This window comes from Parus major, chromosome 2 (genome assembly GCF_001522545.3).
Source record: "Parus major isolate Abel chromosome 2, Parus_major1.1, whole genome shotgun sequence".
Classification (NCBI taxonomy): Eukaryota; Metazoa; Chordata; class Aves; order Passeriformes; family Paridae; genus Parus; species Parus major.
The window spans coordinates 128501246-128562193 of NC_031769.1; the positions used below are offsets into that span (position 1 = coordinate 128501246).

At 39.7% G+C, this 60948-nt stretch overlaps 3 protein-coding genes across 4 annotated transcripts; 1 reads left to right on the plus strand and 2 right to left on the minus strand.

Moving 5' to 3' along the window:
- Positions 1-9308: 9308 nt before the first annotated feature.
- On the minus strand, positions 9309-14876 carry LOC107200505 (cytochrome b-c1 complex subunit 7). Its single transcript, XM_019005758.2, has 4 exons — positions 14782-14876; positions 13416-13487; positions 11588-11754; positions 9309-10425 (listed from the first exon to the last, which is right to left on the minus strand). The coding sequence occupies exons 1-4, from the start codon at positions 14798-14800 to the stop codon at positions 10348-10350; spliced, it is 336 nt and encodes a 111-aa protein (XP_018861303.1). The 5' UTR covers positions 14801-14876; the 3' UTR covers positions 9309-10347.
- Positions 14877-17039: 2163 nt separating this feature from the next.
- On the minus strand, positions 17040-31515 carry MTERF3 (mitochondrial transcription termination factor 3). Its single transcript, XM_015619122.3, has 8 exons — positions 31379-31515; positions 30612-30945; positions 28161-28313; positions 26980-27169; positions 23806-23953; positions 22537-22608; positions 19640-19801; positions 17040-17297 (listed from the first exon to the last, which is right to left on the minus strand). Exons 2-8 carry the CDS (start codon positions 30925-30927, stop codon positions 17103-17105), a joined length of 1236 nt encoding a protein of 411 aa, XP_015474608.1. The 5' UTR covers positions 30928-30945; positions 31379-31515; the 3' UTR covers positions 17040-17102.
- Positions 31516-31626: 111 nt separating this feature from the next.
- Positions 31627-60079, plus strand: PTDSS1 (phosphatidylserine synthase 1). 2 transcript variants are annotated; one of them, XM_015619331.3, is made up of 13 exons: positions 31627-31914; positions 37104-37195; positions 38141-38185; positions 40274-40398; positions 43411-43569; positions 46751-46902; positions 48846-48987; positions 49949-50061; positions 51537-51602; positions 54425-54524; positions 55681-55749; positions 56294-56363; positions 57658-60079. In XM_015619331.3, the coding sequence occupies exons 1-13, from the start codon at positions 31736-31738 to the stop codon at positions 57765-57767; spliced, it is 1422 nt and encodes a 473-aa protein (XP_015474817.1). In that variant the 5' UTR covers positions 31627-31735; the 3' UTR covers positions 57768-60079. The 2 variants fall into 2 exon arrangements, with proteins under 2 accessions (XP_015474817.1, XP_015474816.1); XM_015619330.2 differs by having other exon boundaries at positions 31628-31914; positions 57655-60079.
- Positions 60080-60948: the final 869 nt, after the last annotated feature.

The window sequence follows — 60948 nt, forward strand, 5'->3', positions numbered from 1 at the left end:
AGATAAAAACTAAAACCTGAGGGAGGAAAAAAAGTGTTTTTCTTGAATCCTTGGTTAGTGAGAAACTAACCTACCTGTCTTTTTATACCTTAAATAAAATATATGGAACAAAGATTTTGTTTCTTATAAATTAATATGTGGACTTGCTGTTTTGGAATAGCTCAAAATGTGTGTTTTTTGGAGTTGCAAATAAACTCTGCTTAGGAAGGAGCAGATAGGGCACATTCAGCAAGCATGTTATTGGTTAGTTTCCATGTATGAGACAATTTCTGCAGCTAAACAATATTAAATGTTTCAGTAAATCACTGCATCATTAAGGACCTAAAGGGCAAAGATGTGTCAAACTGAGTATGCTGCTTTGTCTCAACTTTTCCTGCATCCAAGGTTACAGCAGGACAGTTCAGTGGCATATTCCCAAACACTGAGCCACTGCCAACATTTTCTTAATGGGATTAAATTGTTCCTTGTTACTGTACAAAGACAGATTTTAAGTACACTTGGCCATTTATTTGATGTATGATTCTCTTTGGCTGAATTATTTGCGTGGAACTGTGAATAGTAAAGTCTTTATTTAATTTCTTGCTGTAGTTCTCATAAAATTTATGCAATTAGCGATAGAGGTATTAATAGAATGGCGAAGTAAGGTGGATCATTTAGAAGTTTTTCCCTTAAGTTAGTATCTCTATCAATAATTGAATAAATACTGGGAGAAGTAAAGCATATTGATGTACATACAACTAAAATACATTGAATTGATAGCTGTCCAGAAAGACTATTCTGAGATGACACCCTGCCTTTCAGAACTGGAAAGAAGGGAATACATATGGCAGCAATACTACCCACAGCTAAACCCAGGCACGGGCTGGTCACAGATAGGACTTGGAGGCTGGGATGGAGATGAGCATAGAACATCTGTCAAATTTGGCCTCTGGTACCTTTCTGCTGCAGGCAATAGAACAGCAGGGATCATCCCTACAAAGATCTCCTTGGGCCATGATATATGTGGCAGTCACAGTCACAGCAGGTTAAACATGAAGAAAATATTTCTGGTTGGTGCAAACTCTAAATTAAGATGTAACTAAGAGGCAGTTTTCTCTCCCTTGAAGATGGCCAAGAAAACCTGTACAGAGGCCCAGGTTTACCAGGTTCTTTCCTCCCAGCTCAGCAGCAGCACAGCCTCAGGGCCAGCACAGCACTGCCCCGTTTCCCCTGCCCTGGACCTCTGTGGTGGGGACTTCCACCAGGTTCAGCAAACTACACGAGTGCTGCCTGTTGCAGAGGTGGGGAGGAAATTAGAAGGTTGTAATTACATCTGTTATACGTGGGTGTCATCTCCAGGCAGATGACACCCGTGCAGGACCCCAGCCAGCAGCGCTGGAGATCTCTGCATTCCCACGAGTGGGTGGCTGTATGCTACAGTCTTACAGCAGTCGGTATCCACTTGGACACAAACCCTTACTGCAGAGTTGTCATCATCATAAAATACTTTCTACAATAATTTCTGAGAACTCCACACTCACTGTGAACACATCACAACTAAGACTCTACTCCTGCAATTGTCCTTTGCTTGCAAAAACATTGATTTATTGAAGACTTGATCCTGATCTTGTTTCACAGCTATACAATTCCACTGTTTTGACGTTATCCCGAAAGATTTTAGAATATAATTCATAAATGTACAAAAATTAGGAGGATTGCCAAATGGTACATGGGAAGAACATCTCTGGATTTAATCCTGATGCTGAAGATCATAGGCCTGATTCTTTCTTCTTGAAGACTGGTAGAAACTAGGGCATGTGTATGTTGCAATTGCAAGGGTAGATATGAGAGGTTAATTAAGATAATGACTTCTATCACAGATCAGTGTTGTCTTTCATTTGTTTATATTCTAAAAGCCTTTCCATTTCTGTGTATAATCACCAAGGGTGAGCATTGGTGACTAACTGTGCTTTGTAATGAAGCACAGTTGTCCTGCTTCTTCCTACAAAGGAACAAGTCAACACTACCAGGGTCTGCACTGCTAACAGTGCACCACTTCCAGTGCAAAGGACACCATTGGTAGAATTGAAACAAATTTATGGCAAAAATTAAAACATTTATATTTTAACATCTCCAGACTTTATTAGGTGTTCTTTGTACAGTCATCTGGTATGTTTAAAGGGTGAGCAATCATATAAAAGGAAATATAGTCATAACTGATTGAAGTAATAAAACCCTGAAACTAAATAACATCTCATAACTCATTACACAGCATATATTAGATTTCATTACATCAGTATATGACTTAGTAGTAAATTCTCCTGTTGGTCATAAACCTCTAAAGTGTTGTCATCCTGAAAAATGAAATTAAAAAAGCGAAGAAGACAATGCCAGGACGTTGTGGTGGTGCTTGTAGTTACAGCACAGCCCCACCTTGTGTCAGGGTGAGGTGGCCTTGATGGGTGATGCTGGAGATGGGTGATGTGGTTTTCCCCACTGTTATCATGTCCAAGACAAAGCCACCCCTCCACCTGGGGCACTGGCATTGCCAGGGGTTTGTTTTTGTGCAGCTGACCTGCTGCTGAGCTTGTCACCCTTGTGTGCTCATGAAGTCACCTGCATCCCTGGCAAGGGTGGTGGCTGAGCACACCCTCCCTGAGTGTGCCCCAGTCTGCACTGGGGTTCAGGAGCCTCACTGAGCAGGTGGTGGTGAAGCAGAAACATGCTGGTAGAAAGGGCCACAGCCATGGGCTGGGAGCACGTGAACCATGCTTTCACATGCCATTGCTCACAGCCTGATGCACTTCTGCAACCTGGCAAATGTGGCTCCCTGGGCTGCAGGGAGCTGGATGGACACCCCAGGTACTTGCCACTTGGACAGATGGCATGGCTGGAGCCCAGTGGGACTGTGATCTGGGGCTTTCAGAAGGGACCTTGGAGTGGCAGTTCACCACTTCATGTTACCCCATGGAAACACCAGCATGGGGGAGTTCCAAAATCCCCTCTCTTTCTAAGGCTGAAGCATCTTCCAGGTGATTCCCAAAGGCTATTCAGGATGCTGGTGCCTTCCCAAATCCTTCAAAGGGCTGAGCAGAGGTTTACTGATGACCTGAGCATGCTCCATGAGCCCAGTGACCTGCTGGTGTGCTCAAGGGAGGTAGCAATCACACAATGAGGACAGGAACCGAGGCTTATTTCTGGCATAAGCTCACCATGCCCACAGCTTCTTTGTGCTACAAAAAACAAATGTTTCAGAGAAACTGCAGAAAAATTAACTTTTGAGCTGGAGAGAGGCTCTGGTAAGTGTTTGAGCCACCCAGCTACAGTATCAGGGACCTGCTCCCCATCTTCTTGCAGCTCCCAGAGTCTTGAACTCTTGTGCTGGAGCACAGCACCAACACCTCCTCAGGGGCTCTGTCCTCCAGCTGCTCAGGCCAGGTCTGAACAGGGGACCAGCCCTGTGGCTGGGAAAGTTGTTTTCCCCCAGGGCCTGCAAGGTGGCAGTTTTTACCCAGATTGCTTCTTTCCATTTGAATGTCAGGGCTGGTATGTGCTGCCTCAGGATCAGATGGGCTTCTGCTAGTCAGGTGGGAAGCAGGTCCCTCATTCCAGGCTAGGAGATTCTGCTAAAAGAATTTCTGAGCAGGAATCAGAATGAGCTAGGATCAGTCCACAGCAAACCCCTTGCTGCAGGGCTCATCTCTATGAAGCATGCCATAGCTCAGGTCCAAGATATGCTCTGAGATATGTCCATAATACTGGTCTGACAAAGTCAGGCATAAGCAGAGACTGTTATGGCTCTTGGTGTTGTTTGTGAACAGTGGATTTCCTCTCTATAATTCCCAAAAAAGCTTTTATGTTGCTTCATTTTGAGAGCCAACCTCCTCTCCTCCATCTCACAGTTTATAATTACCCAGAGCAACTGATCAGCAACTACACCATTTGCAACATCTGGGAGATCTTAAGGCAGATCCCAGTCCAAGCTGCACTGATGTAATTGTTTTGCTGGGTGAAGGATGATAACTCTACCCACTTATGATTATACTCCTTCAAAATAATCCAATGGATTTTTTGAGGCTCACTTATGTCAACACGTGCTTTATTGTCTCTTATGTGTTTTTAAAATGCTGGGTGGAAGCAGCTGGAGGAGAAGTCCCCTTTCAAATCATACCTCCTCTTGTTCTTTTTGAAGTAGCTTGTTGAATAAGGCTTTAATGGCTGTTCTGGACACATTCAGACACACCACTGGGTTTGATATACTTATAAAAAGCTAAGGATGGAAATTCATGAATGAGATCCCCCAGAACTCCAGAGGTGAAGGTGACTACACCCCTCCTTTCCACGAGAAAGAGCAAAAGTCTGTGACCAGATAAAAACAAAGCTGCACTTCTGAAAGGAAACATGGTCTGTTACTTTTTGTTATTTTTCACAAGATTTTTTTTTTTGGTGTTGTCACTTTATAAAACATATAAATAAGGCATGTCTAGTTGCTGTCAGTGCAGCCCCATGTCCTGACTTTGCCCTGCCCTAGGAGCCTAAGCTCTCCTAAGCAGGGATAACTGCCTCCATAGAGCCCCAAAATGATGATCTCACCCCTCCTCTGGTACCTTGGCTTTTGCAGTGCACAGAACAGAGCTGAGCCAAGCCTCACCTGGCAGCAGGATGCATCTTGTTTTTTATCAGAGCCACCTCTACACTGCCACGACAGCGTGGTGAGCTCCAGCAGGCCGGCTGAGTGCCGAGCACTGCTGGGGGCCCGCTTGCACATTGATGGAGTTTTCATCCACCTTCTTCAGGACGAGACACTGCAGCCGAGACACACAGAGAACTTGGAGAATTTGTAGTTAATTGAAACAAACCAAACAGATCAAGCTGCTTTTATGACTGTTTCATAATAGTATCTTTTTAAACTAATACTCCACTGGGGAACTCAACTTGCAGACAGAAAACCCTCTGAAGTGCCTTGAAGAGATCTGAGCTTTGGACTCTGAACTTTGCTGCTTATAAACAATCGTTTCAATCTGCTAGGCCACAGTGGGAGTATGAGGCTTCATAAAAGGGCTTAGGTGTTGGAATAGTGAGTGCAGCAGTGTTTAACTCCATGTCTCACTATGCAGCCTCCCCTTGCAATCCAGAAGATTTAGACACAAAGAACCAGATCCATGCAGGCCAGTGGGGAACCGCTTTAGGAAGGGCTGAGGAGAGCACAGCCCAGCTGTGCTGAGTTACCTCCTTCTGATCGGGTTTCAGGGTCCAGATCCTTTCCCAGCACAGGAACCAAAGCAGCACACTCATAAAACAGCAATTCCAGCACTTGCTTAGGCTTTGGAAAAGAAAGATCCAGTGCTTCTCTTATGCAGTAGAGATGTGAGCGCTCAAAACTCAGACCTACCTTGTAACTGTGAAGATAACTTCTTGAAGATATTCTGGTTTTTGTGAAAGAAACAGATGAGGCTGGGCCAAAGCAGGTGGATGGTTACGCCATGTTGGGACACCCTGGAGGCAGGGCAAGGACAGCTTGGATTCCACTCACAATAAGGTTCAGTGGATGATCTTTAAATATTCTTTAGGGAAAACTTATGCCTCAGTGATTACCATGAACTTGGTATTCCCAAAGTTAAGACACACAGGTGTCACCTCTGCAGCGGTTTGAAAAGCACCCTTGCCTTTGTCAAACCACATCATATCTCTCTCCACATACTCATACTCAGTGGTCCCATTTCCCAAAATGCATTAAACCACATGTTTGCACATAAATGCATCAACTCCACCTCATCCTCACTGTGCACCTCCAAAGCAGGCAAAAGGGATTGAGGTGAATTTATTTTCCTTAGACTTCCTTCAGATTCTCTTATCTTGGGTCTACCTCAACCCCTCACCCACTCTGCATTCCTCACTTGGTCCTTGGCCTATCTCCCCAATCCAGCGCCAGGGCTCAGGAGAGAGCAGGGCAGAAGTTAATTGCCCCAGCAGGCAAGTGCCTCTAGGTAGGTGGAGTCAGGCTTTGCCCTTATTTTGAAGCACATCATAAACCATCCTAGAAAAAAATTCTAACCAACCAATTTGAGTCCTCATGTCTCCTGGTACAGTTTATCAGATCTTTCATAGCAGAAGAGAGATAGCCAAAAGGACTAATAGTCCCTCTTGCACTCCAGTAAATATTATGTAAAAAATATGTAAGCATTCACAGAGAAGGGAACTGTGAATCCATACCTTTTGTGAAGGAAAAGGAATTGAGCTGGTGGGCTGCCATCATAAGCTAGCATTAAATCACCAGTGAGCAGAAGGCTTTGAGGGCTCCTTCTCCAGACATACCTTAACAAGCACCTTGCCCAGAAGGCAGAGGTGCAGATGCTTTCTGTCACCTTGGGACAGCACACTTGCCTGTCACCTCATCCCAGCAACACCACCAGAGGTTCTGGGTGAGTCAGGAACTCTTGACACTTAAGGAAGCTAACAGCTCCACATGGTCTGCAGGGGAGTTTGAGGAAACAGGTTTCTTTTCAGGATCAGGCCCCATTCAATGATATTTAGATGGTAACACAAACTGTTAACAAAGTTCATGGCTTACAATTTTTCAAGATGTTACCCCTTTGGGTTGTAGAGCAGCTAAGAGAGGCTATGAGAAGTGAAGTCACCATGGTATCACCCTGGAGGGGTTGCCTCTGCCTGTTCTGCTGCCCAGGAGCAGCCCTTGTCCTGGCCACAATTTCAGTCCAGGAAAACCAACCGCCAACACTGTGGAGAAATCCTGAAGGTCATCTTTGACCTTTGCTATCTAGAGAGAAAATGCCTCAAGTCAGAAAGCGTTTATCATACTAATGCTAAAACGCTTCCATCAAAATGACAAGCACGATGTTTCATAAAAATTCTTATGGGACTTGTATCTGCTGTAGCTCTCCTTCAGATGGAAGTTGGATGTAAAACAAGCATATGTTTCTTGTTACCGTGCTGAAAAAAATCCATTGTTTTGGGGTTGACCAATTCAAAATTGAAAGAAATCAGACTGACATAGCAAACATGATCTTCAGCAATCAAAATGTATTCTTATATTTCATTATGTATTTAATAAAGAGAACTTCAAGTGAAGCACATGTTTCCTCAAAATGATGAATAATGTAAGCCAAAGCCATCATCAAACTGCAGGACTAGCAATGTCACCTTAGACTCTTAATTTTACACATATCATTCAGATGTAGTGAACTAAAAACTACAAAAATACCTCGGTAATTTATGGAATCCCTATAAAATTTATATCCAAAAATCTACATTAACCAAGATGAAGGTATCAAAATCAGGAATAAGGAGATGCAAGATTCACTGTTGCATTGTACATGATGGTATGACCTTAAATTGAGGTTCACATTTTACCCAGTAGGCAACACTTCTCATTCAGAAGCTCTTTTCAATCCTCTTCAGTGTACAACTCATCCTTTCTGAAAGTACCATGTACAGGACACAAATATATCATCTTCTATATAAGTGTTTTTGCATTTACCACCAGAGGAATATGAATTGTGAGAATCCCTGTGAAATTTGCTCCTGCTACCACCACCTGTAGTAACCATTGTGTGTATGGATAAATACCAATACTTGCACCTAATATTTTCAGAACTGATAAACTGAACCTAGACTTAAATGTGATTACTCTGCACTTCTGCAGATGTAGCTCCAAGCAAGGGGATATTAAGCACTTAGCAAAATTCTTATGGAGCTTCTGTGAACCAAGTGCCTTGCTTAGTATTACAGAAGAACCTTGTGACGGCAGAAGAAATCCCAGTTCTCCAAGGTGAATGCTCTATCCTTCCTCACCAGACTTTTATTTTCACCTCTAACCATTTGATCCCCTTTACTGTTTAAACTTTTCCTTAAAATGAGGCAACTTTGCAGGTAGCAAACTAAAGGCTGCATAGGCCAGGATGATTCAGAGGGCAGGATCCCACAGAGAGACAGGTGGGATGGAATCATGAAATTGCAGGTCTGAAACCCCATTTTTGCAACTGCATTCCTTCCCATCCCAGATATTTTTAAGTGTAACTGCAACCCTTCAAAATTTGGAATCATGCTGACCCTCCAGCTTGTCACCAGCAGGATTCAAAACTTACATACAAGACAACTCCCATGTCTCCTGGCGAAGATTAATGCTCATCAACTCAGTGTGCACAGAGGGGAACACCAGAGGGTGAAATATAAAACATCTCCCAAGCTACTCACTTCACTAGCCAGCAGCAGAAGCATACAAATCTCACATAACATATCCTAAAGAATTTGGTCTCTAACACAAAGCTGCTATAGCTCCTGGTTCCCAGGCAACATATGCCACTCTTACACCACCCTCCTTCCTCCCTATTCCTCACCATTTTTACATACACTTCCATCTCCACCAAAAAATGGCAAATAACATTTTCCTTGCTAATAGCCTTCCAAGATACAAGTAGACAATAGTAAATATTTCAAAATACTTCAAAAGACTGCACATTATGGAAATTTAAAGATTATCAATCCAAGTCAGAAGCACCTGAAAACTCATTTAAATGAGGCTTCAGCAAACAGGCAAGCCCTTAATATGGTTTCCTTTTTCCTCTCTCCCTTGAGCTGCCCAAAAGATCACTTGGGAAGACTCTTTTATTAACTTCTACTACTCACCTATGACTCCAAGATGTTACATTTGAGAGTGAAGGGGTCAGTGATTTCAGATGCTTTAGGCCAACTGGGGCACGGCTGCTTTGCACTTCACTCAAAGATCAGCCTATTTTTAAGTGCCTTATGCCAACAAAACCCTTTTGTCCAAACCAAGTAATTTTCGAGTGACTTTTTTCTTGATCCAAACTTGTGGTCAAATAAGCAGACAGTCTGTCCACAGAATTCTAGCTTTTGTAGAAATGTGACCAGCTATGCTTTTAAAGTACTACTTTCACTATGCAATTAGGTCTTCTAATATAATTCTGAGATATTGAAATAGTTCTAATTTCATTTGAAAACTATAAACTAATAATTCTATAAAGAGAAGCATGAAACTTCATGCCTTATTTGTCTCTTGGAAGAAAATCAAAGTTCCCAAAAATACATCAAATTAGGTATTCAAATTATTGACTCCAATGATTCAATCATTAGATTTTGCTATAGGAGAAAAATGAAACCTCAAATTTTTAATATAATCTCCACAAAGACTTTAGAGGAATATTGGCAATACAGATATTTTTGCAGAATTTTGTTTTGCAACATCAGGCTGTCAAGTTTTGAGGGATCACTGTATCCATCCTACAGATGCAAGGGACTTAAGCAAGCAGGTGAAGGTTAGTAACAGAGTGATGAGCAAAGCTAAAAGCTTCTAATCCAATATTTTATTTATTTGGTGGTACCTATTCAAAACTGCAGATGTGGTTTGCTCCTTTTTCTTTTGGTAAAGCGAATGTTGCAGTTGGCAGACAAGCATGCACAACAAAAGGGAAAAAAGTAAACCTTGAGGCCATCATGCAAGATTCTGTACTTCAGCCAGGTTATACAACAGGCTCTGAACTTCATGCTTTATACCAGTATGTCTCTCAAATTCACACTACCATTAAACTATAGAAGACTAAACTCCAGTTCTTCAGCCAGTAAGGGCCAGTATTTTCTGGATAGCAACCAGTAAAAACTAGAGCATGCTTCAGGTGATGAAAAAAACACAAGTTAACTGTGTTAAGTGCTGTGTTCTTTAAAGCACATCAGAATACTTTTACTCTTTGAAGAATAAAAAGTCTTAAAAATATGGAGACAGTCATTATGGTTTACATGAAAATAGTTTTTAAGGCTTAACAATGTATATGGTATAAAGTTAGTGAAACATTTCATATTTTATGATTAAGGAATCATCTATATTTTCTGTTTTTAAAGTATGTATCTGTTTGGGTACACAGAACATGACATTCTGCTATCTCACAATACCATTGTAACATCAAACACTGGTTCAGTATCATTGTCTACAGTGACAAGTGATGAATAAATACCAAATTGTTTTCAACTTAGAGAGCAACTAGCACCAAAAGCCTTGAACACTTCTTACCTAATTCTACTACTGCAGAAAACAGCTGTATGATTAAAAGAGTAAGAATCAAAAGCTGGAATGAAGACTGCATACCACTAAGCTAATGTGTAATATATATGCTCACAGGAAAGATCTGAACATTAGCTTTAGATTTAACATTTAGAAAGAACTCTTCCAAGATTTTTATAGTTTGACATGTTTATTTTAGTTGGACGATCAGACTCAATGAACAAGCTGAAACAGTACTCCTCAGCCTTACAATTGCCTCCCTGTGGACTTCTATAACCAAATGTTTAAAAATATCAGAAATATCTGGATATTTGCATGAAGTAGCTCAATAGTTACTTCTTGTTCCATGCTTCCCTTTCGTGTCTTTCACGGATTACTTCTTTTAGGTATGGTTCAAGATAAGGGTGATCCTGAAAGAGAAGAGAATATATTCAAATTTACAGCAATTCCTACAAACTACTTGTTTCTCATTCCTCCTCAGGTCTGACTAAACACCAACCTATAAAGAAAAAAATAAAAACCAAAAAAATCCAGCCTTCCTTACCCTGAAAAGGTAAACTTTTGACAGGTCTGCAATGACAAGTTCTCTCCTGAAGCAACCACTAATTCCTAATGCCTCATCATAATGCCTAATGCCTCATCAGGCAAAATGATGCTTCCAGCTATGCCTTTAGAAAGAGTGGTTTTTTTGGCAGATACCCAAATTACAAGATCCACTTTAATTAGTTCCAAGTCCAACAATAATACTCCAGAAAATCTCTTTTTGAGCTTAATTTCTAACCAGCACAGTAAACTTGTATTTGATAGAACACCCTGACCACATTTAACGCTTACAAACCAAACTGCTGCTTGAGGAAATAAGTGACCATGCATTATTCAATGTAGCAGTTACCTAAGTATGACCTATGAGACCACAAGAAACAGCCTCTGCTTACTCAGAGATGCATTAATACCTGCATACTCTCCTATGGTCAAGAGTTTAACAATAAAATCCCTCTCTGTCGGGTATCTGGAGAAAGCTGTGGTGGACAGCGATGCAAAGTCTGTGAATCAATTCACTACCAAAAAATAAAATTTAGTTACATCTTAATAGGAAAGTGCAGTTTGTTTTTTAAATTACAAGATGACACTTATTTTAATGCAAGATTTCCCTTCAAATTATTCTTTCTTGGCACCTTCATCAATAAAAGCTTTGGCTCGAGATTTTCTGCAAGATTAAGAAATTAATCAGAAAAGCAGGAGACCTTTTTTAAGAATTCTAAAGCTATTTACACAGTATCTCTATCTGTCAGCTTATTAGAAGAAATATTTTGTCTAAACACAAACTGTGTTGTGATTCTGAGCTGCAGCTTAAACTTCTGTCATTTTGAGAAAAATTCAGTAATTTGTACTGAAAAACATTTTAAAACTGCAATCAAAAGTGTTTTCCAGAAGTATTCCATGAGATACGGGCTCATTTACTCACTGTAAAGAACATGCAAACATGTGTCCCCTCAGAAAATGCAACTCCCAACCAGCAGCCCTAGCAGTGCTATTTAAGACATGCACCTTGGAAACACTCCATGCACGTACCTCTTCATACTTCACCCACTGGTCTTTTGGAAGGATCTGATGTTTCAAGCTTAAGTCCAGTGCTCGCTTTATGCGAAATACTCTTTCATTGTACAGATGTTCTGGAAGTCTCTTTAATGCTTCTTTTACATCATCATCTTCATGCAATGTATCATCTCGCAATAGCCCTGTACCAAGAAGAATTTACAGTATCACTGAATAAATGTTCTTCAGTAAGATTTATGATTGGCACATGTACCATGGGCAAAACACTTCCAGTATAATACTATGAAGAAAAACCAAACCAATCCAGGAGAGACACTAATTGCTCACAGACAATCCTAAACATTGACTTTCAAAGACTCTATTTACTTTTTCTACTCCTTTTCTTAAAGAGGAATAAGGAAAATAGGTATTTAGCTCAATGTGTTTCATGAGAATATACATATACAGAACAAAAACAACTCTGGATCTAAGGGGTGAACTTATGTGCATCTAATTTTATATCTCCATTTAAGATGACTGTTCAGGCAAAGGGTTTTTGAGAGCTTAAAATCAGCCACAGATGAGACTCCTTCAGTACTGAAGACTTTTTCTCTAAACTGCCATGACCAGATCTCTGCTGACTACATGAAGCTATAGAAATCTGCAGCTCTATGTTGGTGCATGAGTTCCAAATTACACGTTAAATCAGGAGAAACACCCAGTCTTCTCAAAACTAAAAACATTCCCACAACTTCTGTGACACAAAGGATTCTTGAAACTCAACCAACCCTTCTGTAAGACTCAGTATTAACAAAGTATTACTTCTGTAGCATTCAAAGATGAAATCTTATCATGAAAGATGATTACTACAACATACCTACTGACTTGTGGTTAAAGGTTTTAATCTCATCTGACTGACTTGGCAATTGTGTCTCAATAAAATAAAAATTTCTTTTGAGTCTTTCGGTTTTGTAATTTATTTCAAAGGCACAGGGAGCACTGCTGCTAGTTTAATCACTATATTAAGTTTGGTGCTTCTCTAATTTTTTACTTGCATTTCCAGAGAAGCAGCAGAAGTAAGAATTTCAGCAGACAGGCATTATCAAAGAGGAATTAAGTACTGCATCTTTGGAGGAAGGCTTGTTTACAGGTGTTTTTGTAATTTTTTTCTAACTTTTCCTGGGCAGGTATGTTAACTTCCTTTAACAGATTTGCTTGTATTGTGGTGAGCAATAAATTGCATCTAAATATAGAGATTCTTGTCATCCAAGAGCCATTCTGCCATCTAAATGTTTGAAACAAATTTGGTACCAACTCTGAATAAACTGAAGACAATACCATTAAGTGACCCTCTTCTCCCTAAGGAAGCCCTGTTTTCACACCTATTCCACCACTGTGCAGGACAGAGTGATCCCAGCTGAAGTTATGCTGACACAAAGGGCAGAATAACTATAACCTTTTTTGCACTTTGGATACTTTGCGTAAGTACTGCAGATAGGCTGACTACTATCAGTGGGAACTTCTCCAGCTTCAAGGGCAGTCCCTGGGTTAGAAGACACTGGCCACAGAAAGTGACTTGATGGGGAAATATAAATAATTGAGTTTGCAGGACTGCTTTGTCAAAGTGTTTTCAACTACCCCAGACTGGCCTTAGCTGTTATAAGTTAATTTACTGGAACATGAGCAAACACAAAAATAACAGAAATAGTTGAAGCTGTTTACTGACTTTTCTCACCACAGAAGTAGTAGCTAATTTTGATAAAAAAGACTTATGGCAACATGCATGTTCATATACCAGCTATGAACCATAACTAGTTTGAGAACTGTTACATTTGCAGTTTTTAAAACTCAATGAAACACTTACCAAGTTTGTTGAACCCAGCTGCATTGTAATACCACTTGCGAATCCTGTCTAACAGGCGACCACCTCCTGCAACTGAATGTGACCATCATCAGTTGCACAGCAAGGTAAAATTCAACATTTAAACATTACTGTGACAGTACACAAATGTTTGCTGGCCTCCAACACATGCAGTAATGTAACATTTGATCAAGTTTGAATTTGACAATGTGTGACTTGCCTTCTACGTCTCAGTATCCTGTAACTGACACTGAACAGATAGAAAGACTGCTCATTACATACAAGAGTTTAAACTGTTTCACTAAATTTGAATATTGGGCTGCTTTAAGACTTGGAAAAATTCTACCAATTCCTCATTAAAGACAGCAACAAAACTCTTAAGACTCTAACACGCACATGAACCAAAACCCATAAAGTCTACACACAGCAAAACCACCAGGCTTTTCCAACAATTCATCTAAGTTCCTTGGCTTTTGCTATGTGACTTCAAGCCCAACATATTATTATACTATAATATATACATACTATACACATTATATACATATTATATACATATTATATAATATATACATATTATATATATATAGATAATATACATATTATACTTCTAGTCTCCTCTCCAGACACTTGACTGCTATTCCTTTTTCAAAGAGCTGCCAAAGACAACCACGAAATCCACACTAAAACCTCGAAAAAACCAACCAAGCAATAAAATCAGTAAGACAAAAAATAAACCTCCACACCACATATAGCATGTTCACCTTCCTTCAAATGTGGTTTGGGACGGCAGAGGTGCGTTTACACATAATCACGTATCTCAACAAGGGATCTAGAAGGCCAAGAACGGCACAACGCGGGCACTGCAGTGCGGGCGAGCTGTTTGATGTGACTTTTAAGACACCTGTGTTACCACGTGTCCCCCCAAACATTAGCGGTCATTAGAGCACAACCTCAGCAGGTTACTTAGTTACTCCTTCGTCCTTTAGGGCCAGACAAGGAATAACCTTAGACTAACTGTGCGTCGAGTCGGTATCGGCACAGGACAGCAATCCCCGAGGCCCCTCAAGAGCAGCCCAAGGCTTCCTCTAGTGCTCCCGAGCACTCTCTACGCCCAGAAAGCTCAGGCACGACAGCCAGGCTCCCTGCGCTGCCACGGGAGGGCCGCCGAGGAGATTCGTCCGGCACTGTGAACCGGCACTCGCTGTCCCCGTCAAGGGCACACGGTGCACAGCGGCTCCCCGGCTCCCCCTCTCCCCGCCAGGGCCCGCCTCGCTGCCCAGCACGGGCTGGGGTGAGCCCAGCGCCGCGGGCGGGTGGGGGACAGGAACGGTCCCGGCCCCGCCGCCCCCCAGGGCCCCCACCGCCTCACCAGACGCCTTCGCCGCCATCTTGACCTCGGAGCGGCGCGCGGCCTCCTGGGTGACTCGCGGGGCGGGACGGGGCGGGCCCGGCAGTACCGCCCGGCGCATGCGCCCCGGCGGGAGGGCGGGCATAGGTGAGGGCTGAAAATAATAAAAATAAAAATGAGCTTCGTAAAGCAGGATAAACAAAGCACCGATCGGTCACGCCAAGAAGCAGAAACCTTTCTTTGCTCAGGTAGCGCCAGGTGAGCGGCTCTCCGTTCTGAGGCACAGATCGCTGCATCTGCTCAGCCATTCCCTCAGGAAGGGACCACAGCGTCCGAAAGAAACAAAGTGCGGAGGTAGGGGAGACCAGAAATACTTCAGTCAGAAGTTTGCGGTGTGTTTTTTAATCATAAAGCCACAACGTTCTTGTCATGATCCTCAAAAAGGTCTCCGAGCCTCTCTCCCCTTCCATTTTAGGACTCCCATTAAATGTTCTGCTTCCATTCTTCATCGTAGTTTGGGGCAGCTATTTCGGCAGAAGCTTGTGTATTTAACATTTCAAAGAAACTGGCTTAGCTCTGGCAGCAATCATTTCGACATTTAAAAATACTAAGGGAATTTAAAGCTCAAAGTTTGAGACATTCAAAATATACACAGTGTATAATATAACTTCTGTTACAATGTAAGACATAACTTTTGCAGATTTGCTGCACTAGCGTTAACTCAAACAATATGAACCCACCAACTTCCTATTAACATTTTTACTATAAACATTTTTTACAAGACTGAAGCTTGCCGTTTGTTATTAGCATTTAATACAGTCAAAAATCCAAGTAACCATATTGGACTTGAATACTTTTATTTAACAGGAGGAAATGGGGGAAAGTGCTTATTCATCACATTTCAGTCACCATGAAACTTGTTATGCATCTCCACCAAGAACAATCTATTTAATAGAGTATTTTAAGCAATCATTCCAGGCCAATGGAACAGGAAACATGAGAAAAAGGACAAAATAGATCATCTCAGCTATATTGCAGACAATGACTGGGGTTTTTCAATGTGTTTCAAAGAAATTATTTTTCAAATTCTTAACTTGGATAAATAAGAATTTGTCCAACGTCATAACCCCGAGATCACTACTATTCTCATTCTTTAAATCTCTTCAGCCTTAATTTATTTCCCACCTATTATTACAATTTAACCTTTTGAATTTTATTCTGCTGTGTTCATAAAAATTGCTATTTTTAGCTTCAACAATAATGTTTTAAAACACTGGGGCTTTTTCAATAAATGAGCTTAAATCCAAATTAAAACATCATGATTTCAGATTTCCTGAACTGTTTTTAATGATTGAATGGAAACTTCTAAACAATATCAGGCAGTTTGCATGTGGATTTGGGCAGCTTTTTCATTTTTCCCAAATACACTGTGAAGCATTTGATAATTTCATATTAATGTGCTTTGTTTAATGATAAGATTAAGTATTTCCAATACTCCCATGATGCACAATGTCAGCATTTACTTCAGCTTTTACAACTGACTAATTCTATCACCATAATATATACTATAGCCTCTTTTAATATAGTTACTTCTATAATAAAACCACACAAATCTCATTGGTATGGAGGGGTGGAACTGAACAAGGGGAAGAGAAAAGTAACTAAAAATCCTTTTAGATTTCAGGGACAAAAACAGCTTTATTTTCTTTTTATAATTTGCCTAAATTAAGTTTGCTGGTTTTTTGGGTTTTTTTGACGTTTATAACCAGCTTTTAGGACACTAATTTCAGCAGCCCACTTCACTAGGAAACACCTTTGTAACCTATTGAAAAAATGCCTTTCTGTATGAGGAGCTTCACATATTAATGGTGTGATTCTTTCTACCTTACCAGGAAAATAATAACATTATTATTTCAAGCAGGTAAACACAACACTACTTCATTACCACATTATCTTGCTATTCTAGCTTTTGGAGAAGAGGGTGAAAGGAGAAGACAACAGAGGGCAAGACAGGGAATAAGTCACTAGCCAGTTTTCCAATCTCCCAAAATTCTGCCATTATCAAAAGAAAAAAGAATTTGAATTTACCTTTCTGTTAATGTGCTGCATCATCCACTCTGAATTAACTGCAAGGCTTGCATTGGTAGCAATCAACATATTGGCTCAATCCCTCTGAAATACATTTTTAAATTACTATTACTGTGAGCCTTTAAATCCTACACGCTTCACACAGTGACTTTTTAACCAGTAATTAAAAAGTTAAGACACCTTAAAGGGAAGTAGTTTCATAAAGTATGTTTATTTTGTAACTTAATTCTATAAATTTTTACATGTGTTACTAATTAAAGTGTTTTTAAGAAATTTTCAAAGTCCTGCATGGACGCTTTGGCAATCTCTGTACAAAACACCTCATCGGGCAAGGAAACCAGCTGATCCAGAGAGATGTAGCTGGGTTGTGCTGGGTCATACTGGGCTCTTCCCAAGAATGCAAGAAACATATGCCTTTCTCTGATTCGTAATAGTTTTGAGTTGAAAACCTAAAAAATAAAAAGGGAAGATTTTTTTAGGTTCCCTAAATTTCAGACCCTGAGGCATTGAAAATAAGAGCCTTTTTTAGACAAACTGAAGATCTAGGAAGCAAACAAATAATACACTTATTTTCCTTTAATTTATGTCAAACACCAGGTAGGTTACATTTATATATAAATTATCTAAACTCTAAATAAATACTTCAATACAATATGCTGAGAGACACACAACAGAAAACAGGGAAACAAAAAACCTAATGTGCTTGGGAGTTGTTTCTATATAACAACTATATTATTTTTGTGTAATCACAGCCAAGAGAGTGGAGATATTCAGTAGCAAGGAGCACTTTCCCTGTAGTTTGGATTTGTAGTTTCCCTGTCATTTGGATCAGACAGATCCAAATGACCACTGTTACAAGGAAGAAATGAAGAGGTGATCACATGGCATAGTGCAAACAACAAACTGGCACAGTGGCAAGGGCAAAGGTGAGTGGATGTAACTCCTGCCATCATAATATGGCCAAAAGGCACCGTGTGGTGGCTCAAAACAACCATTTGTCTTCTGCTGCACAGCAATGCCTACTTTGAAGATACCTGATAAAAAAAAAAAAAAGCTTAGTCAAAGATGAGAACAGTGGTAGGAGAAATACAAAAGAAATCAGCAGGACACTTAAAAAGAGAGTGAAGTGGGGAAGATGAGATGCACAGTGAAGTCATAAAAGCAAAGCTCTAAGTTCATTCCTGAGCAGTACCACTGAGCAGAGAGAGATGCTATGGAGGAGACAATAATGGAAATGTGAATGCTACAGGAAGCAGAGATTTTACTAAAAAAGAGGTAAGAGACTACTACATTGATGGAAGAAGAATTCCATGAGGATGCAAACTAGGAGGGAAAACCAAATTGACTGCTCCTGCTCTGCCTTCCTTGAATTTTAAGAGGGAGTCAAAATACAGGATAAAAAAAACAAAACACTTAACCACTATTTATGGAGATAGCTGACAGAAAGAATGGCTACAAGAGGAGCTGTAACATCAGAGAGAATTTGACCCCTAAAAAAATCCTGTATACTTCCTATTTTCAACATTACTGTCACTCAGGATAGAAGTAAGTACAGATGGAGATAAATACACATTTGTGAATGCACAAGTTAAAGACCCAACCATATGTAGATTGATGTACACTACCTGTATCCTGGAACTCAAGAGTTTTGGAGGGTGAAAGGGAAGAACAGGAAAGAGGAAGAGAGTCTGGGCCAAGAACAAGAAACAGAGGAAACTCCCCACTTACCCTTCCAAACAAAAAGAAGAAAATGATGAGGTGAACCTCAGAAAGCCAACCATAAGACAACTGAGAAGAAGTAAGCAAAACTTGTGGTTGCTTACTGATCAAGGAGGGCAAAGTAACACAGATGAGCATTAGAGCAAGCATCCTTGTTAAGTAAAGATATATTAAATAGCAAGATAATCAAAACCCTGGGGAGCAGTTTCCTTCCCTCATATAATTTTAGCTTTCTAGCCACTTAGATTCTCTATTAGACTTGCTTTAGAAAGAAATGACTGCCATTCAAAGCTGTAACTTGTGTTTTCATTTTCACGTTGTAAGAAGATAGTGCAACTGCATGTCAGCATTGAATGAAGTGACTAACACTTTCAGCTTTTAATTTATGAGGAAATAGCAGTAATGAGAAGGTAAAAGAAACCCCAAAAATAGTAATCAGGAAGCTAATTTATTTTTAATCTCATGGTATTTTAGCAATTGCTGCAGGAATAAGACCAATGAGAATCTGATTGCCTAATGGGCAGAGCTTATCTTACACCTTGACACTATTTTCAGATCCTGAATTTTCTAAAGCTTATTTTTTAAGCAAACAAACCTGAAAGGAATGTTTATGTAATACCTGTACATATATATATCTGTGTATATATATATCTGTGTCTGTATATATATATATATATATATACATATAGTGTTATCTAATGAACAGATCTTCTGCATAATCTGTCTTCTCTTGTGTCTCTTAGGCAAGATTTCAGGACAAGCAAATCCCTAAGCAGGCACTAATCTCACTTGTATGAATACAGAAGAAATGAGCATGACTACCTGTGTAGAAAATTCTCAAGACTGTGGATAGTGATGTCACACATGCTAAGGGGAAAAAAAGCAGCAGTTCCACACTAAAATCCTCAATAGTTTCTGGATTGCTAATAAAAGTTATCCCAATTAGAGTGATAGCCACAGGCTAGCTGAAGAATTCACTTATGTTCTGCATAGAGCAAGGCTCAACCTTCAGCACATTAGTGAAGTGCCTGTGACAAAACACCTACAATTTATTCCCAGATTAACAACTCACCTGAGGAAAGCGAGTAAGCATGTGGTGGGGAATGCCCATTATGTTGTGTAAGTAGTCAAATGTCTGTTTGAGTCTCTTTTTACTTGCAGTTAAAATCTTGGGAGTTTTATACACTATCTGTTGAATTTCATTACGTTGAAAACCAAGTTCAATTTGACAAACCTGAAAAAGAGCATAATTTTATCTTCACAAGTCAGCTACAGCAAACTTAGCTTATTTTAATGTGCCACTAAAGTAAACTTATGCAAAATTCTTTTATCCTTTATACAGCAACAAGCATGCAAACCACAAAAATATCTGCCACTTCAGTTCTTCTCAAGTCAGACGATGCAAATTTTTTATCGTTCTGGATTAAAGTGTAATTTGTTTATAGAATATCCCCAAAATAAAGATGACTTCTGTGAATGTTATGTATTTTTCAGCTTGTCTGAGATATGAACAAAAACCCCATGTCTCCATATGTATGGTAGTTACAAGCATAAAAATTCTCCCCTAAGAGTCCTTTATCATTTTCAACACCAAGCTGTCAAGAGACTTTCTTCTCATGGAGCTGATGAGCTCCGTAAAACACAGCACTCAAATAGCTAGCACCTACTTTTGCTAATATGTTACCTCTCATGTATCCAAGTTATATTTTTATAATAATTTTTATAGGGAGTATAATTTCTATAGTCTTCAACTTCAGATTGTTAAATCTAAAAGAGATGTGTGGAATATGCTGTCTATTTAATTTATTCTAGAGTTCAATAATGTCTAAAGTAAGACGTCTTTTTCAGAGACTGCCTTGACTTCAATTACGATTTCCCCAAAGGAAAACAAAACACATTTTTTCAATAAAATCATGAGCACTCCTCCCAAAGTGTAGAATGGCAACCAATTAATTGAGTTGTTGAGAAAGAATTCAGCATACAAGAGTGTCTGTTAACTCAGTAATTTCTTCTATCTCCAGTGACACTTAGAAGCAGCTTGTTTTCAGTCGTGAAGTAGGTGTGCTTGCCAGTTAATATAACCAGACTTTCATATCAAACTAAGGTACTTCAATTGGCAAGAAGGTGGTGTTTTTGTTTGCTCAGTTTGATGTACCAAGACTACAGCTTTTTTCCAGAACTTCTTGTCAAATGAAGGGAAGGGTTTAGGATCTGCGTTTTGAATTTACCTTAGGACTTCCAAATCCTTACAGGGAACTGTTTCTAGAGGCAACTATAATCAGGTCTTTCAAATCCTCGTTTTAACTTTCTGCTTTATAAATACTTGTGCACCACACAAAATACCAATCAACTAAGACAGCATTCAAGTATGAAAATAAGTGTTTGTACATGAGTGGTATCGTCCATGGACCTGAGCTGACAGGGGTAACTTCCTGCATTAAGATGCACAACCAGAGTTAAGACACAGTGTTAAATCTGCAGATATAAACCTAGGCCCACTGTAGAGGTAATTGTGGCAAGAATCTTGAGCTCTTCTATTGTGGAACAGCTCCCTTGACATGATCTGTGAGCTCAAGTGTAAGTTGCTTTGGCTGCACTCAGTCTGACAGTAAACATATTTAATATTCAATAACTCTCTAGGCCACACATGCTAATATCCTGATTAGGATAAGCCTCAGCAATACTCAATGAAGTATGTATTTTTCCCACAATAGGCAGTAGTAATGCAAGCTTTCAGGTTTTACAATCTCTAATTGTGCTTGATGAAACCCTCAGAGGATGGACTAAGCCATCCTTCAGCACATTTAGTCCATGACTGGTAACTTATGACAACCAATTATCAGCTACTGTACTTGTTTCTAAATAACAGTCCATTCAGAATGAGGGATACAGCCTGATCACTTCTGAACCGTTGGTACATGATTTCACTTTCCAAGTACTGTCCTCCCACCACAAGTTTAGGACATACAGTTCTGAACACAGATTCTGAATCCAACCTCCTGAAAAGCTTGAGCTTTTAAGAATTAGTAGATTCCAGTAACAAGGACCTAAAAATCCTTTCTTTCCCTCTCTCACACATTTTAAAAATAGAGGTGCTAGGCTGTATTTCTTGGTAGATAAACAAGATAGTCACAGGGAACTGAAGAACTTAAAAACACATTCATTATAATAATGGCTCCCTAGCCTGTGGAAACAATGTGTGTTAAAAAGAAAGCACTATTAATTAGAACAGTCTGCTACTTTCCAGTCTCCTCCCTTACCACACACACATTTCAGATTGCAAGATTTCTAGTCTTTAATAGTTTCAGAGCAGTGAGTCTATCTGAAAATTATACATTTTGATTCACAGTTATTTGTTATAGGATAATGGAATTTCACAAATTGTTACACTACATCATGCTGTTTGGCCTCGATGGCTTTACAGCACAGTAATTAAACCAATACACAGTTACATTTTCAAAAGGGAAAGGAATCCCTGTGGGTTTGAAGTTATTTACCCAACAGTTGTTAATAATGACCATCTGCTATCAGACAATAGGTGTCAAATGCACATTTTGGCAGGCTAGTTACCTGCCAGGAGAAAAATAATCAGCTGCACATTTCTTGCTCCTAAATACTTACGACAATCTAAGTTAGCAAAAAAACATAATAATTAAATGGGGGGAAAAAAAAGACTGAGTATTTTTTCTACTCATTAAAAACTATTTTAACCATTTATGTCATCACATAGCAACTTTTGGCAGGAAGACACTATATCAGACTAGAAGGCAGATTAACGTAACACTATGTATTGCGTAAGCTTGCATGCTATAGAGGAAAATACATTGTTTAATAGTTATTTTAGATCATCACTAAAATTATTTCATTGACTTCTTTCTGTACACAATCCCCTACAGGAATTTTATCTTCTGATAACTCTTAAACTATATGGATATACAATATACTCTTAATATCTATTCATAAGCTCACCTGAAGATTTTCTTTTACAGGCTCTAATTTGCCAGTCAGTAGCCTTGGAAGACGAATTACCAGATCCTTTGTCTACAATCAGGAAAAACACATAAATTAAAGAGTTTTACTGAAGGCTTCTTGGTAAATTTAACTGTGAAAGAAAGATCCTATATATACTTTTTTTTGTATTTAATTCATTTTCTCTCTACACCAAAGATGAATTTGCATGAAGCAGCAGTATATTAAGATGCAAAACATTACTCAAATATGTTCTTTTGGAAAAGAAAAAAAAATAATGCAATTGTAAAGCAGACAGGAAGAGGGTAAAAGCATGCATCAAAAGGAGAAAGTATGCTCAAGTGCCCAATTTCTCTCAGCCCTCAAGTTGTTTTTTCCCATCTTTTTTTAAAAAATAACACACTATCCAATGGAGGCTATAAAAGGATTTTTCAGCAGCAGGAGTGCTAACTTCAGAATCTGGTTAGTCCAGTGTAACAGCATTACAAGAAATTACTCCACATTCCCTAAGGTTTCTGATTATTTGTAATCCACCCCTGAGCACAAGGTAGAGACTAAACCCTTTTCCGAGGAGATCTCTCACCTCAAACATGAAAAGGCCAGCAACAGGGTACTGCAGCAGCTATGACTGTTCAGCTAATAGAAGAACCCTAGATTCTACTTGGAATTTGGCGTTCATTGCAATCCCCACCTACTCCAGGACACAACTAACTTATTCCAGGCAAGTCCAGCTACTACCTGCCCTGAAGATCCCTGAAGCACAGGGCTGAATACCTGCTAAGCATAATGTGGTATGCACTCATGAGCAAACCCAGAAGTCATTCTTGGTGACCTGAGCGTATGATTTGGCATTTATCTTTATATTATACTCACAGATTAGATTACTTTTTAAATGATGACTTTAGTATGCTACAGTATCTTAAAGAGATGAAGAGCACCAAATAATTTTGCAGAAGTTAAAAGAACTGCTTGCTGTTTCAGTAATTAATTCAGTACTCTGACCCACCTCAAATAATAAAACTGGACATACACATGCTTATTTGATAGTAACGTGTAGCAGGTCATCTTCAGAACCTGTACTTCATGTCCTCTGAATGTTAGGTATCACTTCCACAGACAGTTAAAACCGTGTTACCCTCCTGTAACCCTCTAGTGATATGACTGATGGTAACACAATGTTTGTTGATAAGCTCCAAACACTCGGGAGTATTCATATTGCAAGACCTTACAACTGTCACTAACAAAATACCTGAAGACTTCAGTCTTTACCTTTTTTACGCTGAGACCAAGTTCATTTTTGAAGAAACCCAGTCTGTTATCCAGTCTTTCCACTGAAAACAACAGCAAATATGGAGCTCTTGAGACCATCTGAGCAATTTCTGACTTACCAAATTTTTTTGATTTTAGGTAAGCCACTCTAGAAAGAGAACAAAAACAAAATAAAATCCAGTGATGAAAATTTTACTGCCCCCATTTATTCAGTGATCACTTAAATTCCTTAGTGATATCTTATAAATGGACAGATGTTCTAGCATTAACATGCAACCCTGCCAAAAATAATTAGGGTGAAATCTGCAGTTATTGTAAAAGCAAAATACCCTCCCTTCCAATTAATTAGAAGTAAAATAAACTTCAGAGCAGAATGTCAATACTGAAGACAGATTTTAATTCCTTCCAGCTGTACTTAAGCAGATAACTATGTTAACCTACATTTAACTACCAGCCTGTCTCCTAGATTGCAAACACAGTAATAGATCATCATAGGGTATGGACAAGAAGACATATACAGCCTTTTGCTATTTTAATGAATTCCATTTCTACTGCTGAAAGAGCAGAGTACTATACCTCATAATTCCTGCTTTGCCGATAGCATTGGAGTAGGAATATCATACAATGATGTTGTGTGTAGAGATAGTGTTGAAGAAGACATTTCTACATCAGCTGAAGTTACATTTGCCACAAATAGGTCCCTACTTTCAGTCACTAACAAGTGGTCTAACAAGTGAGTAACAAACATCTGGTCCTCAGAAAGCAAGAGGAGTTGACTAAAGTTTTGATATTTAACAGAGCTTGCTTGCTTGCTTTCCAAGTCAAAACTTTTTCCAAACTTTGTTGATTTCAGTGAAAGTGAAATCTTATTTTGAGTACCACTTGCAGTAGATGATTACCATAGCTCACAGAAAAAAAGGCGTAAGAGGGGAAATACAGCACACAAAGTAAAGAGACAATCCACGTACTACCGTGTACTAAAAAACAATTTGGAGTGGCTTCCTCTGGTTATAATGAGAGCAATTGCAATATGAGAAGTATTTGCAGTCAGATCAACTTAGAGCATACAAGAATTGGTTTATCTGGTAGTAATTAAGATACTAAATGAGTTGCAGAATATTCTACAGAAGCATATATTCAGCAAAAAATGGGCTGTTAAACCATATCTTGTGTAGAGAAAAAAAATAAAATTGCCTTCTAGTCACTGCAACTTCCCTCTTTCCAAAATCCTCAGAAATTAAGTTATCACAAGCCAAAAGCTTCCAGATGGAAGATATAAGAACGAGCTCAAGAGGACCAATTCCTAACTGAGCAGGCACCCCAACACAGAAGGTAGCACCCTAGGCTCTAGACAATGACAATGGAACTGGCACAGCTTCTGAGCATCCCAGAAACAGCTAAATGAGCAGATGTCCTGGTTTAGGGCAAAGTCACCCCAGGACACCAGATTAAAAATCTTTTGGCTGTCCTGACTCCACTTGTTTTCTGTTAACAAGTCATTAAGATTCACACCTGAAACATTTCTTCCTGGAAAGGCAAGAGATTTAAAAGAGGGATGGCAAGATTGTAGTAACCTGACTCTAGAAACTAGTATATCAAAGGAATACAACTATCCAACCTGGCCAAAGTTTGAGATACATCTGTGAGTGCTGGCACCAAGGTTATCCCTCATTCTGCTACAGGGCTCAGCAGTTCTATGTAGCATGTTAACAGTTTTAAGTCATCATTAACACCACCATAAAACAAAGCATCTGGTGCAGCTGCAGTACAGACACTGATTTGCAACTGTCAAAATCCTTAGGAATTATGGAATGTTTTGACTTTTACAGTGTTTATCTGAAGTCAAATGCCAAACCTATTGAAATTTGTGTTTTGTTTCCTGGCAACATGGAATCCATAGCAATAAAACATTCCAGAGTGATGTAACCAATACCACGTCCATCTGCACCGAACTGTTTATGCAAAGGTGATACTCAGCTTTCAAAAGACAGCTATTTGAGACACACTCACTTACTTTAAAGCCTGCAGGAAATCATTCACAAGTGTTAAACTTACAGAAGAATCACACCGGAGAAAATTAAGAAGAAATTGGATTGCTCTGTTTAGCCCCTACTTCACTAATGAGCCAGTGCCACAAAAGTGTCACTAAAAATAAAATCTGACTTCCTGGAAGAGTTAGGATATTTATCACAAACATAAAAATCAAACCTCTCTTCAGAAGAGCTTAAGCAATATGTTCTGATAGCTAGACTCAAAACTAGTGCTGGAAAATGACACAGGGTATTTTTTTGTTTTTTTCAGAAACAATATCCATTTTTTTTGATATTGTTTCTGAAAGGCCCCTTATTGAATACAAGATTAGAAAAACAGAGGGGAAAGAAGTTAGGTCTATGTTATACAATAATCTACTCATGCACCTAAATATCTAAATAATACCTAAAATTCTAAATATCTGTATTTTCATATGTGTGTTTCAGAGAGAAATGCTACTACATGCAAGAGCCAGGACAACAGAGTTTCTTCTCTGGAGTACTGGGAAGTTTTGAGTTCATTAAACATGCACATACATACACATGAGTTGTTCTGAAAAAAACCCTATTCAATTAGGAATAATATTATAAATAAAATTAATTTTAAGGACTGAAGAACGGTTTAGGGCCATACAAGTGAACAAAGACACACATTAGCTCATTGTAGTGCTGTGTTGAGTTTCAGCTGGACAACAGGAAAGAAACGTCACCAAAATCTCCTGCTGGTATTAGATGTCAACACAGAAGAGATTGGGTCTGCTTCTTTGATTGCAGAATTCATGAGGTTTCAAATTGTGCCTGAAGAGTTTAATATAGTCTTAGAAAGTTATGTAAAGCCTCAGGGATGTCATTTTGGAAAGAAAGCTGACATGAGTAAAGCAAGTGGCCTAGGATGGCAAGCTGCTTCCTCTGTGGCAGAGAGACAGGAATGGGCAGTAAAATTTGTTAACAGTTTTAATATAGATGAAGGTGTTGACTTATGATACCATCACAGGTTAGTGTCAACAGATGGGGAGGCACAAGAACATGGAGCCAGGGACTGAGTAAGAAAGAAGGCAGCACAAGTTCCTTCAGATAAGATTAAACCAACTGGAAAACCAAAAGCCAGGGGGCTTAACACCCTGCTACTGCTTGAAAGGCTTACCTGGTTTCTAAAGCTTCCAGATCTTCACCAAGGATGTATGGATTTTTGGTCAGGAATGGTCCCAGTTGATTGTCTTCTACACCCACATCCTTAAGAAATAGAAGTATTTTTTTTACATCTTTTTCAAAGTCCAAGGTCAGTAAGAGCTGACCTGCCTTTTGACGTTTCTCTACTTGGGATAAGTCAACTCCTACAACAAACAAAATTAGAAACTGTTTTAATTAAACACAGACCCTGCTTTCTGTAAATGTTTCACAAAGGCATGTTGGAATTTATAGGACTACTCAATTTTTTGCACTGACTTTGCATACTTTAATTACTCAACACAGCAAGGCTGCAACACCTTGTATATTGTGGAAAGAATCCAGATAAAATAAGCAGTCATTTTAGAAGCTTTTGCCGAGATTATTTTTTGATGGAAGACATTTGCAGTGAATCCTGCATGTGCCACATTTAGAGACTTGCTCTTGATGCACAGAGGTACATGTGCATGGAATTTCCAAATCTGTTATAAAAGGGAAGAGGACAATTTTGCAGTGAAGTGACTTTGTATACAGACTTACACATGGCAATTTCTTACTACATGGGGACAGATTCTCCCTCTCAAACATTCATTTCTCCAACCTCTTTCTAATCTTCCTTGCATGTTTGGGCAACAAGACGGTCAGGAAGTTTGAACTCAGGTATCTCTGTAGCCCAAGTGTTTTTTGACGAGAAGGAAGATTCTCATCAATCCCTTCCCTCTTGCCTCTCCAGTGTGCTGTGCCTCACTCCTAAGATTATGCAGAGCAACCATTCTTTTTCCCTCCTTCCAAGGATGGAGAGCTACAAAGTATTTTGCCGCAAATGACAGTATCCTTAACCAGCCCAAAAGAAGAAAGATCAGTTAAGTAACACAGCGATTCCCCACCTCCTGAAGCTGTGGGAGATGCCTCCTTCTAACACACCCACAGCACTAAAGTACTAACACCAGCCAGTTTTGTTCCCCAGTAGTATGGCATTGCTAGTGAGACAGTCCCCTCTTTTTGTCCATTTAGCCTGGATAACATTCCGCAGCTTTTTACAATTGGTCGCTGTTCCCATTTTCAAGTTTACAAGGTAACCAGTAAGAGCAAAAAACAAATCACAGGATCTTCAAAGCTCCTGCCATAGGCAGACGACACAAACAAAATCACACATACCTAGGTGGACGAGTTTTGCAAGGGTTTCTGAGTGATCAACGTAATCTCGGAGTGTGGAAGACTGAATGGGGAGAAGAGGTTCTGCAATGATCTGTACAGCTTCTTCCTCAGAAATCACTTGCAAAGCAGATGAAGGTGGGATGTCATCCCAGTCTAAGAAACAAATACAAATACATTTTGTGAAAGACAAAGCTGCTCTCACCAAATGTTATACAGAGCTCTTAAAATCCTTTTCAAAATGCAGGAACACTGTGTCATGTGGTAAACAGCCAACCTATTATTTGAAAACAAAACCAGACATTGCTCCCAGTTTTTGCCTCTGTTCCATCTCCTGGTCACTGCCCATCAACTTTTACTCATATGGCCAAATATGAGAGTAGTACCCAGCAAGCCTGCCCTCAGTCTGCTGCCTAGACCGCTGCAGACAACAGATCACATCACCCTCTGGAAAAGGATCGTCTTTCATGTCTTCACAAATGCATTCTTGCTTGATCACAGCCAGATAAAAGGCTACTGCAAAAATTTTTCGTAACCTGACAAGCCCACTACTTTGTGGCTCTCCTGAATGTGATGCCTGAAATGCAGCTGTTTTAACTTTTAACGTATTTCACAGCCAGCTCCAGACAAGCTATTATGTCTTATCCATTACAGAAAGGCAGCTGACTGCCACTATCTCTAAGAGCAAAAGGAATAATTTCCTACTCACTAAGGTTTCAATGGAACATCATTATACTTGTTTTCCCTTAAGTGTTCCAAGTCACAGAATTCAGTGCCTTTTAAAAAAAAAAATAAATCTCTTAACAGATGTATTTTTCCATTGACAGGAGCTCACAGCAGCAAGATTAAGATTACTTTTTGCAGGCTAGCTGCTAGCATCCACATCAATCATCAGTTTGATTACTGATCAGATGCCCCAATTATAAACTCTGCAGGAAGGGGACTTTCTGTGCCCTATACCTTTGTATAATCGCTTCCTAGAGACCATGACCAGACTCTTCCATGTCAAGATACAAAGGCACACCAGAACTCTACTAGGACAGATTGCAAAGTAATTAGGATGTGCCTAATGTTCCAGGAAGAGTTGCACAGACTAGCTTGATAGCTGTTGAAGGTCTTGTATTTTTCTCACAGACTCAGAAACAAAAGCACAGTAAAATGTTTTCAGCAACATTGACACACTGAACAGGAACTCTCCAGGAATCTATAAGAATATCAAGTATTTTTTTTCAACTTGTTGAGGACCAAACCAATATACAATAAAGTCCATTCCAGATGCACGCATGTCTTGTATTGCCACTTGAAGGTCTTTATACTTCCTATTTGGAATCATACTTCAAGTTACTAAAACCCCCCCAAAATTATCATTTATGTTTATATTCCATTTATAGACTGTCAGCTGGGAAAAATGCTACACACACATAAAGTCTCCAGTCAGTCTGCTGGCAGATAAAAATCTGGCATGTGGATAAACTGCATCGCACGTGCAGCCACATACCAGCTGGCTGACCCATCATTTTGGTGCAGCAACCAACTACAGAACCAACTACACACACATATCTCTGTTGTGGCTCTGAGATACAACAATCCAAATAATCCAAAACCCCAAAAAATAAACTCTGTACAATCCAGGCTGACTGGGCTCAGAGAAAAATCTGAACATACAATGCTATTTAGTAATTCAGAGTAAGCTTCCACAGGATACCCCACGTAATTTGAAAGGATGGAAATGCTATAATCCTCTTTTGGATATAAAAGTATGGGGGAAAAAAGTGAGTAAATTTTCTCAGGGCAACAATACTAAGGCACAGTTATCTTTCATCTCTTTTCCTCAAAAGACAGTCGGGAGAGCATTTCTCATCAGGGCAGTGCTTAAGGAGGCTTCACACTAGTGCCTCCCGTTGGTCATCCTTGATCCCTCAAACGGCTGTGCACTGTGAGCTGCTTCATGCGTGGAATCTCCTAGCCTCGCTCAAAATTAAAAAAATAAAAAACAAACACCAACAACCCCCCCCCAACCAACCAACAACAACAAAACAAAAAACAAAACCAACAGACAACCAAAAAACCACACATAAAAACCAAAATAAAACCACCAAAACCAAACACCCAAAAAAACCCCAAACCAAAACCCTTTCATTTGTGAGGGAAAAGCAAATGCTCAGCAGACGCAGGTAGGGTTATGAAAACTCCTTCACACAGCAGCTCCAGACCTACATTTCTACCCAAAACATTATACCTTTATCTCACTTTAAAGGTATTCTTTGCATTCTACATTGACCATAAATATTGGAATTCACTACAGAGCTAATCCGAAGTGAAAGTCAGAAACTCCAGATGCTTATTTTAGGCAAACAGGACAAAAAAAGGAGAACCCAGCTGGGGTTAAATCGCAGCGTACTGAAAACATAATTTGAAGATTCGGGAGAAATGGTGTCCCTTAAAGCCTCTTACCTTCGTCCAGTATTTCTGCATTCAGATCAGGTAATGTTTTTGGTTTTGCTTGTTCCTGTTGTACTGAAGGCAAGTTACTTTCGGGAGAAGATAAGGATACATCCTTGGCGCTGTCGGGCGGGGAACAGCTTCCTACAGACACCTGCCTGTACGCCTGCAGTCTGCACGGAACAAGCTCCCTTCCAGCAGGCAGCACAGCCACACGGGCAAACTCACGGCAGCCGCGACTCCTCAGCCTCCCGGGAAACTCAACAGCACGGGCCGTGCTCAGCAGGCAACACCAGCGGGAGACGTGCCGAGCCCACACAGCCATCATCCACCTCAGCACAGCATCCTAGAGAAATACGGTGGAGTGACACAGGCGCTGCCTGCCTCGCTGTAGAGTCGGGAGCGTGAATACCCCGGGCGTTACAGCGATCCCTCGCTACGAAGCACCACGTAGCTGCCTTAAAGCTTTAAACGTGCAACAAACGGGGGAGCCGGGTCTGAAGGCCTCCGCCCGCTGCCCTGTACGACAGCCGTTCCCTTGGGAGCACGGGGGAAGCCCAGCCAGGACCTAAGCCCTCTCAGGGGGACAGGGGCCGCCGCATATGGCCACCACCACACACCAGCCACAGGGCGGTGAGGCTGGGTTGGGCCGCGCTCGCCGCCCTCCCCTCACTGGGCTCCCCACGCCGGCAGCCGCTGCGTGCGGCCTGCGGGAGAAGAGGCAGGGCCGCCCGACGCAGGGCCGCCCGACCCAGGACCAGCACCCACCAGACCCTCACCTGCGCCGCGCCGCACGGCCCACGTGTGCGCCCCGCTCCCCGGCCCGCCCCGGGCGAGACCACCCGGGGGGAAACAGAGGGGGGAAGCAGGCAGCAGCACCCTTCTCTCCGGTGCTCTAAAGGGGGGATGTGGCCCCGCCTCCCCCCCTTCCCTCGCTCCGTTGCTCCCTCCCTCGCCTCGTGGGCGCGGCAGGGCGAGCTCCGCCCCTCGGCGCGGCGGGCGCGGCGCTGCCCCGCTCGGCCCGCTCGGCTGCGCTCGGCGGGCGGGCGGCCGGGCTGGTTCGGGCCGCGCCGCTTCGGGCCGCGCCGCCCCTCGCAACCACAGCTGTCCTGCGACGAGAGGAGAGAAAGGGCGAGATGGTGTCGTGCGTGGGGAGCCGGACCCTGAGCAAGGACGACGTAAACTACCGCTTGCACTTCCGCATGATCAACGAGCAGCAGGTGGAGGACATCACGCTGGAGTTCTTCTACCGGCCGCACACCATCACCCTCCTCAGCTTCACCATCCTCAGCCTCATGGCCTTCGCCTTCACCAGGTGCGCGGCCGCCGCGGGGAGCCGCAGCCCCGCCCCTGGGTGCCGGCAGCCCCCGGGCGCAGGGGCTTCCCGGGCAGGGAATGGGGAGGGTCGGTGCCCGGCCCCGGACGGGCAGGGGCAGCGCGGCTCCCGCCGGGCCGGGGCTGCGGTGCCCTCCCCGGGCGGGTGCTGCACCGCCGGGTGCCCGCGCCCCTGCTCGGCAGGCCCGTGCTGGAGAGCGGGCATCCTCCCCTCCCTTCCAGAGCGCTTATCATCCTCACTGCTTTTCCTGGGAACTTGGTAATCCTTTCGCGGATCTTTGGTACAGTCTCTAGTAAAATGTCTGTTTCAAGGAGTTGCCAAAAATGGGCTTTATTAGGCTATCGAGCAGCCCCGCAGTGACATCAGTCATGATTTCCCAAGCGGGCAGTGGACGGGAGTGACTGTTCAGTGGCATCGCTGCTGTACCCCGCACTGCCTGTGGCCAGCCTCAGCTTGGCTCGGGCCCTGGCACGGATGGGCTTGGCCACATCCTTTGCGCACCACAGGAAGGGCTCTGTGGGCATCACCCCTGCAGTCATTCACAGCTCTGCTGCTAGGAATAGACAGATTTTTCGGGAGCCTTACTTGAAAACGAAGGGTATAGCAGTGCAGTCTGATGGGTATCTTTCATGTTTTTTGAAGTTGTGCATACTTTTTATTGCCTCCTACTGGATGGGAAGATGATTTCATAATCCTCCTTTAGACGAAATTGCGTAGTCTGTAGGCAGACTGCGATCACATCAGTGTATGATCTGAGGGGTTTTGGCTAGGTAGTGCAGTGTGGTTTTAGGCTCGTTTAAACTTTAGTGGCAGTTTGTGTACATAGTCACAGATTTCTGTGGTCTTGTTGCTTAAACTCTTATGCTGGTGAATCTCCTTCTTAAGTGACCATAAAACATTCATTCCTGACAGCTCTCCATTTGATATAAGAAACTCATTATTTATCACTTATTCTGATACACAGTTCAGTGTGTAATCTTACGTTTTATTTTAAGAATCCAAATGTCTATGTTTTATCAGCTGTGAAATAATGGCCAAACCTGGCTTGAGTTGAGACAGGAGCAGAAGGAAAAGTAAAATAGTGTAACTGCAAATGGTCTGACTTGTGCCTTTTCTTGTTTCAACATGTGTGTGGCCCCAAGGAAGATACTTTTGGTGAGCACATGCCTTGTTCTACTTGGATTCCTTCTTAACTCCAAAATCATGGAGAGACATATTTCTGTGCTCTGCTACGATGTTTAATTACAGGTCTTTGCTACAAGTGCTCCTCATTCCTTTGCCTGATCACTTTTCTCCCTGAAGGGCTAATTTAGGTCAAACTTCTGAGTCACTAAGAGACTTTAATAATGTCATTCTGAAAGATTAATAGAACTGATTGCTCACCTTTGGGGAAGGATTTTTGCCATTAATTCTTTCAAGCAGAGGATGAAGCAATTTCAGCACTTTGGAGTCTTCTAGGCCCAAATAAAATTGCTTTGCTTCTGGGATGTTTGTTTGCATTTTTTCCAAGAGGATTGCTGCTTTGTCTTTCCATTTGTTTTGCTGTCTTTCTAACTGACTTCAGTTATATTTTCTTCCCTCTGTCTTTCTCTGCCTCACTTCCTGTGTTTAAATACCAGTTGACTTCTCTTTAACTCTTCTGTATTTCTTCTCAGGTTCTCAGGTTCTCTTCTCAGGTGGAAGATACTCTGATTTTACTTTCTCTCCTCTCCTCTTTCTGCTATTTTCAACTATTGTAGGAGTTTCACAGATCTCCAGAGTGATATCAGAGCGCTGCCTCTGGGCCTCATTTGGAACACTCTTCAAGCCATATACACTCTTTGAGAAACTGGGGAAGAGATGATACTTTCCCACATGATTTTACAGTCTGTGCTCCATTCCATCAGCTTATTGCATTGAGTCTACAATGACTCATGCAATAAGGTGATGTTTAAGTTCATTTAAGTTCATTTTCCCACTTCCTGGGCACAAGGTGCTGTAGACTTCCCTGTAAGGTGTCACAAGTGATTCTTTGCTTCCCCTGTGCTGTCAGTTGTTCCGTTGCTGTCCTGGTCAGTTCGTTGAGTGGGGGATTTTCTGTGATAATTCATGTTGGTGTTGTGAAGTAAAATTTATTTTTTCAGGAACTTCACCATCAACAGAGGAAATTCTGTGTTCCTTAAAGTCTTTCTTGTCTCTTCTATAATTGTTTTGTGTCAGAACTATGTGGAGGGTTCTGAGAAACTTAGAAAATGCTTTTCCCTTGTGTGTAGCAAGCCATACATAGAATGAAGTCCTTAGGATCACTGAGAGCAGTTGCTACTGTCTCTGAGCTGACAGATAAGGGTGGAACTGAACTTCAGATAGCAGTAATCTTCAGGTACAATTATAATTATAATAATCCAGAAAAATAAATGTGTGGTTAACTTTTTTATGTTAAAGTGTGGGATAGAGGGTATTCTGTTCTTTAAAGCACATTGTTCTAGTGCTTCTGACAATGGCTGCAGCTTCCTTGGTTGTTTCTTGCTGAATGAGCCAGACACAAGCTCCTCTGCCTCCATCCTGCACCTTGGGGCAGAGGTGTGGAGTGGCTCTAGCTTTCCCTGTCCTCTTTCACCCTAGACAGAGGTGTGTGGCCCTCTCTGAGCCCAGAAGTAGCTAGCAGGAATGAATCCTGGAGGGGATATTTTGTGTTACAACAATAGGACTGAGGAAGGTGACTTCTGGTATGAAGCTACAGGGGTTTGTGGAAGCAGGACTAAGACTTGTGAGAATGTAGGGCTTTTGTTTTCCATGTCCCTTGATTAATAGGCTTGATTAAATTGGATTATTGTGTATTTAGGTTTGGTTGAGTTTATGGAAGATTTTTTTTTCTCCCTCTCCCACATTCCAAATTTAGTGTCCTAGCTATTTTTTCCTCAATTGAGTATCCTTTCTTTTTATGATGTAATAACTCACTAGTTGACATTTTGTAATCTAGTGCTCTGGAGAAGAACCAGAAGAGGGATAAAGATTATGCAGTTATTATGCACTTTTTTTTTTTAATTTCTTCTCTAAAAAGCCACGGTCGTGAAAAATGCCCTTATAAAGTGGGTTAAAATTTAGAGAATTTTCATCTGTCCTCCCACATAAGCATTAAAAACCTTGGTTTTGCTGCATGAACGCTTGTATTTCAAAATCAGAGTCAAGGTTTCTGGGGCTAAATGAGGAGATGATTCAGCACATTTTCCCAACTGCAGCTTGTTGTGATTGCATCTTTCCCTTTGGCATTCCCCAAAATAGTTTTTCCAGGTAAACACTATAATTCTTATGCCAGCTAGTGTGTGGCAGCAAGTTTCTTGCCCCCACCTGTTCTTAACTGCTTCTGGCAAGTTTTGGTGTCTATCCCTTGTGAAATGTATCTCCAAGCCAAAATAAAATGCCTTGCCACTCACATGGAATGAGATACAGTTTAACGCTGTATACATCTTTGTTGATTTTGGGGGGAACTGGTGCCAACATGACTAAGACAGCTTTCCTGATGCTGAGTAGTACTCAGAATCCTGATATGCAAAGATGAGGACTTTCGTCCCACCTGGCACAGCAATTAAGTGATTTGATCACAATGTCTTTCACTTCTTTGTTGGCTGTGATGAATTGATGTGATGCAACTGTAGTTATTTGTTCTATCTAAAAAAAAAAAAAAAAAAGTTCTTCCTCTTGGTGGCAGCCATGACAGCATGTTCCCGTGTGTTAATTGCATGTGTTAAAAGAGAGACATGGTTTTGCTGTCTGAGCCATCAGAGCCAGAGGCTCTGGCTAGGAAGTGAGAGCCAAGAAGGGAGCCAGAGTTAAGCTCTGGGACTTGGGGTTTACAGCTGGTATAAATTGTCAGCCTGTGCAGCATGGCTGCTTTAAAATCATTGGTAAAGCTGAACTCAGCTGGTTTTAAAAAAATGCTGTGGGGAATCCCCGAGGCCTGCAGAGAAACCATTAGTGTTTAATGCACTTTCTTCTTCCATACATTTAAAGTATGCTTAAATGCCCCAAAGTGATGAAAGCCTGCTGTGGAGCTGTTAAGGTTCAGTTTTGAGGAAAGGGAAAATAATTTGGCTAAGTGAGAAATATTTTGTAACTGCAGCAAGTATCTAATGTGGAGAACATTTATGCTCTCATAGATTCTTTACTGAACCATCCAGAAATGTGACAGATGCTATGCCAGGAAGAGCTTTATACATTTAAAGTTTACCTGCAATTCTTTTGTTATCATGTTGTGAATAAATAAAGAAATATACTTAAATGGATAAACTGATCCCAAGTACAAGAAAACTACCCAGACAGCAGAATTTTGACTTCAGTTGTATTGGGTGATACTTTATAAAATATTCATGGCTTACACTATGATAGTCTGAAGTTTATTTGTTTGTATTACTGAAGTATCCAAGAAGCTGTCTGCTGGATAGAAAAGTTTGGTGACAGTTATTTTGTTAATCTTGCTACCATATTCTACCTGCCTGAAAAGAAAGGGCTCTGTCAAGTTTGCCGTGGCATTCCAACCTGAATTCTTAGGTCTCTCTTCTGTCTATAATGTAACGGTAGCACAAATAATGCATGATACCATAATCAGAGCTTTGGCTTAATAGATCTAAAAGCAAACTGATATTTTTCCTTGGGTCTTTTAAGTTGTGCTGTGTCTCTGTTACAGATTCAAGCTGCATATTCATTATTTCTAAAGGCTGATTTTAATCATTATTTCTGCCCTTGTTGCAGGCATTTGGTGTTGGGGATAGGCAAAGGGAAGTGAAGGGTATTGAAAGTAGCACCAAAACAGCAGAAGGAAACCTAGGAATTTCACCCAGGTTTTCAGAGGTTTTAGTTTAGGCGTAAAAGTAATTCGATGATGTTTCTGTAAACATTAAAGCAGGAAGATTTTTTTTCACCTTATGTTTGGTCATTGCTTCTACACTCACTTCCAACAATACTAATGACTTGCATGTGTTTACTAAATATTTAACCTTGTAAGAAAGGGATGCCCAGAAGTATAGTGTGAAAATCAATCAGTGCAATTACTATCTTAACTTGTTACAAAATGAGCATGCATATTTCTTATATTTAATTTCCATGTATTCTTTATTTAAATAATATATCTTGAGAGCCTTTTGACTTCATCCTTGTAATGTACTTTAATACTGTGTTGTCTGTCTCTTTAGGGATGATTCTGTACCAGAGGATAATATTTGGAGGGGTATCCTCTCTGTGATTTTCTTCTTTCTAATCATCAGTGTTCTAGCTTTTCCTAATGGTGAGTAAGGTTTATACAGCTTATACTTCATGTTTTTTAAATGTGAATTTCTCTTTATTGCCACTATATTTACTTTGACTTTTATTTACATACCAATTCTCAGTGCATTTTTTCTTCACTCATTTGAATTATTTTAAATTAAGGAACAGTCTAAAAATAGGTTGTAGTCATACTGAGCAGAGATAAGTGTTATTTATAGCTTGTTATTTATAGTCTGTATTTAACAAGGAAGTCAAGTTCTCAAAATCAGTGTCCTATTTGCAGATGTGTAGTTGCAGTTCAGATCATTAAGTAATGATGCCAACAGACCCTTAATGTTTAGGATGACTTTGCCTCAGTGTGTTTCAACAGAAGTGTAATTCTAAAAATGCTCAGACACAGCACCTTAACGCCTTACTAGAAGATAGTGATAGAAATGGTTTAAGTTGCATTTACAATGTAAAACCACAGTTGCTCAGTAAAAGTTAAAGTTGGACAAAAGTTTTGGTAGTTGTGTGAGGAGCAGAAAGTGTAAAAATGTAAGAAAATTTGTGTGTCACTTAATTCTGTGGAAGAAATACTTCTACCTGGTCTGTCTGTTTTGGTTTTTTAATTTTTACTTACTGCTGTCAGCAAAATCCTGATTCTTGGGTCAAGTCTAAACTGTCTCACAATTGGAAGTGTTCAGGAAAAAACAGTGATTTTGTTCAGGGCAGCTTTGTACTGCAGAGTTGGGATGTGTTTTTCCCATATGTTCAAAATCCTATATGCATGCTTTTCACAAAGTTCTGAAAAACTGAGTGCCAGAGAAAAATGAACTTTATGCGTACAGTGGTGAGTTTTCTGCAGTATGTGCTGAAAATATTTGATGAGCCACTTCTTACTATTTATCATATGTGATATACTCAAAAATAAATTTTGTAGTTCTTGCTGTCTCCAAATAAGCTTTTTGTTTGCTGTTTATAGGACCCTTTACACGTCCTCACCCTGCTCTGTGGAGGATGGTTTTTGGTAAGTTTGTGTTTCTGACTTTTGCATTGATTTATCAGGACCTGCCTTTTAACTTTCTGATGAATGAAATTGTCATGAAACATAATTGTGCATCAAACTTGTGTGGATGTTACTTTCCTCCCACTGCTGAGCAGTTGCTTATAATCTATTCTTAGTTATGTTTGGCAATATCGCTGTAGTTACTCTGTGTCAGGATGGTGTAAATGAAATCACCAAAAAGGGATCATTCATTCTGATACTCTGTTTTGTGCTTCCCAATCTCCTTCCCCCACACCTTTCTTCCAACCCCAGCTACTGCATATACTGACTTCTAAATCCAGTTGAGCAGGTGGTTTCTTTTCATTATTGCAAAATATCCTATTACTTTATATGTTTATTAAATTGTATCATTGCGTAGGTTAATATTTTTAGTAGTCTTGTCATGTACATATTCATGTACTTATTTCATTAAAAATACCTGTAAATATCAGTTACATTCATAGTTTGAAAAATTATTCTGTTGGCTTCAAAACTAACAAGTGAAATCCTGCTCCTTAAACATTTGAATTACACAGCAAAATCATGAGGAATTTTATTTTCAAATAATTCAGGGTTCACAGAACATATGCTAGACAACATATTTGATTATTTTTAGGCAAACTGAATGTTCCTCTCTCCTGACACCTTATATCTAAAAATAAGTAGCTTCCCAAAGTAGCTGACTACTCATCTGTTGACATTGAGAGGATACTGCTGATTAGACAGTATTCGTTACACAAACCCGCTTCTTGGAAGTTTGGGAAACACAGGCCCTACTGCTCACTTCCAGTTTCACCACATATAGACTAAAAGGTCATTCTCAATGTTGATACTGTCAGAGCTTGACCCCTGTACTTTTGGGAAAAGGCTGCATGCAAAATCAAGAGCAACATTTTATCCTGTGTGATTCTGCTTCTTCTGGCTTGGTTCATTTAAGTGTGCTTCAGTTCTCACACCTCTTTGGCAGATGAAGGGCAGGACTGGTGAACCCTCAACATTTCCAGATGCACCCTGGCCTGCAGGCTGTGCTTCCTTTGGCAGGGTGACATCTGTTCCCATCATGTTTCTGCAAGGGACTGCACAGGACCATATAGATACTTCCTGTGCATGTGTGTGTCTCTGAATAAAAGTTGCTTTCTGGTCTACACAGGGGGCTATCAACATGTGAGTCCTGGTTATAGTTTAAAAGTCTTTTTTAGAATTGTTTATTTTGAATGGCAGATCCTAAGTTTATTCACATTAATCTTTCTTCTTTCCATGACACTGCTGTAGGATACAAGTACATTTGAGGCTATGGAAATAGGGTTTGTATGCCTCCTCCAAATGTGGTCTTAGATATCTGTGAGCTTGTAAATAATGTAAAGATACAGTCCAAATAAAAGCCCCAGCTACCCACAGAGCTATACCTAGGACTCAACTTCTAATAAGTTTTTCTTTTATTAAAAAAAAAATTCTTATTCAGACTGGAGGAGAGAAATGGTACTCCAAACACAATTGTGTTTCTTAATTTACAGTGGTGTGAAAATAAATAATAATCATATTTATCTTTAAGGGGTTCAAGCAGCAAATTTTCCAGCTCTCAAAAGTAACTCAGACATGCATTAGTTCATATTTATAATTACTCTTTATTGCCAGCACAGCTCAGAATTGCCAGGTGGTATTATTAAATGGATTTTTATGTTGAAACCTGTGTAAAGGCTTAGGAACTTGCATTAATGAGACCAAGAATACTTAAAGCAAAGGGACAGAGCTAATGCAATCCTGGATCCTAATGTATCTCTTGCTAAGGAGCTTCCTGATCACAGCCTTGTACTAGGAATGCCTAAATTGATTAGACTGATTTTGCTTTGATTGGGTTCACACAGGTGAGCATTTATTTATCACTTGTCATGGGACAGGACGTGAAGGGCTGATGTGCTCAGACATGCCGTCTGACTGGTGTCTCTTCAGCTTTTCTGCATGCATATAGAAATTCTTTTGTAGAACAGCTGTTTGAAAGTAGATTTTTGGACTCTATGTTCCTAGCAGTTTTGTGAGTGAACATGACTTTAAAACTGAGTCTTTTTGCAGGTCTCAGTGTGCTCTATTTTCTGTTCCTGGTGTTCGTGCTCTTCCTTAACTTTGAGCAGGTAAAAGCAGTGATGTACTGGCTGGACCCTAATCTTCGATATGCCACAAGGGAAGCAGATATTATGGTATGTATCCATGGCACTTTATTGTACATACTTCAGGCATGTTTTATGTGAGTGGGAATGAATAAATCTGAATTTGCTGGCATGAGCAGTGCATGTTTGTGCCTATACTTGACAGAGTCAACAAGTCCTTTGTGTCAACAACAATTTATTTATGTTGAAATCAGCTGGTGTGCAAAACAGTCTTCTCAGTATTTTATTTTTTTCTAATGTGGATGTTTGGATGAGTGTGCAAATTGGAATATGATACATGTTTGCAGTGGGGTGGCTTTGGATTTATTTTGATAATAGATATGAGCATGAATACCGAGAATAAATTTAGCAAGGTAGTATCTGAATGAAGCCTGTATGGTATGTGTGCCAGATCAAGATTTTTGATGCCAAAGTGCTGCACTCAAAGAACTTTTGTCTCATCTTGTTGCTCATGAGCTTAGTACATTATTGTGACTCTATGGAGCTTGTGGAGTGTGTGCTTGTATGGCAACTGCAGGACTCAGCTCCCTTCCAGTCAGTCAGCAACTGAGCACTGATGCTGTTACCATTGGGAAATTATTTCCATAGACCATAATCTGGAGTGGAATAGAAAGCCAGGCTTCTTCTGTTTACTGAGCAGCTTGCAAAGAGTTTTCCATTCCCCTTCAGGTGGGGACATGAACACAGGGAGCTGAGGTTGTGAAAGGAGGCCTGGGAGAAGGGTGTGAGTTATGCAGGGTGGCACGCAGAGCACAGCATGAGAAGTGGGTACCAAGCAGAAGAGGAGGCTGCATGAGGAGGCAAGAGTTGCCAATCTTCTCCTCACTATCACATCAAATTACTCCTCACCACCTGACCAACATACTCCCTTGACCTTGGGTTTGTGCATCTTTCTACCATGGTCACCTGTTGTATACTAGGCGCTTTTATAGGGTCATGCCTCATGAGTAGGGAAATTGACTGGTTTTCTTTCACATGTGGCAATTTACTGCTTATGCAAACCAATGCACAGCACCTCATCAGCAGTGGCTGCAAACTCTTGCCCTGTAGCACATGGGGGAATGGAAATCTTTACACTTCAGTAAGCTCATGTTAGTTGATTGATAGCAAGGGCTGCGTGCAGGCTCCTTGCCTGGAAAACTGGATGCTTCAGGTATTGCACCTCAGCCTGTCAGCAGAACGTGCTGTGCAACTCTAGGGCTGTAACTTTGGGTTCTGCAGTAACCACCTGTGCTGGTGGAGAGGTGAGGGCAGCTTGCCCTTAGGATGGGGGGAGGACACATGGCTAAATGGAGCCCCAGCATGGGCAGCAGTGGTGTTGCTGAGCAACAAAAGGGTGCTGAGACAAGGAGTCTGCTGGTTTGTCAGATTCACCTGGCTCTCCTGTCATTTAAATTAGAAATAGATTCTAACTAGGGGAAAACTATTATTACTACTGGCACAGAACCACAGTACAGCAGATTCCCTACCTGTAGCAGTCAGTGGAAACTTGCTCTGGTCTTCTTTGCAATCCAGATATTGTCGTTTAAAGTTGGAGAAAATTTTTAAAGTGTAGCTGTAATGAAGGCTGCAGCTTGGTCGCTTGCACAGGACTAGCAAAGTTGCTTGGGTATAAAAAAAAGTTCAACACATTTCACTGTATGGCTGGAAGAACTGCAGCTGGAAAAATTAGAGAGGAGAAAGCCCCAGTAAAAATAAAAGCAAAAATGCAAGAGCTCTGGAAAACCCCTTACTTTTGGAGTAGCCTCATTGTGTTTACTCAGCATAGGTATTGTGGTATAGGAAGGAGCCTGCACTTTGTGATGTATTCTTCATGCTGGCAGAGGAGCCAGTTTCAGTTCTCTTGGTGCACTAAAGCTGCAGGCTTACCATCCTTACTACAGGTGGTGCACCTTTCTCTGACCAGCAGCCCAGGCATGCATGAGAAAGCACCAGCAGTAAGGTTACTTATAGTAGCCTACACAACTCCTGTCATCCCGTAATGGGACTTAGCTGCCTGCTGATAAAAGGATTTATATGAAATTGTGCATTCTTCTCTTTGTAGTGGCCAGGATTTAAATCTTTCTCTGCTATCTCCTTTTAAACTTGATCAGTGTTCTTTTGTGCAGGATTAGCAATAGTTCTGGCCTGAAAGAGAATTCTTGATTCAACAGCACTGAGCAGTGCTGTGTTGTCACCTGCAGGTGGCAATGTGTATTTTAGGAGGATTGAAGGCCTGGGATTTTTTTAAATGTGTGTTTCTGTTAGGAATAGTTCATTTTGCGCCCAGTGATGAGACAGAACCCACAGTTGCAGCCTCCTGATGGCTAAAAATTTTTTTTTCTTGCTGGACAGTGATTTCTAGCACTTGCTGTACAACATGTCATGAGAACCTGGTTCCTTTGTCATTGGTGACTAGAGTATTAATTAGTATTCTTAAGGAATCTGCTGCTCATCTTTGAAAAACACATTTGCAAGTTCCCTTTGATCTTCTCCTAAATTTTTATTCAATCCAAGCCTGTGACTAAACATCTTCAGTTGAATGGGTTCTGGGAAATAGCTTTCACGAGGAAAATAAGACACAAAAGATACTCAAGTAAACGTTGACATGAGTAACATTACATCAGAAACTGGGGAGGATTAGCCACTAATGAGCCACATATTAATACCAGACAGCATGAATGTGGGAAAAGGTGGTTATTTCAAATCAAGACTCCAAACAAAGGCAAATAAATTTTTGGGGTATTGTTTGCTGGTTTTATTGTTACTGATTTTATTGGTTTTGTTGCTTCTCTGTCACTTAGGAAATGCATGTTTCTTCAGGCACCAAGGTCTGTTCTATTTCCCTTTAAATTAGAGCTGTACTGTGATGGCACCAAGTCTTAATACTGGGAATTTTCTGCCACAATTTATAAGGATAAGAAAATGAAATAATGCTAATTTTAATACCCTTATAATTCCAGGCTTATTGCACTGGCTGGAAAAATGTTTCTTTTTTCTGAAATTATGAAATTGTGTGTTGATGGAGTAATTTTGTTCTGGGTTTTTTTCTTTTCATAACAGGAGTATGCAGTGAACTGTCATGTTATCACCTGGGAGAGAATTCTCAGCCATTTTGATATATTTGCATTTGGACATTTCTGGGGCTGGGCTATGAAGGCTTTGCTGATCCGCAGCTATGGGCTGTGCTGGACTATTAGCATCACTTGGGAGCTCACTGAGGTAGGCCACTCTTTTATCTTAATTATCAGCAAAGGTATGTGTTGTGTCACACCACAGCCAAGTCACGTCCAGGGAGGTGCAGCCACTGGTGATCAATGTGGGAAATCAGCGAGAGGAGTCTCTGGTTAAACTCAGGTATCCATTTATTGGGGTGTCAACAACACAGGATTTAGCCTACCATAAACCAGAGACAAAGAACCAAGAACAAGGGCAGGGTGGTGGGTTTTATGGGGTGGAGCAAGGGTGGAGTTTTGGGTCTGGGTCCAACAGGGATATACAGCAAGGGAGAAGTCTCAGGGGTATAAACCAATAGGGTTACAATAGGAGGGATATTTAATTTTAATATTTAATACAATATTAAAATAAATGCAGCAGAATATAAGGAATAGCAACACAAGAGGGGTAGAACATTCTGGGCTGATACCTAGATCCCTTTATAAGGGATCTGGTGGTGGAGTAACTTTTCCCAGGCTTATATAGGGCACATCCCCCAAGGTAGAGGGGCAGAATCCACTCTTCCTGGGACTTAAAGCCATGCCCCTCACCTTAACACTGCCTGTCTAAAATCAAATCCGTGCCTTTTTGGGAAGGGGCACTCCATAGACATGAGAAGTGAATTGTTCTTGGGGGAAGAGTGAGTGTTACTAGAAGGATGGCTCTCTAGTCCTCAGTACAGATTTACATTTTAAGTCTTATAAACGATATGTTAAGTAATTGTGCAGCTGAATGAGAAGACCAACAGCAAGCTGGGTTTTAGGTAGGTGATGTATTACTGCTTGAATAGAAAGGAAGTCTAAGTCAGCCTATTTCTGCCATTCATAATTTATTTTCTGCTGTTATGGGGATCGTTTCTACTTTTCTACTTCACATATTTTCTGATTCAGCGCAACTGTTCCTCTTTTTCACTGTGCAATATCTGTGATCTACTCTCATGGTCCCTTTACCTCACATACAATATTGCACATTGTGTATAGCCATGTGTAATGTACATGTGAAATGGAGTTGAGGGAACTTCTTGATGTAAACACCTGGACTTAGTCTTTAAAATCAGTTTTCTGTAAAGCTTGCTGTCTTGAGAATGCTTGGCTTATCTGACAGAGCATTTATAGTTTAGAAACACAGATAAGGATTTATTAATCTGAAATTAAACTTTTGAGTTTGCAAATCCTGGTGCTGTGAGTTCCCCTTCAAAACGTGTTTTTGTTCATGCGGCATTCTGTGTTTTCTAAGTGATTTTGAAATTGCTTGAGATTGGGATTTCACAAGTACCCATTCAAAGAAAACACCTTAGCTTGTTATTGTACTCATTTTTTTCCTCTGGGAAAGAATGTATTTGGCTTTGTTTCACTCATACTCTTATTGTTCATTACACAACCCTTGTCTTCAATTTGACACAGCATCAGGTGTCTAGTATTCCCCTTGTTGGAAGGCAGATTATTGGAACAGACAATGTATTGGATGAGGTTCAAAACGCAGATATGTTATCACCACTAAAATGGATTTTTGATGAATTAGATAATTCAGGAGAGCAATTAGAAACCTCCAGAAGTTATCAGGGCAGTTACATAGGGATTTAGCTGAGCATCTCCTATTAGCATTAATGGATTTCAGCCAACTCCTTGTTCTGAAATAGGAAACTTGGCTCATGCTCCATGCTGTTGGATTAAAGTTGGGAAGCAGGCAGACCTTGGTCTCCCATTCTGAGAAAGCAGCTAGAGAACCTTAGAGACTGTCTGGCAAACACCTGTGCTCCGGGTTTTGCTGCCTCCTTATCTGTAACTTCTGGTATCTTTGCCTGGATCTGACTGACATTTGTAAGCTATCACCCCTCTCAGGCTAAATTAATTAAAAGGATGAAAGGGAAACTTTAGCAGAATAATGAACAACTCTGTATCACTTGGGTCCTGAAGAGAAACTCAAATTTTCTTTTTTGAAAAGGTTGAAGTTCACATAGTTTTGTCAAAGAAAAACAAGTGGTTTTGATACACTTTTGCAAGAGTTTTCACAGGAATTGTCATTGCCAGTATTAGTCACTGTAATGTACTATAAATGGGCCAGCATTCATTTTTGTTGTACACAGAAAATGTTCTTCGTGTTCCTTTCCTCAAATCTGATTTTTTTCAGTACTTTATGCTTATATCTCTTAACAAAAATATTACTTTATTACAAATGATACTTTGTTACAAAATTATACCAGTAATCTTCCACAGCCACAGTGTATGTACATTAACTGACAAGAATTGTACTGTTTTTGTGGAGGTGCATTCTTTAGTTTGCTATGTGCTTTGTTAATTATCTCCTCAAGTATTGCAGAGGAACTGCTTAACACATGGCTCTCTTGATTTCCTGTCCATAGGTTACTTTTCCAGTCTATTTTTTCACATTGCAGTGATTTTTCTCACAGAATAAGAAAATAAAATTATTTTTCTTAAAGGAGAAAGAGAGGCAGTGAATCTGTTTCTAGATTTTAGTAAAATATCTTTATATCTTGCCTTAACTCTGGTCACATGTTCCCCTTACTGCATCAGTAGAGTGGAATGTCCTCTTAACTTTTTGAGCCATTTTGTATCAAGTATAGTAACAAAGCTTGCTGAAATGTTGTCTAAAATGTTGTTGAACTCTTAATTTTTTTACAGTCGCTAAATTTCCTGAAAACAGAGTTTTGAAATAGAGAAGTCTTATGTCCTGAACACCACCATGCTTTATTACTGACAGCTGTTAAAAATGCATCCATTTTACTTGCTGCATCTTGTTCCTGGTTTAGAAAACATACTACTTAAAACTGTTTAGCAAAAATTAAACAAATATTCTCTAAAATTTATTTTTTTAAAGCACAAACCATGTTATTTCCTCCAAGAAACACAATAGTTCTGCTTGTTCATACATTTCTATTAATGTGTCTTGAATCATCTTTAAGAGGCCAACAGCTGCATGATATCCTTATATTCAGCATAGCCTCAGCAGGAAACAGTGAGAAGGAAACTTCTGATGTCTTGTGTGGTTCTGTTCAAAGCCTTCTGAAGTTAATGGAAGGATGTCCATCAAATTTCAGTGGCTGTGGCTCATGCCCTTGAAGTATGCCATGTACTGAAAAGCTGATTTTTGAATGTGTACTTTAAAAGTGAATTTGTATTAATTCTGTGCTGTTCCTCACCCAGAATCTTTTTGCTGTATTCTATAGCTCTTCTTCATGCACCTTCTGCCTAATTTTGCTGAATGCTGGTGGGATCAAGTCATTTTGGACATCCTGCTTTGTAACGGGGGTGGCATCTGGTTGGGCATGGTAGTTTGTCGTTTCTTGGAGATGAGGACCTATCACTGGGCAAGCTTCAAGTAGGTCTCAATTAAAGCTTGATAAACATTGTTTTGCATGTATAAAAATAGCATGGAATCTGCCTGTGTTAACAGTGCTGTAATTTTATTTTAAATGTTAACTATCAATGTCATAGTACTGTTCCTGTACAGCATATATTTGTAAATGTGACTGTATATATTATTTCCTTTTGCAATTTTAAGTTACAAGCATTGATGCCAATGGACAATATTACATAGTAAAGCTATTTGCATTTTCAGTTTATGTTGTATACATAAAACTTTGAGGAAGTCAGGGAGCAAAACAAATTGCAATGGTTTTCTCATCATACATTTTTAAACTAGCTTTGGGCTCACCTTGGTGATGCATTAATGTGGCAATCTGTCAGCACTAGTTGTAATTGCAGTAGGGACATGGGGCTGATTGTACCTGTGCTGTGAATTGCCTTACCTCTTACTGACCTTCTAAAGTAAATGGAGTAATTGTAAAATAAAGAGGCATTTGTTGTGTAAAAGGGCAAACAGCTTATGGCCTAGTAAGTGTCAGTTCCTAGCTGTCCATGTGTGATTTCTTCCATAGCTTTTTGCCTCTCTCCTGCCTTCTTCCCTGCCTAGCTGGTAGCAAGCCTGGTTATCTGCACATTACCAATGGTGTAGATGAAACAGGGTCAAAGTGCAGTGAATTGCCTTGAGAGATGGAAAAGAAACTCAGATCTTGACTTCCAAATTTGTACCTTGTGTGCGTTTCTGTACTGCTTTCTTTTTTTACTCACAGATTTATTAATTACTCTAAGAGCCATCCAGCTTTCAGTCTGAATTCAGTTTTCCTGCATTTCTATCAGAGTTGATGGTCCTTCTGTTTTTAGAGAGTTCACTGAAAGTTTAAACAGCAATCTATGGCACAGCTAGTCTTTACTGTCTTTGTGGAATGATTTTTCCTCATGTTCTTTTAAATGCGTGAATAGTTTTTTTCTGACCTTTAACTTGAGATACTGCAAAAATGAGAAACTTTTGCTTCTGCCCTTTTCATTTCTTTTTCTTCTTTTTTTTTTTTTTTTATTTAATAAATGCAGATCTTAAAGTTTAGAAGATTCTCCCTAACCTAAGCTCTCTTCAGCCTAGAAAAATACAAATATTGATAATATCAAATCTGAGGTGGTTTGGGTTTTTTTTGTTTGGGGTTTTTTTGTCCAGAAGGGCCAGAGAAATAATAGGGTGAAAACTACCTTCTAGTCCTGCTACTCTTCCTTTAGAAGAGGAAGTTCTGAGTTTTTTCTTAGATTCTGTGTCCTTTGGATGCTGTTGCTCATCTGAATTATTATCAAAAGCAAGAATCAGTAATGCATCAGATGCAGTCAGATGAGCCTTCATTAAAATCCACTTTAAAAATAGAATTTAAATGCTTTTAACAGTGCTATCACACCTCTCCAGGAGGTCCACATGCATCTGATATCAGAACAGCAGGGCTTTTGTGTGCTGGACATGTAGTGTTATTAAACCTGTGGAGCCAGCCCCTTATACAAATAACGAATAATGAATCTGACAGAATCTTTAAGGTTTGATGTCACTGAGCTCTAGAACAAGGAGTGTTTGGGGTAAGAGCAGTGGCAACATAGACTAGGAAGAAATAACCTCTAAATTTTCCAAGGAAGTTGCAGAATAGCTGTCCTTGTTTCTTTGTGAAGAGAATTATAAATGTGTTTTGTAGTTAGTTACTGAGTTATTGGCTGAGGATAGAGAAGGGTGGACTTTTATAGCGGAACACGTACCTTGACTGAAATGCTTGATAGATCATTTTTTTTTAATTCCCCCTTCCCTGGTACATCGTTGTGTGAGAAGATCGCTGCTGTTGTTCAAAAAAAACATGATTGTTCCTCAGAAACATCAGTAGCAGGGCTGTTGCTTTTTTGTTTTTTCATTCTGGCATATTCCTTGTAATTACTCCAGCTGTTATTTTTTTCCAGGGACATTCACACAACAACAGGGAAAATCAAAAGAGCTGTATTACAGTTCACCCCGGCCAGCTGGACCTATGTCCGCTGGTTTGACCCAAAGTCTTCATTTCAGAGAGTGGCTGGAGTCTACCTTTTCATGATTATTTGGCAGGTAAGAAATAAATTCTGTGGAATCAAGGCTGCCATCAGCTCAGTTACTTGTTGGCTATGTTGGACTAAAACATATTCTCATGGAATGTATGTCTGTTATTGAAATGCACAGTTAAATGAATTGATAATGCAGAATTGGACAGGGCATTTTTACAGGAGCTAGGTGGTTGTTCAGGAGTGTAATTACAGAATCTGGAAAAAGCTAAATGTTACAGATTGCTATACTGGTTTTTTGCAGTTTACACAGATTTAAAAGCTGTTAGACAGTGGGGTTTGGGTGGTGGAATTCTAATTTTTTTTGGTTTTGTTGTGTTGATGTGGCAGGGGGTTTGTTTGGTTTGTGGGGGGGTGTTTGTTTTGCTTTGCTTTTTTTGGAATTTTTTCCTTTCCCATTGACCATTGAATGGATCAATGATACTCAGAATGCTGGCATTGATCCAGCAAGACTCTTCAATGTGTCACAAATGCTTTAAAAACATAAAACTAAAACTTTTGTGAATTTTTTTAAATTTCTTAATTCAGTGTTTTACAGGAAAACCATAAATTTTTGATATATTTGTTTGAGGTTTTTTTGGGTTTTTTTAAAATATATGATCTCTATTGCTTCTCTCCCAAAATTGCCTCAGTCATTTGTACTGATTTAGGATATGAAGGTATCAGAAGACCTCTATAATGTGAATTAGTTTCTGGTCCCTTAATGAGTTTTGGGAAAGAGAGCAAATATTTTCATGGAGTTTTCTAGGGGAGAATTCTTTGTTTTAGTAGTATATTACTTGCCTGTCCTACCAAAAGACAGAGCAGGAATTCCTCTTTCAATGGTCAATCTTACCTGCAGAGCTGTGGTAGAACATAGATTTCTTTATATGTTTTAATTTCCATATTAATCTTTGCACATTTTCTGTACTAACTCATTAGGAGTTATGTAAGTTGAACACTATTAACTAGCTTTTTTTTTAATCTAGCTAACTGAGTTGAACACATTCTTTTTGAAACATATCTTTGTGTTCCAAGCAAGCCACCCTTTAAGCTGGGGGAGAATTCTCTTCATAGGAATCATTACAGCACCCACTGTAAGGTAATTTTTTGCTTTGGTGGTTTTTTTTCAGTTTAAAGTAGCTTAATTTCTAGGCATCTAAGAAGTACATAGAGTTTGTGAATGAGTGTGGTACATTTCACAGAAGGTATGCTTTTGCCACCATGAAATGCAAAGCAATCATCTCCTGTCAATAAAATGTGTTTCCTGACAAATAAACTACTGAGGTAAAATGTACATAAACAACTGTGTTGCCATAGGGATGCAGAGGCAGTCTTTTCCTTCTCCTGTTTGTGTAGCATCTCCCTATTTTGTGAGTTAGCTGCATATGTTATCCTTGAGGACTGCATGTGAAAGTATTCAAGTTAATGAGTCAGGTGCTCCCAAAAGTGTAGATGAGGAAAAACAGAGCTGTTGGTTTTTCTAACAGCTCCTTTTTGTGATTGAGCAGTAGCTCATTGTGAGAACAGAGCAGCATATATGCAGCATTTACAGCTGTATAGGAGCATGAATCTGCTTTTGGTCCTGTGTGTGATTTCACCTTGTTAGCAAAATCCCCTAATTTTCTTTTTTTCCCATTACACAGTTGGAGGTAGACAGAATGCACACAGATCTGAAGTTAGAAGCAGAGAATTTCCTGTTCTCTGTGCAAAGTGATGTTACCTTGGACAGTTAAATGGCAGCCATGAATTGGTTTATTCCTCAAATACTCTCTTAAACTATGTGCAGTGATATTCACACTATTAATTAAATCATTCTAAACACCCTGGGAGCTCTTGTATAGGTGAATTTGTAAGTTTTTTATTATTTCCTTTGTAGCACTTGCAAACCTGTAGAAGTCTTTATTCTTTAGCAGTCCTTGTATTGTTGGAGTAGTAGCACTTGTCTTCCCCATCTGTCAGTGGATATCAGAAACTTTGATTCCACTTATTTGAAATTCCCCTCTCTAAACTCTTAAATTTCTGGAGCATAGAGAGCAGAGCAGAATGGTCTCCAAACTGTTTTAAAAACAGTGAAAAATTCTACTGTTCTTGAGAGGAAAATACACCAGTGGTTAGATCATTCAAACAGGATATGGAATAGCCATATTCTTTCAAGATTCAAACCTGCATTTCTCAAGAAAATGCAGTTGTTAATAAATAAAAGACAAACTGTGGGAAAAAAATGTGGGATTCTCTAATTCTCTTGAAAGTGTTGCAGTTTGCCCATATTGGCAATTGGGGACTCAGTGGAGAGGCAGGAGACAAATGTTGCTAGCCTACTAGTTTGGGTACTTTCCCAGTCCTTGCTCTCAGGATTGTTTTCTGTGTTGTCTCGAGCTATTTGATATATGTGATAATCTGTCCTACTAGAATTGAAGCCATCTGGTAGACATCCAGAATGATTGCATGTCAATTTAACCATCAGCACTTCATTTTCACTATAGATACATCTGTAACACAAAGTGTTTATTTTTAAATGTAAACATTTTGGGGACTTTCAGCTTCACTGAAGAATTTTCTTGCTTCCCTTCTCAGGCAATACTATGCTTACCTCACTGACACACAGTGCAAGAGGGTGGGAACTCAGTGCTGGGTGTTCGGGTAAGTGTTCTTTCTGCATTCCTGAAGCACTTGGACAAGTGTTAAGGATAGGTCCAGCATGGGAGCAGGCAGTTCCCATGAAGCCAGTCCTTCTCTTGTTTTGGTTTTGCAAGTTCAGAGAAAAGGGAAATTCTGAATTTGGAGGTAGAACATGGGAAGTGATGGAATGAGTAAGGACAACAGAAGGAAGAACTAGAAAGCTGCTGAATAAAGCTAGGCTCCTTCAAAGTACCATTGGCCTTTCTGCCCATGTTCTCAGTCAGGTGAGAAGGACAAAGCTTTTTCCTCTACAGCTTGCCTTTGCTTGAAGGTTGTGAGAGTAATGCTTCCCTGGCTGCCAAGGTGGGCATTGCTGCTGTCAGCAGCATCACAGCAGAGGGCAGTGAAACAAGCCATGGTTATCCACTGTTTTTATGAGTGTACTATGAGCCACGGAGACCTTGGTTGCAATCTCTTTTTCTCTTAGAGGGTACCTTTAAATGAAGAGTTTGCATGGTTGCTTCTGCAAAATTGTTAAGGATTACAGAACCCATCATCCTTGGTCCAAAGCTCTCACTGAACACATTAATATTACGTGTGTCAATAAATAGATACCCAAATATGTCTGTAGGATTGCTTAACAAGAACTGCAATAGAACATTCACCCACAGTCTGATCTAATTGTGGGAAATGTGTATGGAATAAGTATTCTTCCTACTGCTTACTTCTGTAATCTGCTAGGGAAAACAGCATCACTAGGAGTTCTTGTTGATTGCAGAAAAGGAGGAATCTTCCAGTAATTTGACTATCTAGAATATAATTTCTGAAGCAATTAGAAGAAGTATATAGAACATTCATACCTGTGGTAACCAAGACACTTCTAAAGGCACAAATGGAATTTTAAGTAACCTAACTATGGGTATAATTAAAGTAGTGTCTTTCATTAGTATGAAACTGTTTCTTTTCAACTTGACATAACTATTGCATCACTCTTGATAAATGTACAGTAAGAGATGTAATACCTGAACAAGGCCGATGCAGCAGCCCTGCTGAAATTGCACTATTTCCATTAAGATGAAGCCTTTCAAAAAGCAGTATCTGTTAGGATGTTACAACACCATTTTGCTTGAAATAAAACTTACCATATTTAGTTCTATGGAGTACTCTCATCACCCTTCAGTAGGACACTAACAACTTGCACTGTTAGCATCCTTCTTTCTCTTGATTTACCACTTCATCAACTGTAATAGCTGACCTATTGTAAAATGTGCTTAACCCAAGTATTCTTGACTGTAATAACAGAAAGAATGTATAAATTCAGGACAAACAGCTGTATTTTTTTTGGAGTCCTTATTGACAATAGTCTATTGTTTTGTTTATCTCTTTGAGTATATCATAACCCTGTGCTTTTTTCTGATGGTGGCCTTTCTCTTCCCACTCCTGTAGTTTGGTTTCAAGATTTTTTATTCTGAAGCTGGATCAGTAAGAATAATACTAAACCAAGAAAAACATAGTGACTCAAGAGACTAATACTGTTCTCATTTTTTGCTAATATGCATCTCATTGATTTGTGTATTGGTCAGTTGGGTGTTACTGCCACAGTTTTAGGTTTTGGCCTCGCTCATCATGCTGGAGGTCACATTGAATAGTACAGGGAAAACTGATTTATTGCTTGCACCAGGACCATTTCTGCAATACCAGTGGTTTAGTCAAGCACACATCTTTCCTTCCACTTTCATGTGGGAAACTGAGTCTTCTCTGAAAGGCAGTAGTGCCATTTTTGTGAACTGGCTATGGAGAGTGCTGGTAGGGAGTGTGTCCTGCAGTGTCAAGCTTGGGAGACTGGAACACTTGACTGATGTTGAGTGTGTCTGCACATAGGTGAGGGGGAGTTTTCATGCATTGCTCAGATGTACAGTGTTAAAGTCTCTATATTAAACAAGCTAAATATTACACTTTAATAGTGTTTTTCACGATTTGCTTCAGATTGAGATGAGTCAGTTTTCTACACTTTTAATGCAGGTTTTTAGTGTCACTTTTCTACACTTGTATTGTTAAACATACATAATTTTCTCTTCAGAACCTATACAAACTAAATTTATTTTCCATGGCAGACAATAGAAACTTTGGATTCATAAACAAGTGCTGGACAAGCCTTCATAGCTTTGAACCTGAAAAGATGTAAACATCTGGTAGCAGGGAGAGAGATGGAGATACTTTTTTTGATTCTTTTAATGTCAGAGAAGGAAGTAAAATGCTTTTTTTCCTCTCATGTTTCTGCCCAAATCCTCTGAGGTTGTCATGTGGACCTGAGTTTACAGATAAACCAACAGCAAATGCATGGATTCTTAGAGAATTTGAAATGTTGTTTCATATGAATTTTCTCATATGTGAAAATGTGGGAAGTACATGTGAGGCAAACAAACTAGACAATTTGGAATTGCAGTAAATTTACATCTAGTATAGGAATAAACAAAACACAGTTCTAGTTCATCCATCAAGGGAGTCTGTTGGGTGTTCAGCATTGAAAAGAAATTTATATGTGGTGAAGCACAGTCATAGGCACAATTGAAAATTCTCTGCTGTTGGCATATACTCCTTGTTCCCTGGAGCCCCATGGAACAGTGAACTCCCAGTCAATCACTTTTTGTGTGCTGTTTATGCTGAGAAAAGTACAGAAAGAAAAAGACATTGTCAAAGAATTTCAGTTAATGGTGGTGTCAGGGAGGTGTGTGCTCACTAGAGGGTAGTGCTTGTTTAGGGTTGACAGTCTGGGGTCTGAGTTGTGAGTTAAGTCCTTAGTGTTTTTAATCACTCTCCTCCCTGCTTTCATTGACCCACAGGGTGATTGCCTTCCTCGAAGCTATTGTGTGCATAAAGTTTGGACAAGATCTTTTTTCCAAAACACAAATACTGTATGTTGTGTTTTGGCTTCTCTGTGTGGTAAGTGAGAAACATAAAGCATGACAAAAGCATTGAAAGCATCTAAATAGCTTCCTCTCTGGAACACTGGCAGCAGGGGATCATTGTGGGGCAATTCTGGTAAAGAGCTTTATGCACGTCCCAGTTAAAACAAATGGTAGACTGCTTGGAACTTGCTTTGAAGGGACTAGAATAACTTATTTTCTCATTTCTTGACATGGCAGATTACTGCTGCTTAACAATGAAACAAACAGTAGTTCTAGGATGCTTTATCTTTATGAGAGATGATGTCAATTCCATTGAGCTTAGCTTTGGTGGAGCTTGCTGTAGTGCCTGCTGGAAACAAACAGGAGTTAATGGATAGTGTTAATAAGCAATGCGTGTTGTGCCACACTGAAGTCTTACAACTGCATAAACAACCCTCATTTATCAAGTAAATCATTCTCACTAAGGCTGTAACTTTCTGTACTTCAGTGTGATTACTGCAAATGCAGCATGAAATGACCATTTTATATCAGTAAATGGACGTTTGTCTTGCCAGACTTGTAACTCTGATGCCAAACACATTTTTCATGGTCAGTGAAAAATAAGGCGTTTATAATGGGCTGACAGATAAATACTTATCCCTTCTAATTGGGAACACAGTTTGAACAGGTGAAGGAGAGTCAGAATTAATTTTTCTCGTATTTAGCATGATTTAGGTGATTTTATTCCTTTTACTTCAGAGGAGAAAAGTATTGAATTGCTTCTCAGAGTACCACAAAACCAAATATATAACTAACTTAGCTTGAAGCATGGGGCAGGGAGAAGAATTTGGTTTTCTTCCAAAAAATACTGATGGTTCCTGATAATATACCTACAAGTGCCTACCAACTGCCTTTGTGTGATGGCTGAACAGAGTGTGGACAGAAATCCTACTGGCAGTGTTTCCTGTGGGTGATCTGGATGTATCTTCCTGCTGCCATTGAGAATTGTTCTGCATAGCCCATAGTGGCAGGCTCTGTGTGTAGCTTTGAAGTTGATGCATGAGTCTTACTCGTCCTGACAAAAGATGCAGAAAAAACAGAGCATGAAAGTCTAAATGCACATCTCTGGAAACCTTGAAGCAAAAGGAATTTAGAAAAAGTTTTACAGATTATTTTTTTTGTTGTTGTTCTTTTTCTCCTCCCTTGTTTAGGCCTTTACAACTTTCCTGTGTTTATATGGTATGGTTTGGTACGCAGAGTACTATGGCCACCGAGAAAAGGTACTTATATAAAAGAAGCCTTTTTTTGTTTGCTTTTTTGGGTTTTTTTTTATACCAGAGTTAAGACTCCAAAGCTCCTAGATATTGGAATTCTTTACCAGAGTTAGCATAAATGGGGATAAGGGGGGATGGTCTGGAGTGTAACTGAAGTCAATAGAAAGAACTCTGAATTCAGCAGGCCTTGGACAGATCCCAAATTACACTGTGGTTTCTAAAGAATGCTGTCCTCTTAGTTACTCAAAATGAGGCCGTAATTTTAGCAAAGCATTCAAGGATGAATGGTTAGCTAATGTTCCCATTGTACAGGTGGAATGCTAGGGGAATATTAAGAATACTTGGTTACACAACAGATCATGTGGCAAGTGGTGAGTTCTTACTGTATCATCTCTGTGGTGCCTTCTAACTAGGAAGGAAAAAGTCCAAAGTAATGTCTGAATGTTTTATGAGGACTTCTGCCACAGTTTATAAGTCCAGTTGAAAATGGGAGGAGTACGGATAGCAAGAACCACCAACATCCCAATGACATGTGTCCTTGTTTTTGCAGACTTTATCAGAAAGTGAAGACAGTCCATACAGTCCAGATGCTTCCTGGCTTCATTCTAAATTCAGCAGAGGTATTGGTACTTCTGTAGCTGTATTCCTGAAATGGTATCATTAAGGCTCAGCACTAGAAAATGAGGCTTGAGAAACTTACCTAGTTTCAGCTGGATTTGTTTTAACATCCCTGCAGGACCAATGCAGATAAATCATCTGCAAAGTTATTTTTCTTTACTCCTTTTTAAATGCTGATTCTTGGAAATGTGTTTCTTTTTTAATGTGTCAACTGATGTTTTCTGCTGTTACTCCAGGCCATTATTGTAGGTGTAGGGCATTATGCATTTCATAACTGTTGTGGATAGGTTTTCTCTCTGAACATTTGCTGTACTTTTATTTTTGATGGTTAAGAAATAGTCAGCAATGTGCCCTGGAGCTTGTGTTCTTACTGACACTTTCCTTGTCAGTGCAGTACTGATGGTCACAAGCAGCTTTCTCTGCACTAAGCAAAGGCAGCTTCTTTCTGACTTCTTTTCCCTACACTAGAGGTCAGTTATCTGTCTCCTCCATTGGCTTTTTGGTGTAGTCTTGCTTATTGAACAAATATAAAAAATTCACACTTGGAAATTATCTGTCAGAGTTTATGTTCCAGGTGTTTGTAAAATTAAAAATACTTCTTACATATCATATGCTTGAAAAGCACCTACAGCTGATCTTCTTTATATTTCATACATTATTTTTCCGGATGTTAAATCTCAGTTTAGTAAATTTGTGGACTTTCATATTTTGGAGAAAAATTATTTGCACTCAATGTTTTTCCTATTTATGCATGCTGGAGAAATCTGACAAAAAACACCCTATTCTCTATAGCTTCCTGTTACTTCATTAATTACAGGCTTCAGCTTCTTTCACATTTTGTTCTTGATTTCTTGTTTTGGTGCCTACTGCCTACCATTTTTTCTCAGAATAAAACATGTTCTGTCGTTTGACAGACTGAAATGTAGAAGTACTCTTAAAAGATCCTTAAAAGACTTTGCTTACCTAATTCTTAATTTCTGATAGTAGTACCTGCCACTAAGAAAAATGGGGATGCTTAATTATTGATATGATTTAAAATGGAAGATGTTTCACCACTGTACTCTGCTCTAGCAAACTTCTGATTTTTTGGGGAGTGGGGAATAATTTTACAAGTCTTAAAAATTGCTTAAAAAAAATTAGGCCACTAGATGGGGTACAAGTATCAATCAGTTTGTATTGGCCTGCAATAATCTGTACTGTAAAAACTGTAGTTCTAAAAAGCCTTACTGCCTATCAGATAGGAGCTTGATGTCAAGTATATGTGTATGTATTAAATAAATATTTATTTCTCAGCAGGTCCTGACAATAGTCCACCAAAACATTCAGTTAATAGTGAAAGCCATTCATCTAGAAGGAGGAATCGACACTCCAAATCAAAAGTATCGAATGGAATTGGCAAGAAATAAGAATGGTATCTAAAGACATCCTACAGTGTGACCAGAAGTGACAAAGAAGATCAGACCTGGCTCTGAATTACCAAATGGAAGATTGATTTTTAAATTAATGTTTAGAAAAGGAGGTGTTGAAGAGAAGGATGATGAAGATGGAACCACCAGTGTAGTGCAGATCGTTGCCTGATGACACTTGCCATTCACTGATGTAAATCTAGTTTCTTCAGCATGTGGCACCAAAAGTTCACAAAGGGTATACTGGAAAAAAATGTCATTTTGTCATAGCAGGTACTCCCTGTTTTGTGTTCAGGTGTTGCAAGGTCATTTTTAATATCTTAGTCGAGGACTTAAACCCAAAGGTTGGTAAACTGATAGTCAGTTGGCATAGCTGATTGGACTATTTTGTGGTTTGGTTTATTGTGTTGCAACCCTTTGACTAAAAAAACTCTTCCCTTCTTTCTCAGTCTCACAACAAATCTTTCCCATGCAAGTGTTAATAAGTATTTAAAAATTTCATATTGCTTACTTTTGTTTAAAGGCTCTTTATGCCTTATGTTAGGGTTTTACCAGTAAGGAAATGGGTCTAGGTTTCTTGTAAAGGATGTGAAATTGATCCTCAAACACAGAGTTTTTTTAGTTCTACATTGTCCTCCTGCTTGAGCCCTACACATTCAAAGTTTTTAAAATACATATATAAAAATCTGCTTCATAGTAGAAGGCTGTGCCTCCTGTCCTTAGTGACAGAGGTCATGTTATGTCATTGTTTTTCCTCCTCTATTGTAGTATGTTTTGCATTTTCAAGTGCAAATTTGTCTTTTTTTCATCTGTGCCACATTGTGTACAATGTTTCTTCCTACTTCCTTCTGTTTGCCTCCATCCTAGCTGGACCCAGAAATCCTATTGTCTTCAGACTGATACCAAAAACTGCTTTGAAAGCTCAGATGCCCTACTGAGCTTGGTGATAAGGCAGTTTTTTGCTGAAGACGAGTTGCTTACTATCTTCATGAACATAATTATTTGTGAAGACTTGCTGTAGTCTGTGGTGTCTGAGAGGCAGCATGATGTCACTGTGATAGACCCCATTGCTTTGGTGTTTCCTATCATGCATCAGATACTCAACAGCAAAGTCACTCTTTCTTGCAGGTTTGGGGTTTTTTTGAGAGGTGTGATTTACTTTTTGTCTGGGTGTTCTTTTGGATTTTTTTAATGTATTCATTGTGACATCTAGCGAAGTGGATAATTCTCCAGCAGTGAATGTAATAATTAAAGTCAAGAGGTAAGCAATCATGAACAATCAGTTTCTGTATTAAGTTATCAAAATGTTTCAGTGCCAATTAAATTGTGGGATTCAAGGCATTCAGAGGAGTAGCTAGCTTAAGTGAGGATAAGTAATACCCATTAGTTACATGGTCTTTATGATAAAATGGGATTTCCTTTTTCTTTGACTAATGTTACTGTGATTTGCCACAGGCTAGGTACTAAATCAAAAATGCAGCAGAGGCTTTATGCAAGTGTATGATACTGTAAATAGAAGAAAGTATCCTGTGTAATCCATCAATTCCTATGTGCCACAGATTATCAATGTTTTCAACGCACTTAAGTGTTGCTGCTGAGCTCCTCAGAGGCCTTTAATTTCCTACCCTGCTTTTCAATCAGACATGGAGTGTACAACTTGGAAAGTAATGTAGTAGAAGCTGCTATATCATCATTGCTGCAGTGACATTTAATGTTACACGAAAAAATAATGTTAGGAAGACTTTCAGGCTCTCCTACAACTACTTGGTTTTCATTCATACTATAGCAATTCCATATATTGCCTTTGTATTTGTAATGTACTACATATTGATGAATGTATTTGTAGATTTCGTTGGATACTGAGATTTGTTACTTCTTTTATTTCCTTGGTTAAAAACTCAGTCTGTGTAAGACTGAAGAATGGCATTGTAAATTTTCTATTGATTCAATACCAAAGCAAGAGATTTGAAATCTAATGGTTTAGTTATTTTAAGTACTGTGGTTTTCCAATGTGAGAGCCTATTTTGTACTTGCAAAGGGTATACACACCAACTATGTATACAAAGCTTACATATGTAAACAGATGCTGAAGTACAACATCTACCTGCCTGTGGGGACAAGCACACATTTTGTGAATGCAGACCTGGTGCTCACATTGCTGAACTGCACCCTAAAAATATTGGAAAGAGAAATATTGAAGTGTCGTCTTGTTGGAAGCTGACTTCTGTAAACTATTACAACAGCTTGGCCTTGTAGAAATGTTGTTTGACAACACATTTAAATTATTTCCAATTAAGTCTTTTTACTTTAAATTTTTGTGTTTGGTTGTTGTTTTTTATTGTTGTCATGTGGTGTTTGGTTTGGGGGGCTTGGAAGGGTGTTGGTTTGGGGTTTTTTTTGTTTGCTTTGTTTTGTTTGTTTTTTTTGAGGGTTTGGTTTTATGTTTTGGGTGGTTTTTTTTTTGCTTGGGTTTGTTGGGTTGTTTTTTTTCCCCCTTTCTTTAAAAGAGAGATAGCTAGGGAGAAGGGAAACTTAAGTAAACTGATGGAGTGCTGTTTGGTAAATGGGACTTTGTCTCTAGCAGTAGCTCTGGCTGGAATTTGCATGTGTTCTCATGAGTCCTCCACTGACTGACAACTGTATTTTCAGCCCGTCACTTTGGATGTGAGCTTTGCACTGGAAAGCGTTGGAAAGGGGCTTTTGATCACTGCTGTATAATTAGTGATCTCAGTTTTATCAATTACCGTGCTGTTGCTGGTTTCTGTATGTGTGTAACACCTATAATGACAAATCACTGAGCTGTTTAACAACAAGCATCCATGTGTGAATTCTGCTGCTTGAAGAGTGTTTTGTAACAGTCATGGATGCGCTGTCCTGTTTTTAACTACTTGTTCTGTCACAGCTTCTCATTCCTACTTTCCTGCTTCTGATGTTCTTTTTTTCTCTGTCCTCCAGTGATCTCTCATGCTGCTGTGGAGAGATTGGAATTGGCCCTCCAGAGGCTGTCCATCAATGTCAGTCATTGAAGGGAGGCTAATTTGAGGCAGCATGGTGTAAGCAGGAGGTAGTAGCAAGAACTTTAAGTAGTAGATTAAATAAAAATTGAGAGTTTTAAAATAGAGGTTTACAATGAATCAAAGCTTGTGTTGATACTGAATTCCAGTATTAAGGTTGCTGCATA

Bases quoted from the DNA above. Each gene is read 5' to 3' on its own strand.
- LOC107200505 (XM_019005758.2), bottom strand. The intron at 11,755-13,415 runs GTAAGTGTTTCA...TTCTTGGTACAG, and splicing joins AGCTGGGTTCAACAAACTTG to GGCTATTGCGAGATGATACA. The intron at 10,426-11,587 runs GTACGTGCATGG...CTTCTCTTTCAG, and splicing joins AGTGGGTGAAGTATGAAGAG to GATCACCCTTATCTTGAACC.
- MTERF3 (XM_015619122.3), bottom strand. From the start codon at position 30,927: ATGATGGCTGTGTGGGCTCGGCACGTCTCCCGCTGGTGTTGCCTGCTG. The intron at 23,954-26,979 runs GTAAGCCTTTCA...TTCTCTTTCTAG, and splicing joins CTGGAAGCTTTAGAAACCAG to AGTGGCTTACCTAAAATCAA. The intron at 17,298-19,639 runs GTGAGTTGTTAA...TTTATTTTTTAG, and splicing joins TGCTTACTCGCTTTCCTCAG to GTTTTCAACTCAAAACTATT.
- PTDSS1 (XM_015619330.2), top strand. From the start codon at position 31,736: ATGGTGTCGTGCGTGGGGAGCCGGACCCTGAGCAAGGACGACGTAAAC. The intron at 31,915-37,103 runs GTGCGCGGCCGC...CTGTCTCTTTAG, and splicing joins ATGGCCTTCGCCTTCACCAG to GGATGATTCTGTACCAGAGG. The intron at 54,525-55,680 runs GTAAGTGAGAAA...TCCCTTGTTTAG, and splicing joins TGTTTTGGCTTCTCTGTGTG to GCCTTTACAACTTTCCTGTG.